The following is a 72,089-nucleotide window of genomic DNA, read 5'->3' on the forward strand; positions in this document are numbered from 1 at the left end:
GCAAGAACCATAATCATTTTGAATAGGAATGGGGAGCCAATGTTGTCCATCACTAGGGAAACCATTTCATCAATCTTGTGTTTACCATAATGCACCTTTGTTGCCTATGGGCCTTCCTAGTCCCTAGTTTAGTACCAAGAGGACCATAGAAAGTACTATAACCTCATGGCCCAAAAGTATATGGAAACAAATTATAAATGAACTTTAAGCCTACCCAAAATATTTACCAAATTCCATATGAAACCTCATATCCATGATCTAGTCATTCTATTGCACCAAGCTAAGGGGTCTACTAGTAACTTACCTTTTTAGGATAGGATGTACTATTACATAGATATTATTCTAACTAGGAAGCAGTTTCTAGATAGGATCAACTAAAGCACTTGAATATCTCGAGACATGAATTCTATATGTCCTCTTACTTGACTTATTACATTTCATGTGTTAGTAATATTACTTCCATCCCTCATGAGCCTAGGAGTGAGGATATACTTGTTCATCAATACTGCCCCTTGTTATGGAAGGACAAAGTGTTAGAAGAGTTTAGAAAAGTACATGATGCTTTGATAGGAAATGTGCACCTAAGTCTTAGAAAAACCATAATGCCAAGGACATCCCCAGAAGCTCAAAAGCCAATCCAAACCTATGGGAGCTTTTACATCCAATTTCCAAGGTTCGCATACTTGAGTGTGGGGGTATTGGAAGAAGAGTTGGTTAAATTGCCTTGGTATGCCCTAGACTTCATCATCATGATGGAGATATGCATGTAATTCTTTTATGTAATTAAGGATGATCTTCCTCAGGAAAAATGGGAATTTTTTTCCCCCATGAAACTTGGCCTTCTAGCCTACAACATTATGATTGATGCTTTCATAATCAAGGGAGGAGGGATTTTTTAAAGTAAAGGTTTTGTAACATCAAGGCTTGGTATAAAGGGTTAATCTTAGTCAACTCCTCAATTGGAGGATTTGTGAGAAAATTGTGGCAATGAGAATGAAGTAGTTAAGAGGGACCATTCAAGGTTGAAAATCCCATAGATTACCTCATTAAAGATAAAGTTCAAGTTCGAGGGAATGACTAAAGTTGATTTAGAAATCATTGAAGCAGGCTAGGAGGAAGAAAATGAGAAAATTCAAATTGAATTAGATTGGAGCAGAGCCAAGTAAGATGATATAAATCTCAAGACTAAATCCATTTTGACCTACATAGACAATTGGTTGAGGAGGAAGAGTATGAGATTAGTTAGGGAGAAATAGATTGTGAAATATCACAAAGCAGTTTCTTTCCCTAAACCTCTAACTCTTGACATCCCATTTTCATTGAATGTTGTAGGTAACATTTCAATAGCTAAATGGTAGAAGGAAGTGCAATCTTTGAAGTGGCTCATGGTACACAAAATCAAGTCTAAAACCATTTTTATGGCACTCACTTAGGAAACTATTCAAATAAGGACTACCATGGCTCAAGAGAAGAACACAGGGGAAGAACTTACTCTATTAGACAACCAAGAGGGTGATATGGAATTGATAGAAGCTCTGAGTACAATTCAGTCCAGCTTCATGTTTCCTTCTAAAAATAGTCAAGGAGTAGCAACCACTTCTACCATTCTGCCTTGGCTATCCATTTTAGTAAGTACAAGGTGTAGTCTCCATCTCATGTCCATGCTTGTTAAAGACATGGTCATGAAGTATGTTGCTTGCATCTCAAAGAATAGAAAAATGAAAAATGACATGCAGTTAATCAAGGATCTTGTAATGGGCAAGGTTACAGCATAAGTGGCTACCTACAAGAAAAAGTAAGGCTCAAGGGAAATTGATGCTGATGACTTCAAAGTTACTACCGTGGACTTGGGAGCCAACACTAGAGGCACTAGGAATCATTTTTCCAAGTTGTTTGCACACCATATGTTGACTCAATCCAAAAAGGATAGTAAAGAAAGGAAGGAATTGAAGAAGTTGATAATCACCATTGATGAGTATATAGATTCCTTGATGAATTTTTGTGCTCTTTCACTAATACAAAAACAACAATCTTTTGATCCTAACTCATCAGATAGTCAACTGCTAGTCAATAAAATGTAAAGAGGAAGGTTGCTTTTAGAAGCAATGAATGAATGGGTAGAGTCCATTCTAAAAGAAGGTAGCAAATTTGTTTTGGACTTTACCACTACATATGCAAAAGTAGTGTTTTTAGGAGAAGTTGAAACTCTCATTCTAGTATAGGAGGAATATTAGAGTCAATGCTAGGTAGTCATGTTTTAGGTACATGAAGTGGAGAAGTATGGTGTATTGAAGTTCCTAAGTGAAAATCCTATGAAGGCCATGAACTCCTACATGCTATTCATCCTAAAAAGAAACATGAATGGGAAGAACTCTATCTACAAGGGCAGCCATAGAAGAAATGTGAGCAATAGAACTTGAAGTTACTAGGATGTAGAAGGAGATATTGAAAGATATGTAGATCATAAACCCCACTAGTATCTTGCAATTTTATGATGGTTGCATGGATTCTGATACCTTGACTAAAAGCTTTAGCAACACTATGTTTGGAAGAAAAGATAGTGATAGTCCTTCCTCTGAAGACTTGACCACAATAGCTAATATAGAATCAGTGTTGTACCTAAGCAAAGAGCTTATACTTAGGTATAGTTGAAGGATTGGAGAACTAAGATGGTTTGTACAGAGAGAAGTTTCTTAGTCTAAAAAACCCCCATTCTCATGTAGTCTAGGAATTTACAAGCACCTGTAGGAGCTAGAAGTTGGTCAAACAAACTGTGATGGATGGGGAGAAGCTCGATGAAGAAGTTTAGTTGTGCATAGTTATTTCTCAGTTTCTAAATTTTGAAAAACTATTTTAAACTATTTTCATTTATAAATGTTGTAAAAAACTATAAATGTTGAGTATTAAACTAGAAAATAGTTAGATTTTAGTTAGATAGACGAATGTTCATAGCTTAGTATCTTTTTTGAAGCTTTTTGTTGAGATAGAAATAGATAGAAGTTTCTGATATATGCAACTTTTATTTCTTTCAATACTTGGTGCTTGAGAAATTTACTTAAATATATAGATCTATTAGTATTTTTCCATGGTTTGAAAGTGGGATTTGAAATTAGTCCTTTGTTGTTACTTTGACACCTACTATGATTAATGGTCGATAATATCTATTAATGTTTGTTGCGATTGATGTACCTATTTCTTCTTTAGTGTAAATCAATTTATGTTGTTGTAGAACCCAATTTTTCCTTAAATTGTGTTCTATCCTGGAAGCATTGTTTTCTTTTTAGTTATTTTCTTACTCTCCAAATTTGTGAACTTGACCTTCATACCTAAGAGTATGTGAGGGGTAAGTGCACCAAGTTGTGGTGCCAAAAGGGGGGTATAAGTGGACATCTTTTTCCTGGAATCTGAAAATTTTGAACTTCAACAAGAATTTGAAGATACTTACGCTCAAAATTTTAAGATATGACAAAAACAAAAGTCATAGTCCTTTGAATCTAGTTTCTAAACTACTAATTTTTTTTCAAAATGGTTTAGTTTTAGGTCCTCAAAAAAGGGGGCAACAAAAAGTGACCTCCCTACAATTTTACCTTTTTTTCAAAATACTTTTAATCACTCTGGTCAAAAGTTACTTAACACTATGTAGTTTATCTTAGATTTTTTTGGTAATTTTATAATGTGTATTTTTTTTTTAATGAATTTTTTAACTAGACACATCCCAAAAATGTGAAATATCTATGTGCACCCCCTAGAAATAATTGAAAACTAATCTAAAATCAAAACTCTTTTTCTTCAAAGTGCGTAGAATGGAGTTTAGTTTCTAAAAAACTAAGCTATTGCAAAATTTGATGAATGAGCTAAAATCTATAGCCCAATTAGTACATGGTGGTTTTTGGAAAAAAATGAACATACATTCAAAAAAATTATAGATGAAAGGCTTGAAATAGTTCAAATTAAAAATAAATTATATTGTTAGATAGCTAACACAGAGACCTATAATGCTATGTAACCTGATCTTATCGATACCCAACCATAAGGAATCTTGAAGGGGAGCACACAAGAAAAATCAATCATTTTTGGTATGTTTGCCAGAAAACATGTCTCAGACCTATTTATAAACTCCAAACCTTTAGGTTGGATCTCCAAGGCAAAACCAAGCCTTAGGCTTGAATTTAATACAAAGCTTTCAATAGCGCGTGTGCCCTATATTGTGCACGGACTATTGAAAGCATTGAATTCTCAGTAGCATGTGCACGCTATAGTGCACACACACTATTTAGGCCAAAATTGCAAACCAAGACCAAAAGAGAGTTGGGTGAGGGGGGGTTAGGGGAATGGCTATGTGTTTGTGTGAGAGAGACAAAGAGATAGAGAGAGTAGGTGGTGGGAGACAAAGTGGGAGAGGAAGAGCGAGAGAGAGGAGGATGGGAGTGCATGTGTGTGAAAGAGAGGGAGTATGAAATGGGAGAGGGGGAAGACAAAGTAGCTCGAGAGAGAGTAGGGGATGGAAGAAAGAGTGGGCAATGGGAGAGGGAGAGACAGTGGGATAGAAATGTGTGTAAGAGGGAATGAGAGAGGGAATAGGGGATAGGAGAGAGTGAAAATGTAAGAGAGAGCAGGGGGTAGTAGAGATAGAGAGAGTAGAGAGGGAGGGAGAGAGAGAGAGAGAGAGAGAGAGAGAGAGAGAGAGTAGGTGGTGGGAGAGGGAGAGGGAGAGGGAGAGAGAGTGACAAAAAAAGTAGGAGATGGGAGAGGAGAGGGGGGATGGGTGTGTGTGTGTGTGTGTGTGAAAGAGAGAGAGTAGGGAATGAGAGAGGGGAGAGAGAGAGATAGAGAGAGTAGGAAATGGCAAAGGGATGGGAGAGAGAGGGAGAGAGAGAGAGAGAGAGTGTGTGTGTGTGTGTGTGTGTGAAAGAGAGAGAGAGAGAGAGAGAGAGAGAGAGAGAGAGAGTAGGTAGTGGGAGAGGGAGTGGGAGGGAGAGAGAGGTGCAATGGAAGTGTGTAATAGAGATAAAGTAGGGGATGGGAGAGAGTAGGCAGTGGGAGAGGGACTGTGAGAGAGAGAGAGAGGGGGAGAATGGGAATGTGTATTTATTTTTAAGAGAGATAAAGTAGGGGATGGGAGAGAGTGTGAGAGTTTGAGAGAGAGTAGGAGGTGGTAGAGAGAGCTCGTATGAAATGGGGATGAGAGAGAGAGAGAGTGGGGGATGGGAGAGAGTTAGAGAGAGAGTAAGGGATGGGTGAGAGTGTGAGAGAGATTAGGGGATGGAAGAGAGAGAGTGGATGTAGGGGATGGGAGAGAGAAAGTAGAGAGGGAGAGAGAGTACTTGAGAAAGAGAGAGAGATAGTAGGCAGTGCAAGAGGGAGTGGGAGACGGAGAGAGAGGGGGGATGGGAGTGTGTGTGAAAAATCTAGAGAGTAGGGGATGGGAGAGGAGAGAGAGAGATGGGGGATGGGAGTGTGTGTGTAAGAGAGATAGGGTAGGGGATGGGAGAGAGTGTGAGAGCAAGAGAGAGTAGGTGGTGGTAGAGAGAGCTTGTATAGGATGGAAGAGAGAGAGTGTGAGAAAGAGTAGGGGATGGGAGAGAGAGAGTGAGAGTAAGGGATGGGAGAGAGAGAGAGAGTAGAGAGGAAGAGAGAGAACTTGAGAGAGAGAGAGAGATAGTAGGCAGTAGGAGAGGGAGTGGGAGAGGGAGAGGGAGAGAGATAGGGGGATGGGAGTGTGTGTGTGACAGATGTAGAGAGTAGGGGATGGGAGAGAAGAAGAGTGGGGGGATAAGAGTGTGTGTGTGTGTCTATGAAAGAGAGAGAGTAGGGGATGGGAGAGAGTATGGGGTGGCAGAGAGAGAGAGAACAATAATGGGGGAGAGAAAGTAGGCAGTGGGAGAGGGAGAGAGAGAGGGGGGATGGGAGTGTGTGTGTAAGAGAGACAAAGTAGGGTATGGGAGAGAGTGTGAGAGAGTAATGGATGGGAGAGGAGAGAGAGTAGGGGATGGAGGAGAGAAATTAGGTGGTGGGAGAGGGAGAGAGAGAGAGGGAGAGAGAGGGGGGATGGGAGTGTGTGTTAAGAGAGACTGAGTAGGGGATGGGAGAGAGTGTGAGAGTGAGTAGGTGGTGTTAGAAAGAGCTTGTATAGGATGGGAGAGAGAGAGAGAGAGAGAGAGTAGAGAGGGAGAGAGAGAACTTGAGAGAGAGAGAGATAGTAGGTAGTAGGAGAGGGAGAGGGAGAGGGAGAGGGATAGAGATAGGGGGATGAGAGTGTGTGAGACAAATGTAGAGAGTAGGGGATGGGAGAGAAGAGAGTGGGGGGATAAGGGTGTGTGTGTCTATGAAAGAGAGAGAGTAGGGGATGGGAGAGAGTGTCAAAGTGTGAGAGAGAGTAGGGGGTGGCAGAGAGAGAGAGAGTACAACAATGGGGGAGAGAAATTAGATGGTGGGAGAGGGAAAGAGAGAGAGGGAATGGGAATGTGTGTAAGAGAGACAAAGTAGGGGATGGGAGAGAGTGTGAGAGTAGGGGATGGGAGAGGAGAGAGAGAGTAGGGGATGGGAGAGAGAAACTAGGTGATGGGAGAGGGAGTGGGTGAGGGAGAGAGAGGGGATAGGAGTGTTTGTGTAAGAGAGACATAGTAGGTGATGGGAGAGAGTGTGTGAGAGTGAGTAGGTGATGGTAGAGAGAGCTTGTACGAGATGGGAGAGAGAGAGTTAGAGTAAGGGATGGGAGAGAGAGAGAGAGAGAGAGAGAGAGAGAGAGAGATAGTAGGCAGTAAGAGAGGGAGAGGGAGAGGGAAAGAGATAGGGAAGATGGGAGTGTGTGTGATAGATGTAGAGAGTAGGGGATGGGAGAGAAGAGAGTAGGGGATGCTTTTGGTCTATTATGCACTTTGTTATTCCAATAGAAATCATGGGTTTCAACATAGCAAACACTATTTCAACACTTTTGGAAGCTAGCAAACACCAAATTCAATCATTGGATATGTGATTTGAAGACTTTTTTGATATTCCTTGTATAGAAAAGGTTAGTGCAATCTATTTTAAATATTTTTTGTTGATATATAGATACAAATTTTACTATAATTTGACATGCTCTTTAATATATAGTGAATTGATTGAAATTTTTGTATGTTTGAATGAAATGTTATTTCGAAATGGTTAGAAAATTGACAAGTTGTTTGATATATATTGTGTATTCATTCAAATAATTATAAATTTTACATGTATTTGAATAATTTGTAATTTACACATTTTAAGTAATTCAGATGTTTGAATAATTTGACATGTAGAAATTATCATCATGCCAAGGAAGAAACCAAAAACTCAAACAAATGAAGATAGGAAGAGAGATTTGGCAATTAAAAGAGAAAATGAAATTAGTAAATGAGCAAAGAAAATTGCAAAGCAATAATGAAGAATTGACTTTCGAAGAGGATCAAGAACCACCGGTACAAAGAAAAAAAGAGGAAGAATTGGAAAGACAAAGAGAACAAATGAGACTATTACGCTCAAGAAGATAATTGAATTGTGAAGCTACACCATCTTCCAATGTTGGAGTCATATCGTCCACTACACCATCTTCCAATGTTGAAGTCATATTGTTCGCTACACCATCTTCCAATGTTGGAGTCATATCGTCCGCCACACCATCATCCATTGTTGGAGTCATATTGTCCACTACACCATCTTCCAATGTTGAAGTCATATTGTCCTCTCATGTTGAAAAGACACTAATTTGTAGATTCGACGATATACACACTCCGTCATGTCATGTTGAAGGCACAACATCAACACATCAAGTAGGTGATATTCCATCTTTGCATCTTTTTGTCAAGGCACATAATCTTTGGTTCAAGGTACGAAATACACTCAGCCTTATGTTGATGTTCAAAATATTGAGGGATGGTCCAAGAGATTATAACACCTTCTAGAATTCATTTTAGAAGACCAAAATATTTGATTGATATTGATACTAACATTTTGAAATCAATGCCTGACAAGATTAGCAAGTGTACTTATCAAAGAAAAGTTAATCGTATGTGGAGATTATTTTTTGAAGAATTAAATATTATAGGTCAATGCCAATTATTTGTTGAAATGATAAAGAATTTGAAATTTAGGCTTTCCATGAAGATTCTTGGGCTAAGAACGATTGACGATTCAAATGAAAAAATATTGTAAACAATCTAATGAGTGCTTATGACAAAGTGAGTTCTAAATCATGCACCAAAGATGGTAATATCACAAGACGAGTACTTACATCAACAATAGTAAGTAGCCAAATGAAGAAAGCTCAACTCGTGAGAAAGACAAGCAAAATATTAAAAATTGGTATAGGTACTCTAAGGAGAGCCATGCTAAGGCATGAGAGATTGGAAGATCCAACAAAAAATGAGTTATGGACATTTAGCGGTAGACTACAGTGAAATGATAAAGAAATTAGTCAAGCCTTGAAATAATTGATCAAAGATTTTATGAAAAATAACACACTTGTTTCCCCTAATCAAAGAGATGTTGTAAGAAGGAGGATTGGTAGCCAAAATCGTGACCCACATGTGAAACATTTTTTGGACTCAACTCAGACACAATTTTTTGCAAATTTTTTTGGTATGTATCCTCAAATTTGAATAAGTCAAAGATTTTTTGAGATGGGTAAGCCTTTTTATTTGAAGATAAATCACACATGCACAACTTGTTGTTGTAGGATACATATTGAATTTTCTAACCATTTTGATGTTTTTAGGCATATATGCATAGTTTTGCATTCTCAGTTTGTTTTGTAGGATTGTGACATGAATGAGCCACCAAAATCTTCAAGGAAACTCATATCCAACATTTTATGTGAAATAGGGGATGGCCAACAATTTTAAAAGACATCATGCTTGGATGGTACGTGCTTATTTTGTGGTTCTTTGCAACTTTTATCAACTTCTCAATATATGGATAGTACACATGCAATTGGAAATGAAATAGTAGATTATGGAAAATTTAAGACAATGAAATATGCTCGAACAGATGGGAAACATGGTATAAGATGTGATTTAGTCATTGAAAAGATTCCAGTGTATGATTTCATGAAGATTTTTCATCAAAAGATTATTTACGAGTATGCAAAGCATACCCATAGAGCTCGATGGCTGAATTTGCAATTCAAGTTGCGCAAGGATACGCTTCCACTGGATACCATTGTTTCAGTTGTAGATTTCACAGAGAACTACACACTACAACCACAAAAATGAGGTGCAAGCAAAGTATTATAATTCTCAATAAGTTTCCATATTTGTTCACATAACATTCATGCATTCACCTACAAGTACAGAGGATGACAGGAAGATTTTGAGGGAGTACCATTTTTACATCAGTGGTGATCAATCACATTCTATAGAGTTCATACATGGTTGTTTTCAACTATTTTATGGAGATTTGGCTAACAGGGGCATAACATATCATCAGCACATTATTTGGTCAGACAATTGTGCATCTCAATTCAAGAATGTACGAATCTATTGGTTAAGTAGGATGCATAGGTTGCATAGAATTCAATATATGTGGAATTTCACAGAGGTCGGTCATGGTAAGGGAGAGCATGATGGTGCAAGCGCATGCATTAGAATAGCTTTGGTTCATGAAGAAATAAAGTACAAAGATGGAGCAATATTGATAGATGTGAAATCCATCGTCCAATGGTGTAACACTACAATGGGTCCAGGTAAGGAAGGTGAGTCTGTGGTTCATAGATTTTTTTGGTTGATAGATAATACTAACATTGCACCATAGGAGGATTGTTGCACACTAATAGGATCTAGTGAGTTACACTCTTTTAGAAGCTCTGATGTAGGTTCATGGAGTATCCACACACGAAAAATGCCATGCTATTGTCCATCATGTGTAGAGGAAAATTGGGATGACTATGAGTCAATTGAATGGATGGACAAATGGGATATACAGGTTTTGGACCCAATTGACAGCTATCGTCCCCCACAAGTACTAGAAATGGTAGAGCTAGATTCATTTATTGAATTTGACTACTTGTCAAATCTAGTGCAACCTAGTAATATATATATATTTATATATTTTTGTATTTTCAATATGTAACTTTATAACTTTTACCCAAGTATTTTTTGAATTAATGACCGCATTTTGTACATTTGTCACTGCAGGCCATGTTGATACTATTACTATACTTGAAGACAATGAAGAAGGGACCGATTATTATTTGTGTCATTGTGTTGAAGCCAAACAAAAATTGGATCACTCGGTTATAGATGGTGAAGATTTAGAGTACCATGTCGGTGTGGTGGTTGTAACAAGCACATGGCTTAGATGATATTCTATGAAGAACCCTAACTTGTGGTTATTCGAGGATTGGCAAACAAAGAGGAAGATTCTTCATTATTCAAACCTTGTTGTCACATCAAATTTCCACTTGATAAAATATGGTGGAAAATCACATAATAAGATTCTTTGGAAAGTTCACGAGTTAGACCATGAGCCAATACTTGAGACATTAAAATGTCAAGCAGATTCAGTTGGCTCATTAGATTCAATAGGGAGCGAGGGAGAGAGAGAAAGAGTGATCAATTGGATCCAAATACAATGTTACAACCTCTTCCCCAATGTTACAACCTCTTCCCCAAGATGATACAAATTCAATTTTTTTCATTCTCTAATTTTAGTGGATTAATCATATCTTAGATGTTTTATTGTGCTAATTCTTCATTTGCAGGTCACCAAAGAAGAGGGCTAATAAAGTCAAAGCAAAAGTGATAAAGGGTGAGATGCCAAAATCATCTATGATATGGTATTATCAATTCACATCCTCAATATTTATTAGTGTTCTTTGTTCATACCATTGTATGTTAATCATCTTATGCCTGGAATTGCGGAGGATCACAATCATCAAAAAGTAAGAAGAAAAATAGGTCTCAGTTTGATGATAATGGGGTAATTACAGATATCTAGTTATCTCTAAGGATAATGTTGATCAGCTGATGTATAGGTTGAGAGAACCAAAATACTATTTAGGTCTACTAAAAAGAAATTGAACTTTTGATATTTTAGGATACAAAATGTATATTGATGGATTTGACAAGAATTAAAAGTATACAGGCAATCAATTTAGTCTTCCATAAAATGGTTCTTATATTAACAAATTTTACTATATTTATTGATATTTTTGCAGCATTTAATGTGATTTAAGTGATGTGGGTATATATTGGGTAGGTTCAGTGTATGCTTTGAATGATTTATCCATGATCATCATGAGATGACCATCTCAAAAGTGTTTATTAAACTCATTTTCCTGGCTACAAGACTAATTTACTCTTAATTTTCTTCCAAACCATGGTTGCTTGTAATAGATACCCAAGAATACTTGCAATCATTGCATTCCAATTTTTTGGACTTTGACTCATTATTATCATAAAGTTGGAATGTTGGAAAGGGTTAATACTTGATTATGTATATTCATCCCATGTGTGTTCCATGAGTTTTTTACTATTATAACATTTTATGATTTAATTTTGTGGATTTTTCCCTCATTTTGTACATGATAGGTTTTTTCAAGTGACATATTATGAGGTTGTCTATACAATGTAATGATTGAGTTGAAGTGGTTTATGAAGTAAAGGGCTATTTAATGTAGCTATTTAAATCATGCATATTTGATGGCCATTTCCCTCTATTTTGTAGTCCTTTTTCACAAAAATATTTCTAACATGGTGTTAGTTGTTCAAGTTCATGAATGATCACAATATCTATGACTATACAAAAAGTGTGTGTGTTTGATGCAAAGCCCTCCTATATTCCCCTAGGAACCACAACTCAAATCTGGGATTGTCTTGTATTCTTGGAATCTACCCAAGGAATTAGACTCTACTAGGGTTCAAGAGGATTTCTTTGACTTGGTAACATCCTCCTACAACTATTTCTAAGAGGTTATAACCCAAATCTTCAGTTTGTCTTCTAAATACTCACATTATTCACCATGCACCTAGTGTACCCTTGTGCCTCCAACATACCAAAACTCATCCTTGGCTTCATACCATGGCTTGAACATGTTGAATCATCTCAAAACATCCCATATAACATGTTCCAACTCCTTTCACACTCTCAAAAATACATCTCTTACACTTTCTCAATTTTGCCTCTTCTAGGCTTGTTCCAACTAGCCCTTGCCAGTCACTAATTTGCTGTTTTCTCCAAAAAAATTCACAAAAATTCCTAAAATATTGGGTGATTAAAATACCATTTTCCTCACTCTAAAATATACTCCAAAAAAAACTACACCTTTTTTGTAAAATATCACTCAAAATAAGCTATTTGAGTCTGCCAACTAGGCCTAGTTTGAGACCATTTACAAAGCAACTCATAATCCCTTGAATTTTGGAACTCCCATGACCCAAAAAAGTATTAAGAAATGACTAAAATTCAAGGATTCCTCTATTTTTTTGGTCTCATGATCAAATTTACAATGGTTTTTACAAAACCCTCCTTTTTAGCCCCTTTACCCTAGGGCTTTCTAGAACTCTTACTTTGCAACGTCTCTAGAACCCCAAAATGGTTCAAACACCTTCACTTTGGTTATATTAGATGACTTCAAACATAAAATGCAATTCTTTTTTGGAGAAAACACTAAATCCACCTTGGGAGTAATCACATACCCCTTTTTATACACTCAAATTTTAGGGAAAACTATGCATTCATTGCTAAAACTTCAAAACTCTTAAATTATCAATAAATTTCAACCATCCAAACTTGTCTCCCACACATGGTAATGAGGTTTTAAACTCATTTAGACTCTCAAAACCAAATGAAACCTCACTAACTACCCCTCTCACCACATTTGTGCATTACTCACCTTATTTTGTTGTCAATTGAAAAGTTTTTGATATTCCTTGCTACATGACTATCCCATTACATTAATATGGTCATTTGAGACCTTATTAAAAAAAAAAAATTAAACAAAAATCATATCTATCCTTTGGACCCCTTACATAACTTGATTAAGCCCATTTTGGCTTATATTGCCAATGTTGGAAATTTTACAAAATATTGCACTTTTAGTGCCTTTTCCATCTTTTAGAGGCTTTTATAGCCTTATTACATTATTCAAGACCTTTACAGGTCTTTTCCATCCACCCCTAACCTAGGATCAATCCAAATCCATTCCTAGTGACCCATAGGTACCTTGTAGGCTCAATAATGCCATTAAGGCTTACATTAAAGCTTTGATTACAATATGATCAATCTATGATAAAAACAAGATCACATGTCCATTATTAAAATCATTACAAGTTTTAATGACCTTAGAAGGCCATTTTTCTTCCAATCCACCTAAGGATTTCCCAACTTGCCTCTTGCTTGTGACCTTGGTGCTCTTGCACTAGTGTTGGCCAACAATTGGAAAATTTGTGTTATCAATTGAGCTACTAGATCTTGTCATTTTCATTTTTTGCCTTGAGAAAATTATTACACTTAGCATAGCTACTATCTTTCAAAAGTTCTTCCTTATCCTTATAAATATTGGATTTGAGTGTAGTTTCAATATTTGGTAGCTTATTACCAAGAGTAGTCATCTCATAGAAAAAAAGTCTTCCAGCCTAACCTTCTCTTGAAACTTGTTTTATAGTTCTTAATTTCAAAATAGATATGACTTTCTCATTGTAACATGTAGGCACAAATCTCATAATTTTACTCATGTTCATCATCATGGCTTAATGGTGTAGGGGCACCAAGGTCATTCTATGAAGATACATTCATTGAAGACACCAAGGACTAAGGATCCAATGGACTTCTAATATAGAGAGACTCTACACTACAAGTGGACTCCACTTCACAAACCCAACCCTCAAATTTAGGGTACTCAAACAACTTGGATCAACACTTAGGAACTCCCTGCCACCAATAGGCCTACAAAGGAAAATACTTCTTAAATGGTTTCAACACTCAACTTTTCAGATAGAAATGGTTATTATAGACTCAAACCAACAAGAAAAATCCCAAACTTGAGGTTTCTCAACACTCAATAATCAAATTTCAAAATTGTTACTAGCACTTCCTACTAGGAAAATTTGTATTTTTAACAGTCAAATTCCCAAAACATACAAAGGACCCCCTACTATTTTTTCATTTTTAAACACTCTTCAACATCTCCTAAGAGATTCCAAAAGATTAACCACCAACTCTGCTCCAGCATCAAGTTATGGTCACTTTGTGTCATAGTCCTAAATGGCTAGTTTAGGCTAGGTTACAAGGAAAAAATAAAAAAATGGGTTCATAGACTTGGTTCAACCCCTTGTATCTTTTCTATATATCAAAATTTTCCTTCTAAATGCTTCACTTGGGTTAGATTAACCAGTTTGGGAGCTCGATCCTTCTTTTTCCTTCAAATCTAGACTATACATAATATTATAGTTTAGTCTAGGGCTTGCTGGTAAAAATAGATGGCATGCTCCTACAGCCTTGAATCTCTACCATCTCAAATAATCCTCTCCTAACTTTTATTCCATAAAGCGGCATTGAAATCCCACAGTGGGTTTGCAAGTTAGGATTCCATCTTGCTGAAACTCTCAAATTTGGAATAAATCTAAACTACCTACACTAAAACTTATATAAAGTTTTTTTTATACAAGATAAAGACCTCAAACCAATTGAAATGGAATCTTGACTCAACCCTCTATCCAACCATATAATACTTGTACCACCACCAATCCAAACATACCATAGATAATTGAAAAAATAGTAGAAAAAGACATAAAATCTGAATTTTTTATTCACCAATGCTATCCATTGTCTGTACAATGACCTTTCCCGTGTGTGGGGATCTTAATTACATGCCTTAAAATATATATAAGTTCCATTTGGATGGTTGGAACACCACACAACCTCATTTTCAGTTTGACAACTATTATCTGCAAAAATTGCTCTTTAGCAACTTTTTGCATTTTGCAATTTTGTGCACTTTTTTGCAATTTTTTGCACATTTTTAGGTTGGTTTAGTGGTTTTGAGTCCTATAATAATCATTTGGCATGATTAGTATTCATTTAGATTGGTGGTTAGTTGAAATTCTAAAAAGTGCAAAAATTGCAAAGTTGCATTAGCAACTTTGGCAACAATTTAGCAACTTTTGAGAAATAACCATAAAACTGTCTATATTCCTATATTCCTTTTCTAAGTCATTGAATTGGAATCAAGTGAAAAATGTAAAAAATGCACTTTTTGTGCAAAGTTGCATTTTTAAAAGTTGTGAAAGTTTCTCAAATTTGCAACTTACTGGAAAAAGGATCATGGGGTTGAACTGTCTACTCCATTAGCTCTGGGTGGCTGAGTAAATGTTATCCCTAATTTCATCCTATCCCCTCAGTGCTCAAACATTCTCGGGCATGCTGAATCAAAATGTCCCTAAGGGTCACTAAATGCCATAGGGCTACGATCTTTGACGAGGCATATCTCGGAGCTCGTACAAGGTATGGATGCAATTCCAATTCCTATAGGAATGTGTTGTAGAGACCTATAATAAACTCTCTCACTTTATGGAGATCACACTCTATTTCTATTTTACAATGCCATCTCGAGTGCTACTGAAACTTGCAGTGTTGGCCAGTACAAAGTTGCCAACTGCCAAATCTCTCTCACCTTTCCTCGTGGGATTGAATTGTCTGCTTTGTTAGCTCTAGGTGGTTGGGTAAACCCTATCCCCAATCTCATCATGTCCCCTTTAGCACTCAAGCATTCTCGGGCACACTGAATTAGAACATCCCTAAGGGTCACTAAATGCCATAGGGCTGTGATCTTTGACATGGCATATCTTGAAGCTCGTGTGAGGTATGGATGTGATTCCAATTCCTACAAGACCATGTTGTGGAGAATTACAATAAACTCTCTCACTTTTTGGAGATCACACTCCATTTTCATTTTACGATGCCATCTCAGGTGATGCTGAAACTTGCAGTGTTGGCCAGTACAAAGTTTCCAACTGCCAAATCTCTCTCACCTTTCATCATGGGTTTGAACTATCTACTCTGTTAGGTCCATGTGGCCAAGTAAACCCTATCGCCAACCTCATCCTTTCACTTTTAGCACTCGAACATTCTCGGGCACACCGAATCAAAATGTCCCTAAGGGTCACTAAATGTCATAGGGCTGTGATATTTGACAGAGCATATCTCGGAACTCGTTTGAGGTATGGATGCAATTCTAGTTCCTATGAGACTGTGTTGCGAAGACCTACAATAACCTCTCCCACTTTTTGGAGATCACACTCTATTTTCATTTTACGATGCCATCTCAGGTGATGTTGAAACTTGCAGTGTTGGCAAGTACAAAGTTGCCAACTTCCAAATCTCTCTCACCTTTCATCGTGGGATCAAACTATCTACTCTGTTAGCTCTAAGTGGCTGAGTAAACCCTATCCCCAACCTCATATTTTCCCCTTTAGAGGTCAAACATTCTTGGGCACACCAAACTAGAATGTCCCTAAGGGTCACTAAATGCCATAAGGTTGTGATCTTTAATGGAACATATCTTGGACCTTGTGTGAGGTATGGATGTGATTCTAGTTCCTACAGGACCATGTTGCAGAGAACTACAATAAGCTCTCTTTTGTTTTGGAGATCACACTCCATTTTCATTTTACAATGCCATCTCGGGTGATGGTGAAACTTGCAATGTTGGCCAATACAAAGTTGCCAACTGCCAAATCTCTCTCACCTTTTGTCATAGGATCAAATTGTTTTCTCCATTATCTTCGGGTGGCCGAGTAAACCCTATTCCCAACCTCATCCTATCCCCTTCTGATGTAGACAAAAGTATGATGAGACCTTTAGAAAATCCAAAATGAGCAAAAGTGTAGAAGTGTTCCAAGAGACCCTTCTAGGTCTTGATGCACAAAATCTACAAATAGTCAACTCTAGGAGGTTTCAAGGCATCAATAGGTTTATTTTGGCATATCTAACTTGTTCCAATCAATACCTTTCAGTTTCAATACCTTCTAAGAAAAAATGCTCAATGTACCAAAATGTTGTCAATGCAAGTTTTTCCAATTTTGTGAAAGCAGCAAGACAAATTGATCAATAAATTTTGTTTTTCCCAAAAGACTCTTTGAAGAAATTAATGTTTTGGATACCATTTATCTTCAAAAAAAACATATATAAAACTTAGATAACCTTCCTTTGGAAAATAACAGAGATCCTTCACGTTGCCCCTATTTCCAACAATGTAAGAATGATGCAATTACAAAGCAACTAATAGGAAGACTTAAGATCTAGTATTTTGGTATCAAAGGTGGATTTGGGGCCATTCTCCTATCTAAAGTTAACTAAAGGATTATGTTGATTGTATCACTTCATATTTACTTACAAAGAATATCATATGTATGAATTGATGTAGTGGTATAATCCATTAAGGGAGAAGTCTTAGCATGACTTAGAGAGAATTCTTAGCATGAATATGGAAGAATTCTTAGTGTGATGTTGTAATAACAAGATAAATAAAGAGAAAGAAAGTTATAATCAATAATAATAAAAATTAAAGGGGCATATATTATGAATGATTTGTTACCTTTGGAATTTTTGTCAAAGTGGGGGAGATTGGTTATAGGGAGATTATTTATATGGAGACGAAGATAAAATATTGAATGGACTTATATCAAAGGTAGTGATGTAAAAATAGAATATATGAGTCAAAGGGGGAGAAATGAACTATTGGCGAATGCTACTTAGGGAGAGAAGTGTTATAGTTAAGATATGAGTAAAGCAAAGACATGAAGTAGAGAAGTGTTGTAATCTAGTTCTATGAGTATTTTCATAAGGGGGAATATATAATAGAAAAAAGTGGAAACATTATTGTGTTTCATCATAATTTTAAGATGATAAATATTGGTGAGTATTGAAGAAAATGAGTGTGCTCATCCATGAATAAGTCAACAGGATATGTGAGTATTGTCATGTTGTAGTATTATGATATGTAATTGTTGCCATTAATGTATATTTTAAGATGAGTGTTTCCATTAATGTGAAATGGGGAGATTGTAGGCATAAATTATGCAAAAATGCTACATGATTTATTGATGAATATTGGTATATATTTGATAATATGTGAATCCATTTTTTGGTTGTCATAACATTCAATATTTTACTTAGTGTTTTTAGCATGTTACTAGATATTGATTGAATAAAGTATGCATTGTAGAATGTTGTAGGAGTTTCAATCCTATAGTTTCATTATGCTATGTATAATGATGTTATTTTTATGATAGTACCTCTTAATATGAATAATTAAGTTACGATTGATGAGATCAAACTAGGTAATTGCTAAAATAGTCATTAACAAGGAATAAATTTATTTCAATGTTATAAATATCAATAACATATTAAATAGGTTTTTTTTTGGCATATCTAACATGTTCCAATAAATACCTTTAAGTTTTAATACCTTCTAAGACAAAATGCTCAATGTACCCAAATGTTGTCAATGCAAGTTTTTCCAATTCAGTGACAACAACAAGACAAATTGATCAATAACTTTTGTTTTTCCCAAAAGACTCCTTGAAGAAATGGATTTTTTGGATACCTTTTATCCTTGCACAAAACATATATAAAACTCAGATAGCCTTCCTTTGGAAAATATCAAAGATCCTTCACGCTGCTTCTATTTCCAACAATGTAAGAATGATACAATTACAAAGCAATTGATAGGAAGACTTAAGATCTGGTTTCCAAATTTTGAACAATCTATTAAAATGTCTTTAATTAGGAGATTCCACACTCAATTTCAATCTAAGAGTTCCCTAACACTAGAAGCCCCAATTCACCCTTTCAGAACCCTTATTCCTAGGGCTTGGTCAATCCCACACGTGCCAACATATTTCTGACCAAGTAAAGATGCAAACATCAATGTTTTTTCATCACAAGCATATTCCCAAACTCAAACACTATCCTTATTAAAACAAATCTCCTGCTATAGGTCTTTCCCTTTAACTTTAACCCGTCTTTTCACAACTTTCTTGATTGGTGGCCACCAATTCTTTGGATTAAATGCTCATTACAAAGTTAGTAAGCATGGTATATGTTAGAGAAGTGTCTTAGGGAGTATTTTTTTAGTTGTGCAATCGTATCTGTGGTGATTCTTACAAACTAAGTTGATTTTTTGAAGATCCTAAGTTGTGTTATTATGATATCTCTACTATCTCTACTACTATCTCTGACATTTTTTAATTAATGATAAAGAATGGTGGTTATGTATTGAAGCTTAACAAATGGAGAGCTTCTCAAGCTACTGATTTCTTTCATGGAGTTCCTAATAAACCTCAAGCTGTTGTAATATCTTATTGGAAAGAATGCTTTTGAGGGGGGGGGGGGGGGGGGGGGGGTGAATCAAATGTACTAGCTTCTTCTTATTTTACATCCTTAATAAAATATCTTTGAAATGAACATGCAGTCATATAAACATTAAGCAATCATGAGAAAAAAAAATGCATCAGCACATAACACTTGAGAATTTGGTAACCTAGAAACCCTCTAGGAATAAGAAGGTAAAACTGGGGAGGGGATGATACCCAAAAAAATTTACTGCAGCAATAATGTGTAGCCACTTCTGATGGTCTGCCGTGTTAAAGGCCTGCCTTGTTAAAGGCTTTACATTGTATCAATAGTGACCTGGTTAGAGGATTTACAAACACTTTACATGAGGTGCTACCTTGTTAAAGGATTTAATCACCTATTTAAAGGATCTACAAAATAGCTGTTAAGCTAACCTATCATCATAGGATTTCCTTTCTAATACAATGACTAAAGAGTATTAGGTATAATAAACCTGATAGCTTACAATCCTTGATTGCTGAATACAGGCACTTGATCTGCTTTCTTTTGATCTTAATCCTCTGAGACCGAATATTTATTTGTATCCTCTTCTTTTGTTCTGATTGACTAAATATTCTTCTATTGGTCTCTTCCTCTAAGTCTTTTATATTTCACTCTGAAAATAGTTTACTTTCCACACCTTCATCCCTTTTTTTTCTATACAATGAGAGTTAGTCTTCCTTATAAAGACATTCGAAGACTTAGGGTTAGATGTGGATCTATGATCCATATTGAATCTCTGTTTCTACTTATTCCTTATACTTCTATCATTGGTTGCATGCCTTCTCCATTTTTCTTATTGGCTACATGTAGATTGCATAGGAAATTTAAATGATTTGATCTTATCACTTAAATCCTTCAAGATTTGTCATATGTCAGCCATGAAAATGGTTTACATTTGAGTTTGTGAAGTTACAAACTCATATGTTGATTCTAAGTTACTTGGCACTTACTACTTCTTGATGCTCGAAACCTTCTATAACTCGGCTCTTGTATCATTCCTATATTGCTCGGCATTGTTTATGACTCGATAACTAAATATTTCTCAACACTTGGATCATACACGACACCTGTAGTCACTCAATGCTTGATCTTCACTTGGCACTTGAAGATCACTCGGCACCTGATGACTTTCCTGACTCGGGACAACCGATGACTTGGCATACATAGTGTACTCAGCTTTAATGAAGAAAGTGGTTAAGTGTGTTGGCACTCAAGTTTCAAAACCATTTTTAGACTAACAATCTCCCCCTTTGAGATGAGTGTCAAAAACACTTAACTAAGTATTAAGCATTATTTATCTGAGTACGATCACTGATCTGCTGGGTATATATATAGAGGTTTGAATGACTTTATCAAAATATTGTACTTACAGTATATACCTCAAAAATTATTATAACTCCCACTGAGTTGATCATGCCTTGTTGAATTCTAATGTCTTGTGCCATTATGCTCACAATATTCACAATATTATCTCCAATATTATCTTGCTTAGAACATTATCTCCCCCTTTTTGATACAGATGTCAAAGGGTCCTATATAGTAATGCCATGCTTGGCCAAAAATGTCTTATTTACCTCAAGAAGTATTTGGAGAGCTGCACCCCAGTTATTTAAGGCAATATCCAATGACTTTTGTTGGATTGCAAGCTCTGCTGCTAAATCAACTAGTCCTTCATGTGTAGAAATATTTAGATCCTTCTTTAGGACTATTTCTGCATTTATTTTCTCCTTGTGTAATAATTCTAAGTGAGGAGTGATGGAGGTTTGAATTTGCATCATCTTTTCTTTGATAGTGACCTCTTCTATTGATAATGTAGCTAATTCCCTCTGAGTGTGAAGTGTTTGAGCAAAATTCTTTTCACTCTATGTAGGATCTGAGGGTAGTTGCTTGTTGGAGAGCTTTAATTTATTCTCAAGGTTCAAAATTTTTGGATTTATTTCTTGTGTGAACTTGGAAATATCACACAATTTTCTATAAAGGGAAAATATGTTCCCTAATACACTCTTTACATTTTCCAATTTCTTGGCTAGGTCAACCTGTCCCAAAATTATGTTATTAGCTATTTTCTGGTTGACTTTTTCTACAAACTTCTTTTCTAACCATTCCATTAGTTTTACATTAGTATCATGGTCTTCATTATTCACTTAGTCAACTATATCAGATAATTGCTCAAGTATTGACCTATTTGCATCTGGAGGTTGAAGACTAAAAGCATCCATGAATATATCTTTTATCACATTCATCACCTGCTTGTATTTGTAGTCTTTTCTCATTGCCTCTTGCCTCCTTCTCTTATCTAATGCACTCTGTATTTCATTCATCTTTTCTTCATTTAGAGTACTTGAATCATAATAGGGTATTTTAATTTCTTCATCAAGCTCAGGAATACCATAATGAATGGTCTTGGCTACCCTAGTAGAACTTGAACTTGGTGTATTGACATGTAAGGTCATTATTTCAAGCACTCAACTTATGACTGGGTTTGGTGGGAGTTCCTTTTTTTGGTAGTTCAACCAAAGTTTGTATTGCAGACTCCTCTTTAACTTGTATTTCTTCTTTGTCCTCTTCTTCTTTCTTGGCTTCTTCTTGTGTTACTGCTATTGGAGGTGTACTCACTGTGTAAACTGTTATTCATGTGACTACCTCTGTTGTTGCACTTGGCTCCTGATGAGTTTGAGTGGCTAATCTTGGTGGTGATAGCTGTGGTAGAAATGTAAGCTCAGTAGTTTGAATGGTTTGAGGTGGTTCTAGTGGTAACACCTTGGCTTCTTTGAGTTTATATACTGACTTTTGAAGATTATCCATACTGACCAATATAGGACTTGTACACAATTGTGCTTGTTGAGTTGTTTGGTCAAGGATCTTAGTAAGATCCATTGTAGTTAATGGATTGATGTTTTCACATGTGGTGTCAACAACATCCTTAATTTTTATGATTTCTACAGGTGTGGTTGTAGAGTGAGGAGGACTAGGAGGTGAAAGTTGTGTGTCTTGCACACTTTTCTATTCATCAGTTCCTTTGTCTTCATCTTTTTCCTCCTCTCTTTCTTTCTTGTTTTCCTCTTCTTCAACCTTTTTCTCTACTTTTTTTTTTTCTCTTCTCTCCTCTTCATTCTTTCTTTAGGTTTAGTAGTAGCTTCCTCTTTGTATACCTCTTCAAGGACATCTTCAGTTGTTTTGTACAAGTTTTTCCAAACTCTTGTAGTTCTCTGCACAACTTCTCCAATTTTGTTTTGGAGGATGGCGAATGCCCTATATTTAGGTGTAAATCTTTTACTATGCCTTTTGACTACTTGAGTTACCTATTCTTTTGTTAAATTAGTATTAGGTTTGCTAGGGTTGATTCCCTCTTCTATAATTTTAGACAATTCCTTTGGCAATTGTCCATCTAGTTCAAGAGCTGTATACTTGAACTGTGCCATTAATGCATAGACTAATTCTTCTATGCTATTTTGTTCCTCTTTACTGAAATTATTGAAATCAATCTTTTTCATTTCACTTAAGTCTCCATTCCTAATCTCCTCACATAATATATCAACTAAAGATTTAGGAGGATGACTTACCCTTTTAGTCTGATCTTCTTCATCAGTATTAGGTTGGGCCACATATCTTTTCCTTTTCTTTTGCTCTTCTTGTGCCTTTGTGTTCTTCTTCTTTGTGGCTTCCTCTTTGGCCTTTTGGGTAGAGGCCCTTGTTGTCACTCTGGTGGTTGGCTTCTTAAGCATTTGCATGGCAGCTTTCTTTGGTGAAGGCTGAGATGCAGGAGGTGTGTTTTTCTTTCTTTGGATGATTTTTCCCTTGATGGGTGCTTCCTTGGTTTGTGCTTCCTCGGCACTTTCATCTCTCTTTTCACCATGACTTTGAGGCAATTCAAGTGGCTCTTGTTCTGGCTTACCTTCTTCTTCTCCTTCACTAATCTCTTATGCTTCACCCGCTGCACTTGATTCTCCGACACCAAATTTCCTCTTTATCTGCTTTACTAGCTTGTCCTTCTTCTTGACTGTTGTGGCTGTCTTGAGTTTTGTAACAACTCTTGTTTTGACAATGTCATATGTCCCAAATGCCTTTGAGGATTTATCCATTTCCTTGGCAAGTAATTTTGTGATGGCTGCAGAAGCTTGGTCAATATCAAGCTCATATCCCAATGGTCTAAGCTATCTTATTCTTGGAAGGACTGCTTGAATGTAAGTATAATAAATATCAACAAGAAAGCATATGTCATTTATATGCTTTTCTATCAGTGAAACTGGTATTCTCATTCTTTTCTTCATTTTATTTTTGAAATCCTCAAAATAGATAGACATTTGATCATCAAAGCTATCTCCCATTTGTGCAATGAAATCATTAATTTGATCAAAAATGGTTTTATTCTGACTCCAGTTGACTTTGCCAAATGAGGGGAATTTCTTCATTACATAGAAGAACATACAAACCAACAGTAAACCAAATTTACAATGTGCTCCCTTGGACTTTCTAATAGCTCTAAGATTTTCATTGATCTTTTGCAATAAGAGCTCTAGAAGGTCATAGGTGTGGTCTTTCTTTACAAGCTTATGTGCCACATCCACTGCTATGCATGGTACACTATTTAACCTACTAGATTGGTAAAACTTATGTGATATGATCCTTACAAAAAAGTCTAGAAGGGGATTAGTAATGGTATCTATGGTCATGCCTCTATTGTTCCATTTTGCACCTGTGTTTTTCTCAATTGTTTCCTTCTTTTCGCTTCTCAATGTCTTTGGCCAATCTAAGGTTGGAAAACTTGTAACCCTATGAACCATTTTCTTAGTAATTTTGACTTTTCCTTGTTCTAGCCAGAATGATCCATGATGGATTCTACTGAGTATTATATGTATCCACTCATTTTTTAATACGTTTGGAAAAACTAGGGCTTTGGTTAAACCCTTCTTTTCTATAAGAAAAAACTCATCTTTTAGAATACCATTTTCATAGAGTTTTTCATAGGCATTAAAGATTTCCAAATCTCCTATGGCTCCTATTTTACAATTATAGCACTTTTGCACATCCTGAACCATAACAACTTTTTCAGGGATGGCAAATAGGGCACCAACAGGATCATTTTGTATGCAACTTCTGGTATAGGTCTAAACTCAGGTTGCTTAACTTTGTTGCTGACAAGTTGAATCTCATGGCTCATTTTCCCTTGGGTCATTTTTGAACTAGACACCATTTATATCTGAACTAGGGTTTTAACGATTAAAGCAAACTTCTCAAACTGCAAAACTCAGCACCTAAAGGAAATACTTGGATAAGTGCTTAGATTGCTTGGGTAGATGTTGAATCACTGCAAAACATGGGTTGAAAGCTTGAAAATTGCTTAGACGTGCTCAAAGTAATTGTTCTTCATTTGAATGGCTCAAGAATGAATCGATTTTTACTTTTAAGCGACAAAAGAAACTTTGCATTAAATGCATTTTAGTACTTGCACCTGTCACTCATCTTCCCAATGCTTTTCTACTCGGCATCCACTCGGCAGCTATACTTACTCAGCATCTACTCATTTTGTCAATAACTCAGCATCCAAAGAAGTTTCACTTGGCATCCAAAGACAACTTGGCATCATTTTTCAATTTTAGTCTTAGCATCTTTTCTCATGCAAATTTATACTTTGCTGTGCTTTTTCATGGTTTAGGGCTGATATTTGATACTTTCTTATGTATCAGCCCTATAGGCTTATCTTGTGATTAGTTAGATGAGAAATGATCACTTGACCTCATGGGTGAAGTGACCCTTTCATAGGATGTACTTGATCCATTCTTTGTCTGCCATGTCTTCTTCATGTTTGTTCTTATGTGTTCCACATCAACTTTTCTTTTCCCTTATATACTTAAGTCTTGAGTGCCTTGGCCTTTGTTGGACAATTTTTGCTGGCATGTCTAGTTTTCAAGCTACTGAAACAAGTAGTCTAGTTCAACCATCTTTTATAGTTCCCCTTGAAATGTGTTCTTATGCAATTCTGGGGTATATGTCCATACTCTTGACAATAATGACAACTATATTTGGTGTTATAATCCCAACGACAATGTCCTTCATTCTCTTTTGCTGGTTGATTTGCTATCCACATAGGCTTTAATCTGCATTCAAATGCCCTATGTCCATATTTATTGCAATTATGATAGTGTCCATTAAATCTTTGTGTCCTTGGGACTTTGGATCTGCAATCGTGTGTCATATGTCCTTGCATGTTGCACTTGTGACATGAATTCTTGCTCTTGGGTGTGTTTTGTTGATTGATTCTTCTACTCCTGCAAACACTAGCAGTATGCCCCTTTTTATTACAGTAATGAAAAATGGATTTAGAATCCTTACCTTTGTCACTTCTTTGCTCAACACTCTTTGATGATTCACCAACTTCAGTGCTGTTGTATCCAAGTCCTGATGTATCATGGGCAGATCTTCGGGATTTCAGCAGCTGTTCAAAGTACTTTATGACTTCGCTTGACTTGTTGAGATTCTCTACCATTTCTTTTTCTCTTTTCAATTCATTCTGCAATTTTTCATTATGCATCCTCAAAGTAGAGATCTCAATATCTTTCATATTAAGTTCATGATGAAGGTTCATTATTTGGGCAAGTGTATCCATCTGCATATTTGAGATCCTTGTTAATTCAGTACATTTTTTTTCCAGTCTATTTGCAAGATTCCTTTTTCCATCTTCCATCATGACTCTATCATCGACTGATCTTTTCTTTTGTTCAATGATTTCACATAACATTATGGCCTATGATTCATGTTCAGTCTTGAGAGATCTTATCTATTCTGCTTGAACTTTGTTTTTCTCCATCAGTTCTGCTATTGCTGCATCAAATTCTTTCGTGTCTCCATTGGCAAACACTTGTGTGGTATCAATCTCCTTGTAGTGTATATCATTTTCAGCTATGGCTATCTCCTTTATTCTTTTCAAAGATTTTCTTAATTCCACTCTTGCTTCTTCTACTTTTTGTAGAGAAAGATGCACATCTATCGCCTGGTTCTCAATGATCTTTCCGAGTTTGAAAACTTCCATCTTTAGATCTTTTCCTCCAAGCTGTTAGGCTCCATTTTTGAGAGAAACCATGCTCTAATACCAATTTTTGTAATATCTTATTGGAAAGAATGCTTCTAAGAGGGGGCAGGGGGGGGGGGGGGGGGGGGGGGGGGGTGTGAATCAAAAGTAATAACACTTGAGATTTTGGTAACCCAAAAATCCTCCAAGAATAAGAAGGTAAAACCGGGGTGGGGATAATACCCACAAAAATTACTGCAGCAATAATATTTAACCACTTCTGATGGTCTGCCCTGTTAAAAGGATTTAATCACTTGTTTAAAGGATCTACAAAATAGTTGTTAAGCTAACCTATCATCATAGGATTTCCTTTCTAATACAATGACTAAAGAATATTAGGTATAATAAACCTGATAGCTTACAATCCTTGATTGCTGAATACAGGCACTTGATCTGCTTTCTTCTGATCTTAATCCTCTGAGATCAGATATTCATTTGTATCCTCTACTTTTGTTTTGATTAACTGAATATTCTTTTGTTGGTCTCTTCCTCTAAGTCTTTTTATATTTCACTCTGAAAATAGTTTACTTTCCACACCTTCATCCCTTTTTTTTCTATATAATGAGACTTAGTCTTCCTTATAATGAAATTCAAAGACTTAGGGTTAGATGTGGATCTACAATCCATATTGAATCTCATTTTCCACTTATTCCTTATACTTCTATCATTGGTTGCATGCCTTCTCCATTTTTCTTATTGGCTACATGTAGATTGCATAGAAAATTTAAATGATTAGATCTTATCACTTAAATCTTTTGAGATTCATCATATATCAGCCATGAAAATGGTTTACATTTGAGTTTGTGAAGTTACAAACTCATATGATGATTCTGAGTTACTCGGCACTTACTGCTTCCTGATGCTCAGCACCTTCTATAACTCGGCTCCTGTATCATTCCTATCTTGCTTGGCATTGTTTATGACTCAGCAACTCAATATTGCTTGGCACTTGGATCATACATGGCACCTATAGTCACTCGGCACTTGATCTTCACTCGGCACCTGAAGGCTGCTTGGCACCTGAAGATCACTTAGCACCTGATGACTTTCCTGACTCGGCACAACCTATGACTCAGCATACATAGTGTACTCGACTTTAATGTAGAAAGTGGTTAAGTGTGTTGGCACTCAAGTGTCAAAACCATTTTTAGACGAACACAAGGTTCTCATTTGGGTGACCAATTGATAGGAGGTCCATGAATATTGCTTGATAAAGTTTATTGCTAATCAATATTGTATCAAAAATTCAAACTAATTAGGTATTGAATTAAACTTGATAAAAAAATGACAGAGAAGGAAAAATTTAAACATGAATAAGATCCTAAATCATATGACGATGACATATTGCAAATGATTAACTTATGCTTAAATAGTGATAAATTTTATTGTTAATCAATACTCTATCAAAGTTTCGAACAGATTAGGTATTGAATTTAATGTCATACATAAACATATCTAATTTAATGTCATACATGCACATATCTAATTTAATGTCATACATGAACATATCTAATTTAATGTCATACATGAAAAAATATATAATATAAAATGATAACCAATAATTTCATGTACATTAACAAACACATAATATATTATGATAACCAATAATGTCATAAGTCAAATAATGTCATACATCAAATATAAAATGTCATATACATCAAATGTGTATCAAATATGTCCACTGATGCCTATATATATACATGTCTAGATCAACTATATCTTTTCCTTCCCATGAGGGGAAGGAAACAAATCTCTCGACACCTTCTATCATCGTGTGGAGGGAGATGGTGGAGATGATGTGGTCCTCTTGACACGCTCGCTCATCCTCTTGTTGAGGCTCTTCTCCAACTTGAGCTGATACAAACAAAGTAGATATGAATTAATATTTATTATATGTTGAAATCTAATATATGTATACACAAAATTAATTATTTTCTTACTGCCATCAAATAGTCACTCTGTAAGTCCACCTCAAAGGCTCATGGATGATCAGGCGTGATGAGACCCTACAACAATTCAATAAATATAATCACTTATAAATAAAATTATAAATTTTGAGACTAAATATTATAAACAACTAAAATGAAGAAAATTCTTTCATACCTCAGTCAATGGCTGTGAGCTAGCCATAGTTGCAGCCACTCCACGATCAACAGACTGTTGGAGATGAGGAGGTGCATCCAATGTCATGAGCTGCATGTCATACAATAAATGTTACATGTAACATGAAACATGAAATAAATATAATCAAATAAATTAAATTAACATGAAACGACTATACCTGTACGAAGCTCATACGATGTCTATGCTCCGAGTCCATAGTAAAGGTTGAGGGTCCTGTGGAGAACTGATGCACATGCATAATTTTTTTGTCAATCCTTAATATTATTACTTAATAAATATATTTATTAATTAAAATGATTAAATCGATACATACCTCTAGACTCATGGAGGGGACAAAAAATGGACAGGTAGAGGATTGCTGCTAGGCCCGACAACACTCTGACCCTGAATTTTGAACAATGTCAATAGATGCTAATTAATTAATCATTCACTATACATATGAAATGTGATAAAATTAGTAAATTTTAATTTTAATTTACCTTTGTGTCAATTTCAAATGTGTCATTCAGGAATTGATCAGTGATGATCCCATCATCTGCACCATCTCTAGCATGAGTGCCAAATGTGCATAGGGATCTACATGAAGTGTACATGTGACCACAATGGAAAAAAGGCACCCCCTCAATTAATGGTCTAATGGAATGGATTAGGGTCTTTGTCAAAGCATTAATGGTCCCTAGAGTGCTGGCCTCTACATGTTCCTTCGCAACTGAAGGAATAGTCACATGCTCGTGTTGTGGCTTGACCACAGGTGCCCTAACTACATTAGGGTCATGACATGCTCCCGACCTCTCAAATGATGACCCCCTACCTCTACCCTGGGAGTCTAATATATCAAAATAATTGGGGATCTCCCCAAGGACAAACTCAAAATATAATTTCTTCAAAAAATACATGGGGACCTCGTGATTGTTGCAAAGAGGGGCATCAAAAACCATCCACCATCTATCCCAAAAATTATTTCTAATAACATTGTGTATGCACCAATGGATGGGGAACTGTTTAGTACCCTCTCTAATAGTATTTTTCTCACCAGGTTTTCTAAATAATGCACATATTCTACCTTTTGGTATTTATTTTTACTAACATCTTCATATGAAAATTTATTTGCATAAAATCTTTTTTGTCCATCTCTCTTAACCCAACAAATATCTAACTGACCACTAACTGAGGCTATCTGGGTCTTAATGGATTCGAGGGATGATGCCAATTGAGCCCTCATTGGATTCCTTTGTCCAAATTCTTTCAACTGAGCAATGAGTCCTTCTAATTCAGTTTTGCCTCTCTCTATTTCATTTATTATATTTTCTTGTGTGCCTTGTGGAGGTCTTGCAATTGGTTCAAGCTGTGGAATTTTTTGTTCTTCTTGAGGAGGGTTTTGGTTTTGAGGGTTTTGTGAATTTGCCGATTGATTATGTACATTTCTTGATAAAAAATCAATTGAAATCCAAATAAATAAACAAATCTAAATAAAAATTATAAAAACCCTACAAAAAAATATGGAAAACATATCAAACAATGCAAAGTTAAGTTTAGATCACATACGACATCAGCATGGGTGTGCTTGTGATCTTGAATTTTGCCAGCGAGGAGGCATATTGGCATAGGATGGTTAAAATGTTGGATTTTTTAACATGCGTGCATGGTGCTCTGCAGGAATGGTAAAAACCTCTGATGAAAATGATGGGTTGTGGGTGTGTAGCCCATCATATATAGAAATTTGATTTTTATAAAAGCGTGTAAGCGCTATAGTGTGTATGCGCTATAGTGCGTACGCGCTAAGATCTATAAAAGGGTATTTTTAGTTTTTGAAAAAAAATTGAGTTTTGATAGAGGAATGAGATTTGACCAAAATAGTTTTAGAGGTCCTAAAAGTAACATGGGCCTATGCTTTTATCCACATATATCATGGTTTCCCTTTTTTCTGAGTAGAAAGATTGTTGGAAATTTGAAAACAATTAAGGGGTAAATGTGAGTTTCAAAGTTTTCTTCACTTTCCATTTGTTAAGAGAGAAGAAACTACTCCTTGATGTATTTAAGTAACTAATGCTTTTTTAGTAGATATCCTTAATTATTAATTTTTACTAGTATTAAAATTTATAATATATTTAATTTTTTTAAAACAAGGGTAAGGAAACATATAGACTTCTTTATTCTTTTTATTTAGATATTTATTTTAATTGATCTTTGAGCGTCTCATTCATGAAACATATCTATTTATGTTGAAGTCATCTAAATAGAGATTGGTCAGTATTAGAGTTCGATGTGGAGTTGTAAAGATAATATGTTTTATATTAGCCAATGCTATGTTAAGCTTTAAGAAAATTTCCCTTGTACATACATAGAACATCTAGAGCTTCAAGATAGTTACAATTGAAAATTCATTTTATTTATTCTTCTCAACAATTAGTTGGATAGTATATAGAAACATTCATATATCTAATTGTGAGAATGAATATTGTGTTTAACTTATTAGAAATTTATTTTATTAATTTTCATATATGATAATATTTTTCAATCACCTAAGTTTGGGAAAATAGAATTATTGCCACACACACGCACACCCACACCTACACACATTGTAGATATAAGTGGATCTTTCAAGAAAACTAATTAGATATTTCTTTAAGCTATATTAAATACCATGTGCTCTTTTGTTAGTATGTACCACTAGATTACCCTTTTCAAAGAATGTTGTAATTATATTTGAGCTACCTTTTAATAAAAGATATTAATAAATTTATGCATGATGAGAATTAGTAAATAATATATGGTAGAAGAATGCTAAGTTGTTTCTTATTTATGTTCTTCAAATTGAGAATTTAATCAATCTCATACATAAATATCGTTATTTCCTTAGAGAGATGAAATTGTGTTTTATCTTTAATATTATTTTTTAGGGCACCTTGCATTCTTTTTTTCTCACTATAATAATAAATTCATTTTGTGGAATACCATAGTTTCTCATGGGTCCTTATTCAAGGATTTATATAGATATGAAGTGTGAATGTATACAAATTTATTCTTCCTTCCTTCAAGATACTATGAAAAATTAAAAGATAAGTGATATATTTTATAATGGCACTTCTATAAGTTTTCATGCCCTTAATTGAAAACTATTTGATTTTTATGACAAAAACAAATATAATAGTTTTTCCAATTCTCTACACATTATATAGATCTTTGCTTCCTTCCAAGTTATTATCTTTCATTGCTAGCTTGCTCTGAATCACATAGAACATAGAACCAAGCTTGTCTTACTATTTATCTAGCCAATAATCCTACATTTTTTACAAGAATATTTTACCTTTAGCAATAAAAGATGAATCTTTGTTATAAATACTAAGCTAATATTACATTACATTTATTGCAATTCATTACGTATGTAATCTAATGTGTATATTTTTCTCAATGTAAAATAATCTCAAAGAAGGGGATAAAGTTGTTGTTTTGGATTCATATGATGGTGATGTTATAGGTATTGAGTGAATTGATTCTCTATCTATTTTATATGGAGGCAACTTGAATGGAACTAGAGATGTTAATGTAGATATTATAAAGGTCACAAGTAATATTGTTCAACTTCCTTATGAAGACAAAATAGATGGAGTTCTTTGTCTAAAAAAGAAAGAGGGAAACTTTACATGGTGACCACTTAAGTATTTTCAAAATATGACATATTTGATCAATTTATTTATAATGTTCTATTTGTTAGAAATTTTGGCTCAGTTCTTTATATTGTAATATTTTTGATGTAACATTTAAAGACTCTAATCATCGAGGTTCATTTGGAAGACTTGGAAACTCTTAGACAATTTAAATTTTTTGTTTTATGTTTACATAATCTTTAGACAACTCTAACATATTATAACTTGTTTATGTGCATGATTCCTTCTTCTTTTTTTTCATATTTTCTTTCTTTACCATGATGATGAATATCTTTTAATTTGAGTGTGTCGTAGCTTGTCATGTGTAATAGTCTCATATGCTTTTATATTTTAATTTAAGTCTAATATTAATTTTTTTGTATTTTAAACATTATGCTCTTGAATAAATTCTTTATTTAATAACTATATTTACTACTAATTAATAGAAATGACCAATAAATGATAAATTAACTACTAAATAAATGAATGGTTAATAATAATAAACTACCAAATCAATTATAAAATATGGTATCAAATAAATTACCAAATATACTACTAAATATACCATCAAATATCCTATCAAAAAAGCTACCCAATATACTACTGGATAAGATACAAAAATTATCAAATAACTTACCAACTAATCTACCAGATATTCTACCAAATTAAATACCAAGTGACAACAATAAATGACCTAGTTAGTGACCAAATCAATATTTAAAATAGTTTAGTAATAAATTTGGCATGAAATAAATGATCACCCATAACCTATCATTGGTCAAATGATCAAAATTAGTCATATAAATACAATTTTGAGTAGTCTATATAGTCATATATTATTGTTTTTGCACTAGTGAGGCATTAGGATGATGCTTCCACCTTGTCAATCTTGATAAGTCATTCCCTACAATTGGCTCCTATAAGGTGAGTCATTTATCTTTTACATCCCATACTAACGATTTAGTTGCATTCTCATATTTAGAAAATTCTACTTCATAGTAAATATAAATATTCCTTGAATTATATCATTCTTTTATTATCGAAATGGTACAAATGGTCATGCATGAAGATGTACTATGAGGGTAATTCCTTGTTTGAGATACATGTCACTTAAGAGTTTTGAATATGAGATGAGGTACAAATATTTTCCCAAGGTTTGAAAGGTCTTTGTTGACATATGATGAATAAAAATATTATTTATGAGGACCACTCCTTTTGTTTTTATTAGGTGTTTAGTGGGATGGTGATATTTTAGGAGGTCTACTAAGACAACACTTTGTCACTAAGAGCTATTAGTGAGAGAGCATGTGGAAACATAAGGCATCCATCGGTGAAGGCTCCCATGAAGGAATTATCTTTCAAAGGAAGAGACTTTCTTTGTGGGGTGGTAAATATGAAATTAGAACTTATAACAAGGAAAAATGATGTTATAAAAGTGACTAGAGTCCTACTATACATGAAAAAATGAAAACAACAGAATTGGAAAACCTAACATGTAAGCCCACTAATTCTAATCATAATCCCTAAGTAAAAAAATAATTTTAAACATCACTCTATATTTCCCATCCTTATTAATTCATAAACAAATAAAATAGCATGCAAGATAGACTCAATTCTATTTTCCTACTATGTTTAAGATCTTGCATTGAGAATTTAAGTACTCTTAGTTTAATTAAAAAAAGCAAAACATGCTACTAGATAATATGAATTGGTTGATTAATGGAAACCTATGATAATGAGGATATGAATATTATGATATAGAAATATTAATTATGGAGGGAATATCATAGTAATGGGATCTATAGGATAATAGGTCTATATGGGTGTTTCTACTCCAAAAGCTCAAGTCTAGTTGTGTGCCAAATATAAGTATAAATTCTTAAATTTTATAAGCCTCATGATAATTAAAGGAAATTTTAAAGTGGTTTCTATGCGAATGGATAGGATATAAGATTATGTGAGAAGGTAATGAGATTAATTAACATGCATTAGAAAATGAGTAGTAAAATTGAGTAGGAGGTACAAATAATTGTCATATTCTATGCAACTTAAGCTGATTGACAGAAATGAAAAAATTGTTAATGAATTTATAAAATAATTTAAGTAATGTATTTTGTATATATAAGAAGAGGGATGTAGCAAATAGGCAATTCAATCAATAAAAAAAAAAAAAAATTGAAACAGAAAAAGCTTAATAATTTAGAATAAAAAGATGAATATCTATGTAAAAATACTAAATTAATAGATTAATGAATTAAATAAATAAATAGGAATATTTATTCAACTAATATATATATATATATATATATATATATATATATATATATATATATATATATATATATATATATATATATATATATATATATATATATATATATATATATATATTTGAAATTTATAAAGACATTTTCAGCTGTCAAGAAAAGTAAATAAAAAAAAAATTAGTTTAGTTTTAGACTATAGAATAGATCAAAATATCATACGACTATAATATGATATACCTTTAGAATTGCAATTGATATGATTTTTTTTATATATAATCTATAATAAAGAAAAATCCTTGATTAATTCTCCACCTATAACATTGATCAATACATTGGTAGTTTTGACCTCAATGTGTTTCTTCTTGACATTCTGTGTAAACACTTAGAGTGTTTAATTATGCTGAGAGGCGTTTTGTACAATCACAGCACAAATACCTAGCACGAGAATATGCCAAAAAAGATTTTCCATCAATAAAAAGAATTGGGAGCGGTTACAAAATTCCAAATTAAATATTAAAAAAGAATTCATGAAATTATAGCTGGCCGAAATAATAGGATGCCAAATGCAGGCCGAAATAATAGGCCCGAAATAATAGGGCCCAAAAAAGTAGGGCCTGAAAAAGTAGGATCTAAAAAAATAGGGCCCAAAAAAATAGGGCTCGAAAAAATAGTGGTGAAATAATTTCAATATGATTTTATTTTTTAAATATAATTTTGCATGCACATTCATGCTTATTTTTTGTGGGGAGTGGCGGAATTTGAAACAAATTCATGGAATTTGAAGAGACGTCTATTGGGGGATATGAGGAGCCTCTCAGAAGTTATAAAACCAAAGCTCCTCATTTCATTTTCATTTTATGTTTTTGCAGGAAGGGAGAGGTGGAGGTTATTGGAGGATTAGATTGGAGTTTTTGAATAGGAGTAGATTGAAGTTTTGGAGTAACATTTTTGCAGGTGAGATTTCTATTTTTTATTTACATTTTCATTTAGATTTAGATGTAGATGTAAATTGAAATTCAAAATTAGTTATAATATTATACTTTGATTTAGATTTCAATTTTAATTAATTTTATTTAGATTTAGAATTCTTTTCATAACTACTTAGGCTTGCATTTAATAGTTTAATCTCTTGCATGTTTGATATAGATTTAGATTTGTATTCAAAATCTATTTGATTTATATTTTATAATACTTTTCATTTACATATTTTAAAAGTACATGTTTCAAATTAGTTTTATATTTGCATGTTTCATATTAGTTTTAGATTTACATATTTCAAAATAGTTTTGGTTTGCATGTTTTAGATTTGAATGTTTCACAATAGTTTTACATTTGCATGTTTCTAAGTATTTATATTTTCATGTTTCAAAGCATAATTTTATCATTAATCTGGATGAGAATGCCACCATATCAATACAATTTAAATTTTTTTAAAGTTAATGATTTATTTAAAGTAGGGAAATCATATATTTACTATATATTTTATCATTATTAAATTATAATATAAAATAAACCAAAATTCTCAAAATAATAGCTAGCCAAAATAATATTAAGCCAAATGGATGCTGAAATAATAGGAACTGAAAAAATAAGGCCAAAAAAATAGAACCCAAGAAAATAGGGCTGAAATAACTTAATTAAAATTTTAAATATAAAACATTTTCTTTTTGTTAAATATATTTTTGTATGCACATTTATCCTTATTTTTTGTGAGGAGCGGGGGAATTTGAAACAAATTCATGGAATGTCAAAAGACATCTATTGGGGGATATGAGGGTTCTCTCATAAATTATAAAAAAAATGCTCCTTATTTCATTTCCATTTTGTGTTTTTGTAGGAGGAAGAGATGGAGATTATTGGAGCAATTAGAGTTTTTGAATAGGAGTAGATTAAAGTTTCATATAGTTTAGCCTTGTATGTTTGATTTAGATTGAGGATTCAAAAACTATTTGATTTAGATATTTGATAATACATTTCTTTTGCAAATTTTTAATGTGCATGTTTCAATTTAGTTTTACATTAGTTTTAGATTTGCATATTTCAAAATACTTTTGATTTTCATGTTTTAAATTTGTATGTTTCATAATAGTTTTATGTTTGCATGTTTCAAAATATTTATATTTTAAATGTTTCATAATTAAATTAAATCGTTGATGTGGACAAGAAGGTCACCTTATCAATAAAATTTGTATTTTATTAAAGTTAGTGATTAATTTAAAATAAATGAATCATATATTTAGTTTATATTTTGTCATTATTTAATTAGATTATATATAATTTTTCATTAATATTTATGTTTGTAATGTTTGAAAAGTGGAAGACAATGCCACCATATTTCAAACATTACAATCTAACTATTTCATTGGAAATAGTTTTGATTTTTATTTATGTTATTTTGAAAATTATTCACTTGAAAGAATTTATGTTAACTATTAATACTTTTTCATGATGATTATTTCTATATGTTGATTTTTGTTTATAAGTTTGCAGGTTACTATTTGAGTTATGGATACCTCGAATAGAGAATCAAACATTATTGGATACTAGAGCCTAACTACTTTAATGATCTCAAATGAGTTCTTTGAGATTGGGTTTGACAAATGCCTACAAGTAATTAAAGAGGCACACACGACTATAATTAAAGTTTTAGAGAAGCAATATTTCCAATTGACTATGTTGAGGAAATAGAAGAAATGCATATGGCAGATGCATAAAAATTTCTGTGTGTCACATATACAAAAGTGGATGGGTTTCCCTCAATGATGAAAGAAGTATTTCACAATCATTGTTCAAATAAAGGTCACAAAATAATCCTAATCATTGAAGAATGTGACATGTATTTACACCATCATAGATATATTTTTTTGTATATAGTTCATTCTTGTCTCCGATTTTAAATTTTTACTTCTAATTAGTTTTATTGGTAATTTTATTTCCCCATTGTTCAATGTAACTTTCATGGAGAAGAGAAAAAGAGAAAATAAATTTATTGTTGTACGAAAAATTTCTTCAATGGATGTGCCTACTAAATATATTAATTAAGAAACAAAATCATAAGTCTAAATAGATTCCTTAATGATAGGGAGATTTATTGATTACAATTCTTAATCATTGCAATAAAAATTGCATTAGCATTATTAAAAATTCAAAAATATATAATTTTATCACATCATCATGGAGAAATAATTTTAATAAAATTGAATCTTATATATTCTTTCACACTTTTAACATCATTTGAATTGTTGTGTTGGGACTTATAACTTCCCTTTCATGAATTAATTTTTCCACTATTCCAGTCATTTGTATAACATATATCCCAAATTTGACCATAGTTGTACTCCAACACTACACCTAAATCTCATACTTCCCTTAACCCTGTCCCTTATTTTAGTGTAACATTTAACCACTTATTAACCCTAACCATAACACCGAGTGTCATATAAATGAAATTGTAAAGCTTGGATCCTAACTTTAGCTCTTACTCTATATATGATTGTACTATTCATTTAGTAAATTATATACCTTAGACTATCCCCTATATGTACAAGTAACTAGGAATAATATTATATTTTTTTATAAGTGATAATATGTATATACAAACACCCAGAGAGAGAGAGAGAGAGAGAGAGAGAGAGAGAGAGAGAGAGAGAGAGAGAGAGAGAGAGAGCATATCTATAGACAAGAAGGAGCTCATATTATGTTTCTTATAGAGGCATGTTTTATGTAGAGAGAGAGAGAGAGAGAGAGAGAGAGAGAGAGAGAGAGAGAGAGAGAGAGAGAGAGAGAGAGAGAGAGAGAGAGAGAGAGAGAGAGAGAGAGAGAGAGAGAGAGATATTATGAGGTGTATCTAGAGAGAGAGAGAGAGAGAGAGATTAGGGGTGTATCTAGATAGCATAAAGGGAGATAGAGATTAGGAGGAGTATCTAGAAAGTAGGGTGGGAGAGAGAAGTGGGTGTATCTAGAGATTAGAGAGACAGATTAGGGGGGCATTACTAGAGACTACAGAGAGAGAGGGTGTATTTAGATAGTGGGGGGAGATATTAATAGGTGTAGTTAAAGCGAGAGAGGGAGGGAGAGAGAGGGGGGAGAGAGAAGGGGGGGGGGGGGGGGGGGGTGGAGGGATTACATTATTAAAAAGGTTAATAACTTGTATCACAATAGCGCTAATCATGGACATTATAATAGAACTAACCCACATTAAAATTTAACCTGTCAATTATCCTAACACCAAGGTAAAGTGTAATAATAACACTAACATCAGCTATAATATGATTAGTAACCCAAAAATTAACTTAACCACAATAATAACACAAATCCTAACTCTAACTCTAACTCTAACTAGATAATTATAATTTTAACCCTAACCCTAAATCTAACTCTAACCCTATCTCTAACTTTAATTCTCACCCTAACCCTAACCTTAAACCTTTATAATCCTAAATCTAATGCTAATTCTGACCCTAACCCTAATTCTAGCCCTAACCCTAAGCCTTACTATAACTCTAATCCTAACTCTAATTGTAACTCTAATGCTAATTCTAACCCTAAATCTAACCCTAATTTTAACCCATATTCTAACTCTAACCCTAACTCTAACTCCAACTCTATCTCTAACCCTAACCCTACCCCTACCCCTAATTCTAACCCTAACTCTAACTCTAACTCTAACCCTAACTATAATTATAACTCTAACTCTAATTGTAACACTAACACTAACCCTAACTCTAACCCTAACTATAACCCTAATCCTACCCATAATCCTAATCCTAACACTATATATAATGCTAATCCTAACCCTAACACTATATGTAACTCTAACTCTAATCCTAACCCTAATTTTAATCATATACCCAATCCAAATTCTAACCCTAAATCTAACTCTAAACCTAAATCTAATCCTAAATCTAACCCTAACTCTAGCCCTAACCCTAAATTTGACCCTAACCCCAACTCTATCTCCAACTTTAACTCTAACTTGATCCCTAACTCCAACTCTAATTCTAACCCTAACCCTAACCCTAACCCTAGCATCAATTCTAGCCCCAATTCTAACTCTAACACTAACACTAACACTAACACTAACACTAACACTAACACTAACACTAACACTAAAACTAACACTAATTATAACCCTAACCCTAATGCTAACCCTAACTCTAACCATAACCCTTATGCTAACCATAATCCTAGCCCTAATTCTAACCCTACCTCTAACTCCAACTCTTGTTCTAATTCTAACTCTAACTCTGACTCTAGCTCTAATCCTACCTCTAAATCTAACCCTAACCCTAACCCTAATTCTAACCTTAACTTTATTTGTAACCTTGATTCTAGCCCTAACTCTAATTGTTACCCTTACCCTAACTCTAGCTTTAACTCAATCTATAACCCTAATTATATTTGTAACCCTAATTCTAACCCTAACCCTAATTCTAACTCTAACTCTAATTGCAACTCTAATTCTACCCCTAATCCTAACCCAAACCTATATAGCCCTAACTCTAACCCTAATTCTAGCCCTAACCCTAATTCTAGCTCTAACCCTAACCTAATTCTAACCCTAACTATAACTCTATTCCTAACTCTAACCCTAACTATAACTCTAACTCAAATTCTTACCCTAACCCTAACCCTAACCCTAATTCTAACCCCAACTCTAACTCTAATGCTAATTCTAATCCTAACCCTAATTCTAACCCCGATTCTTACCCTAAATCTAACTCTTACTCTAACTCTAACCCTAACTCTGACTCTAACTTTATCCCTAATTCTAACCCTACCCCTAATTCTAACCCTAACTCTAACTCTGACTCTTTTTGTAACCCTAACCCCAATATTAACCCTAACCCTAACTTTGACTATAAACCTACCCCTAATCCTAACCATAACACTATATATAACTCTAACTCTAACAGTAAGCCTAATTCTAATCCTAGTCCTAATCCTAGCCCTAACTCTTACCCTAACCCAAAATCTAATAAGGTAACTTCAACCGTACCCTAATCTAACCTTGATCACAACTCTATCTCTAACTTTAACTCTAACTCTAACTTGAACCCTAGCTCTAACTCTAATTCTAACTCTAACTCTTATACTAACACTAACACTAACACCTCATCTAATTTTAACTCTTACTCTAATTTCAACCCCAACCCTAATGCTAATCCTAACCATAACCCTAACACTAACCCTAACCCTAACCCTAATGCTAACCATAACCATAACCACAACCCTAACACTAACCATAACCCTAACTCTAACACTTATTCTAATGCTAACCTTAATTCTAACCCTAAATATAACCCTAACTCTAACTCTAACTCTAACTCCAACCCTTATTCTAACTCTATCTCTAACCCTAACCCTAACTCTTATTCTAACCCTAACACCAACCCTAACTATATTTGTAACCCTAATTCTAACCCTCACCCTAATTCTTACCCTTACCCTAACCCTAACTCTATCTCTAATCCTAACTATATTTCTAACCCTAACCCTAATCCCAACTCTATCTCTAATTTTAAACCTTACCCTAACCCTAACTCTAACTCTAACCCTAACTATAACCCTAACCCTGATCCTTACTCTAGCTCTAATTGTAAACCTAACCCTAACAAGAATCCTAACTCTAATTCAAACCCTATCCCTTACCCTAATTTTCACCCTGATGCTAACCCTAACTCTAACTCTAACCCTAACCCTAACCTTAAAACTAACCCTAACCTTAATTCTAACCTTAACCCTAACCTTAACTCTAACTCTAACCCTAACCCTAACCTTAAGCTTAACACTAACCTTAACCTTAAACATTAATTTGTCCCTAACTCTAACCCTAAATCCAACTCTACCATAATTGGACTCTAACCATAACCCTAACCCTAACTTTAATCTTGGCTCAAAACTTTTCCCTAACCATAACTCTAGAACCTTAACCCTTACTTAAGCCCTAACCCTAGCCCTAACCCTAACCCTAACCTTGGCCCTACTATAACCATAACCATAACCATAACCATAAGTCTAACCCTAACCTTAACCATGAGCATAACTCTAACCCTAAACTTAACCATAAACATAACTCTATCCCTAACTCTAACCCTAAATCTAACTCTACCATAACTAGACTCTAACCCTAACCCTAACCCTAATTTTAATCCTAACTAAAACCCTAACCCTAATCCTAAATCTAACCTTAACCCTGACTCAAACCCTAACCCTATCCCTATAATAACCCTAACTTGAGCCCTATAATAACCCTAACCCTAACCATAACCATAACCATAACCATAACTCTAACCCTAACCTTAACCATGAGCATAACTCTAACCTTTAACTCTAACCCTAAATCTAACTCTACCATAATTGGACTCTAACCGTAACCCTAACCCTTACTTTAATCATGACTCAAACCCTAACCTTGACTCTAACCTTAACCTTGACTCAAACCCTAACCCTAGCCTTACTATAACACTAACCCTAACCATAACCATAACTCTAACCCTAACCTTAACTATGACCATAACTTTAACCCTAACCTTAACCATAAACATAACTCTAATCTAAACCTTAACCATAACCATAACTCTAACCCTAACCTTAACCATAAACATAACTCTAACCCTAACCTTAACCATAACTCAAACCCTAAACCTAACTCCAAGTCTAACCCTAATGCTAACCCTAACCCTTATTCTATCCCTAAGGTTAACATTAACTATAATGGTAACTTTGTCCCTAACCATATATCTATGTTTGACTATAACATTTTACATTACAATATGCCAAAAAGAAAATTACTTTTTTTAAACCACAATCCTACCCCTAACTCTAACCCTAAATATAACCCTAATAGTAAATCTAACTCTACCATAATTAGACTCTATACCTAACCCTAATCCTTAGTTTAACCTTCACTAAAATTGTAACCTAACCCTAACTCTAACCTTAACCCTAACTCAAAACTCTAACTCTAACATTAACCCTTACTTTAATCTAGATGAAAACCATAGCCCTAACCCTAACCCTAACCTTAACCTTGAGTCAAACCCTTACCCTAACATTAACCTTGATGTAACTCTATATACAACCCTAACCCTAAATATAAACCTAACCTTAACCATCACCCTAAAACTAACCCTTTCTCTACCCCTTTCTATAACTCTAATCATAAATCTAATTTTAACCCTAACCCTAATCCTAATTTTAACCCTAATTATAACCCTAATTTCAACTCTAACTCTAGCCCTTATTCGAGCTCCAATTCTAACTCTACCTCTAACTCAAACCCTAACTCTAATTCTAATCCTAACCCTAACTATATTTTTAACCTAAACCCTTATTCTTCCCTCGCCCTTACCTTAACCCTAACCCTAACTCTAATTCTAACCCTAACTATATTTGTAACCCAAATTCTAGCCCTAATCCTAACATTAACTCTAACTCTAATTCTAAACCTAACCCTAACTATAACCCTAACAAGATTTGTAATCCTAAAACTAACCCTAGCCCTAACCCTAATGCTAATCTTGACTCTAATTGTAAGTCTATTCCTAACCATAACTCTGACCCTATCCATAACTCAAACCCTAACAATAGCCCCAACCCTAACACTAACCATAACCCTAACTATAACTCTACTCTTCAATATAACATTTTACATAACAATATGCTTAGAATAAAACTATATTAAAGTGATGCAAATAAACACCATATATAGAATTAAAAAATAAAATATTCAAGAATAATTTTATAGTAAGTTTACACTATTATATTTTTATAGTAAGTTTATACAATTGTATTTAAAAAGAAATAAATAATTCAGCACTAACCTTAAAAAAATAGAAAAAAATTTAAAAATACTTTTCTTGTTGCGCCACGATTGCCACTAGCTTATATATACCTCTATATATATTACACCGAGAGTAATCATTCTCGAGGCGCCTATTTTCATTTTCATAAATCGCAACTATGATTAAAATAACCTTGGGATTAAATGAAAATAGGCTCCTTGAGAATGATTACTCTTGGCATAATATATATAGAGGTATATATAAGCTAGTCTTTATAATAGTTGTAGATTTTGATATATTATAATTTCTAATTCATAGTAATTCTATTTAGAAGGGATTCCTATGCCATAATCCCATAACTAGAACAACAATTAATAAAATTGAAATATAATCAATAGAACATAAATATATAGGAAATAATATAAATATACATATCTACAAGAGTCATGACTCAATGAAAACTCATCTTGATCAAGTATGTATTTTAAGTTTCAATCAAGGTGTTATTTAAATCAATTCAATTGAACAAAGATTGCATTTATCACAAAAAGATGAATATACTTTAATTACTAATATATATTAATTTTTTTATGTCAAATAATAAAATACATAAAATTGAATCATTATGATTTAGAAACTTATGCTTTCTATAAATAAAAATGGGAGAATCTTATGCTACGAAAACCTTATAGATTCTATAAGATTTAAAAAAAAGAACACAAATGAGAACAAAATATAGTAACGATCTTATCAATACTAAATACCACCCTATTATCTTTAATTTCTCTTGATCTAATTTATGTCAATATGGAAATATTATTTTAATGAATTATTTTATTATTATTATTTGAAGCCCTATTAGAATACTTTTATTCGTCATCCAATAATTTTACATATCTAGTGAGATATGTGTACCATAACATAATCTTAATTATATAAGATATATGTACCTTATGTGTACTTATTCATCATGCATTGGTTTTGTAGGCTTGCAATGTCCTTTTTGCGCCTATCTTTTCTATGTTTAGAGAATAGAGAGGTTGAGATATCATCTACTAAGGTGATGATATTCTATGAGGGCAAATTCGGTGGTCAAAAGGACATGTCTATTCCTTATGCCATTGTTTAGAAGGTGGGGTGGTTTCAAATATTTTCTATTTTGGGGCTCTTCTCGCTCTCTATTTTACCTATTGAGCTTTTAGAAGATGTTTGATGCAGAAGGGAGCTATGTTGGGAGAAGTTCAACTATGTTGGGTTTTAGATCCTTGTCAAAATATGGATGTAATGGATTTTTGGGCCCCATTAAAAAATTCTTATCACTTCTTAAGGATCTAGATGTTTTTTAAAATACATACTCTTAGATGGTTGGTCATACTATATTTAAAGATATTGGCTATGTTTCAGAGTTGGGAGGTTGCCCCTCCTTTTCCCTTATGATCTAGCAGATCTTGATATGTCTTGGTTTGTCCTTTTTGGCATATGCTTGCAACCCATGCTTTAATTATTTTCCATCTTCCTATTCTTTTACTTCTAGTAGTCATTGATTGGTTTTTTATTATTGATGTGTTATTGAATATCTATCTACAATGTTCCATCTATGTTAGATTTCAAATCCCTTGTAAAATTTGAATATAATGGGTTTTAGGGCTCCACCAAAACCTATTTTCCTAATAAATAAATAAAATATTTATAACCATCGTTCCATGTTTGCATTCTAGTAGAAAATCTTAAGATAAAATATGAACAATGCAAATGAATGTTCCAGTGCTAATAGATCCTTCTAACAATGATAGAATAAGAAGCCTTTCCTATATAAGAAACTAATATATCATTTAGAATATTCATTACATGTAGATTATAAGAGCACACATTATTATAATTAAAACTAATAGATAGACATGTAACTCTTATAAATTAAAAATAAATTAAATAATTTATATTTTAGAACATCAATTTTTTAATAGACATGAATCCTCTTAAGTGTATTTCCTATTTGAAATATTTTTTTCTCATAATATCCAATTCTTCTATTCCATATATATTTCATTGAAATAAATCAATTGAACAAAATCTCTTTCACAACTACAAGACCCTTTCCTTTATTATTAAAAATATTTTTGCAAACATAAACAATTACTTGTAATAAGAAATGAAGTTATGCAAACCTTGATAAGATAATATCTTTAAAAACCCTTATACACATGATATCTAAAACCTCTAAAATTAGAAAAGATCTTAATATAATCACTACATTCAAATTGCATTTGGCAATATTATTTGTGAATAATTATGTGATGTTTTTATTTAAACTATTTAAATGAATATATGCATGTAGATAGTTATCCTTATTTCAACTATTTTATGAAAAGTTATATTGGAACTCTTCCGACACATAAAAATATTCATATCATTATTTGATGAGTGGTCTATAAAAACCCATGTCATAACTAGCTATATTAGAAAATACCATAACAAATCCTCATTTAGGAGAAGAATAATTAAAGCATCACCTTATATTTCGGTATGAGGAGCACACCTTACAAGAAAAGTAATAAAATTTAAATACTCATAAAAAATTTTCAAACCAAAGCCTGTAAAATGATGATTAAATGACATAATCAATTATTCAATGTAGGTTCATAACTAAAATAAGCCTTGGAGTACTCTTCCCTAGACAATCATTTATCTTGTGACAATTTTTAATCTTGAACCCATTTTTCTTTTATTTGTTACATATACCAAAATAAAAATAGTCTTGTAAGATTCTATTAAAAAAGACTCATTAGATTAAAAGTAGTGTATTGAAAAAGTATATAATAATCTCCCACACCTATAGATTATCAAGCAAACATTAAATAAACTATCAATATTTATTGAAATAAATATTAAAACTTAATAATAAATAATTTCAAGAAAGAGAATATTTAAATAGCTCAATTAGAATTGAAGCTCTTCCATATACAAGAAATAACAATTAGTAAACGTATTCATAAGAAAAATGAAACGAATGAAAAATTAAAAAATCAATCTTTTGCATCGTTGACACCCTCTCATGCAGCCTTTATTCTCCCCTCAATTTAAATAATTCTATCTTATTTGTTAGCACAATGTTCTCACTGTCAAATATCCATTACGAATATTTTCCATTATAAAAACATTATCAGTATGATCCGGGCTAAATAAAACTCTCTTCACCCTCCTCGCCAGTCTTGTCTACCACAAGTGTCGCTTTGGAAGAGGCTATTCTCAAGGCTTCATTAGTTCCTCTTTTGTAGTTATAAGACCAAGCCAAGGTCAAGAATACAACATAGTTTATGATACTCAGAACTACTAAAAGAGCATAGTAGTAATCTAATCTTGAAGCATTCAGGTTATTCAGTATCCAACTTTTGTGTCCGTGTCTTCCAGTAATGTTACTCACAATAGTTAGAATACCGCTACTGAGAAACGAGCCAATTCCATTAGAGGATGCACTAATTGCGTTTCCCAAACTTCGCATACTTTGTGGAGCTTGATCATAAAAAAATTCCAGTTTACCCACTTCAACCAAGGCTTCTGATATTCCCATTATTACTAGCTGTGGAATAAGAATAGAGAAAGATAAAGGAACTTTTGCATCCTTATCATCTGCAATTCCATGGCTCTGAATCACATCTCGCCTTACGATTTCTGCTACAACAGCCGCTACCATAGCAATGCTCTGAAGAAACATACCAACACCAATTCGCTGTAGCATAGTTATTCCTCGTGGATTTCCAGTCAATCTTCTGAAAAGTGGGATTATGAGGCGATCATAAATTGGTATCGTTAATAGTAGTGGTATTTGAAGAAAAATACCAATACTGCCAGAGGGAATCTCAAACGTAGAGCCCAAATGCCTATCCATTCTCATTGCCTGCTTGGTAGAAAACGTTATACATTGTACTAATATTGTACTAGGCAATATGACTGTCAGCCAAATTGGAAGAACTCTTATCATCTGCTTTGTCTCTTCTATATCAGGATTTGGATTCCTCGAATCTAAGAATGCCTCTTTCTCTGAACATCTGCCATACACAAATGCAGGCATCCTTTATGTATCCGCATATATTTCTTTTATCACACGAAAATTAAAATTTTCACAAACCTCTCATGCATAGTGTGGTCTTTTGACTCCACATTATGTACGCAAGGCGCATCTGTAGTTAACTGCATTTTCCGGTATTGGAGCATCCTAGGAATTACTTTCCCTATTCGCTGAAGTGGGCTACCTGCAACAGATTTGTATCTATACATCGGAGAACCCATCAAGAACACAACATAAGCAATTAATAACAATCCAGTGATAGCTCCATAGCCCATTCCCCAACTGATGTTGTCTTGAATATAGACAATAAATGTCTGACCTAATAGACCTCCAAAGAAAGCTATAAAAAACCACCAATTGAAAAAGGAGTTCTTGTGCAGTTTTTCCTTAGGATGGAAATCATCGAACTGATCCGCACCAAAGGTGGAGAGATTTGGTCTTATTCCTCCTTCACCCACAGCAAGAAGATATAAAGCAAAATAAAAAATACCAACTTGCAGAAATGAAGCCTTTTCACATCCTTCATTTGATGGGCATTCTGGTGGTTTTAAGGACTTCACCGACACTGCTAGCGTCAAAATCCCCATTCCCTGCCCCAAATATGAATGGCAAATTAAACCCCAAAAGGAAAGGAAATCAATACATTAATATTAATTTGGAGATCCGGGTTTCACTGCAAATAATTCATATATTATAGGGAACACAATAACTTTCTATACAAAATATGATAGTCTATACATTTCCCTTTAATACTATCAATGTATTAGTACTATCAATGCATAAACACAAAGGAGCAAACTCATAATGAGAAAATACCAGTATATAGATGCATGAACTGGTGGCAAATGTCCAAAAGCGTCCCAAATAAGTATCACCAATGTACGCTCCAAGTAAGGGAGTGAGAAAAAGCGTTCCCATCCAGTTGCTGACACTATTGGAGGAAGAGACAGTGCCTTGATGCAGCTTGGTCGTCAGATACACCATTAAGTTTGCCAAAACAGAAAAGAGAGCCAACTTTTCAACAAGTTCGTAGCCTGAAAGTAGAAACTCAATAAGCACTAACTTGTTCAGAAAAGTAAAACTACAAATGAAACCCCAAAAAAATTGTTAAGATTAACATTTTCATACCAATAATCAGAGAAAAAGCTCTCCAGCCTCCTGTCTTTGCTCTTACACAAAGTTTTCCATTGGAATCAACTGAGCCGTCAAAAACAAACTCTTCTTCATTATTCATCAGTGGTCTGTAGTCAGCCATTTAGAAAGGTTAAGGGTAAATTATAGGATGCTTCTCTATATAACTCATTTTGTTCTCTCGATGACAATTCACACCGAGTACCTGCAAAAAAATAAAATGCTTTAAAAGTGGTCAATTTGTATTTTGGTAGACGATGAGTGCATTCGAATAGATATCTGTTGGATGGAATATATGATTAAACTCGTGGATACATGAACGACAAAACGCATTACACTCTACTTCAGTTCATCTACGTCAGAGAAGTTTGTGGTTACGCACTTCTTTATTATTAATAAGAAACACAAAGACAAAAAATGAACGTATATATCAACTCGTATCCTGAGAGTGGGAATCTTTGGAGATTGATGTAATATTTAATCGTCAGCATTTGAACTCTCAACTTTTATTAACTTTTATTAATTTGGCCGGCAATCATATCAACTTTTATTAAAGCCACTGAAACTCCAATGTTATCGTATGGCGCAATCTCTGCAGGAATCTTTTGAGATTGATTTTATAGCAATAACCCATGTGAGTCGCAGTAGTCTTGTCTTACTCATTTCCCAATGCCGGTTTCCATAATATTTTATGGAATGCTGTATTATAGGTTTAAAAAATAATTTCTTTGAAAACCAGTGGAGAGTTTTCATTGATATAAGTATCACTAGTCTTGTAGATATTTTTGTGATATGTGGAGTTTAAATTATTTTTTAGATGTCAATGGTTTCTTTCTATCGTCTTCAAATGCAGTTTAATTACTTATAATATATTTTTCAACTTCTTGATATAATTCAGTATAATTCAATAAAATGAAATAATAAAATACTGCTGATTTTAAAAGGCATCTGATATCCACTTAAATAGACTTATACAATTGCCTCAGTAGTTCTGTTAAAAATTTTTAGTACTAGTACACATATGAATCAATTGTGAAATAAATAACTGAAAAATATTAGCTATTAGTACACACAACTTATTAAAAGAATTGTAATTGCAATTTTTTCCAAAAATTAGACAAAGAATGCATGCTATTAGAATTTACTGTCATTGCATACCATTGGTAGAAAGCTGTTGGATATCACTATAATAAGAATAAATTATTAGTTTAGAGGGTGCTTTAAGTGTTTTGGGAACTTCATGTTTTATCTGCCTGTGTGCCACCAACGAATAAATGTATGTTTGGTTGTACATTAATGCCCATCAAGTGCAATGTCATTAAGACCTAAATACATGGTTTGGTTGCACATTAACGTCCATCAGTAGCAGTTAAGAAGGTACGGAGAAATAATATTGAAATATTTGCTGTTCAGTTTTCAAATTTGATATTTTGGTCAATTTTATACAACGAAGCATTATGTAAATAATTTTGTCATGTTGAATAGAAGCCGTCACTTTCAGTTATCACCTCTATGCACCACAAAATGGCATCACACCTTGCTTAGGAAAGAAACAATATATCAACAATATTTACACAAGCCATCATTAGAAAGAAGAGGGAAAACAAGTAATAAATCGTAGTCTTCGAAGCATACGAAGCAGCTAGCAAAGTGTTTGTCTCAACCAAGTTAACGTAATTGCGTAAATTCTATGGCCAAGTTAACGAAGAATTGCTAGATCATATTAGTTTTGGAATAACCATAGAAAGGGAAACTGTGGTCACACAAAAGATGAAAACAGATTTTACAGAAAGCTTTAGAATTTCACTTTCGTGTAGACTTGTGTTATGTTTTTAAAGGTTTGTAAAAGTGATTTTAGTATAAATTTTCACATTAAAATTAATAGAAGTATTCATGGATACTAATGACAACCATTAAATCAGCTAATACTATTAAAACAAACTCTAATTGTTTTCATTGATATATTCTTTTATTTTATATTTATTTAAATATGCAGATTTCTTCTTAACAACGTGACTTAGATTATTTAAATTATATTACATATAAATAACAAAACATTGCTAAGATCTAAAATCTATCAGGAAAGCATTATAATATGTAAAAACTGATACATAACATTAAATTAGACATAGTTCAAAATATAATTATCTATACAACTCATTATGGCCAACATAGAAAAAGTCAAGTTCCAACAAAGTAAATTAGGAAAAAAGATTGTAAAATAACACTAAAACAGACCCTAGAGAAAGAAGCATGTAAATTACAAGGAACAGGATAAGATGGAGCTAAAAGGAAAATACTAGATTCATCCTCCAATGTAAATACTAATTACTAATAGATGTTGAATGCTAAATAGAATATATTAGATACTTTGTCAAATACATGCAAAGTGCAACTGAAAACAAAATTTCAACTGCAACCATATAAGTAACAAGTGCCACATAGTGGCATGTACTTGCTGTAAAATGTAAAGTAATAGAAATAGTTATTGAATAGTATAATAATTAATAGATATAGTAAATGAAAGGTTAAAACATAGACTTATAATAAATTTATTATTTTGTTAATTATGTATTATATAATAAATTAGTATTATAAAATATCTTATAAAATAACAAAGTAAATTTTTTTGATATTTTAGCATAAGTGAAATATATATGTTGATTCCATTTTTTAAAATGAAAGGTGTATTTTATGAAATGGATTTCATTAACATGTATTGAAAGTTTAAAAATTAGATTTCAAACATTGGAAAAAGTGGAAGTATAAATTAATTGTATAGTAATAAATTATAAATAATTTCATTTAGGCATAGATATATTAAATAGTAATAAGACATAATAACTGCAGAAAATATAGTAGGAAAAAATCAATATGGAGAAGCATCCCAAAAAAGGGGTCCAAATTATATGAACCAATCATTGTTGAGAGAACTGATTATAATAATAAATTATATTAATGAATTCATATATAAACATTAGAAATATTTCATTAATAAAAAATAGTTCATTATGATTGGTTGTTAGATTATAAACTAATTTATTACAAGTGAAGAACTACTAGTACAATAAGAAAACTTAATATCCTTGAATAGTTCTCAATTTTGGCAAGCATTAGAAATTCCTCACATTTCAAAAGAAAAATGGAAAGAATTTGATGGTAGAAAGATAAATGTATCAAAGAATGGACCTTTTGTGAAAAAAAAATCTAACATTATTTGTCTTTTACTATGTTTTGTAAGACATTTTGGTAGTCTAGTTCTATTTATCATTTTATTTCAGCCCATATTGCAAGAAAATTCACTAATATACTAACTCTTTATTAATGTATTAAAAAAAGCTATCATGAAAATATAATATATTTTCTTTTTATTTAATTTACTAGATTTTTTATTCTTATGTTATTTTTTTCTATATAATTTGATAGATTTGATCATTCAATTCAACATTGAAGAATTTTACCTGAATTAAAGAAGTCATTTTTGAAAAATATGAGATGAATTTTTTTCATAATTAAAAACCCTATGCAAAAATAGGGGTCATTTTCTGAAGATTTCTTAAACATAAATACTTGTTTACATTATGTCTTTCTAACTATCTATCTACTTGTCTACCAACCTAACTAACGACCTACCTACATACCTATCCATATTTGTATATGTATCTCTATCTATATCTATATCTTTATCTTTATTTCTATCTCTATATGTATATGTATATGTATATGTATATGTATATGTATTTGTTTATGTATATGTATATGTATTTGCATTTGTATTTGTATCTATCTATATATTTATATGTGTATATGTATTTGTATCTATATATGTCTCTATATATGCATCTAATATTGTATATGCAATTGTATCTATATCTATATATCTATCTACATTTATATTTATAGTTATATCTATATCTATGTATGCATCTGTATCTTTATCTATTTCTACATTTGTACACAAATATATATATGTGTGTGTGTGTGTGTGTGTGTGTGTGTAGACACATACATATTTATATATCTACATTTATGTGAATAACATATACGAACACACATCGATGCATTCTCTCTCTCTCTCTCTCTCTCTCTCTCTCTCTCTCTCTCTCTCTCTCTCTCTCTCTCTCTCTCTCTCACACACACACACACACACACACACACACACACACACACACACACACACACATCTAACCATAAAAAGGTCTTATTACAAGAGGGGTAAATACATAAAAAATTAGGCTTACATCCAAGAGAAAAATACTCAAATATAAAATGTTTGGGCTATACCTAACTAGTTAAATAATAGGTCTATAATATAAAAAAAAATGAAAACCTAAAATCTATACTAAATAGTAGTATTATAATATATTCCTAAACGCATCCCCATAGTTTGAATGCAATCAACTATACCATAGAAATCACCTTTGAATAGAACATTAAAAATAAACCATTGTGTTTTCTCTCCAAATTAATCACAAATTGTATTGTTATACCACTCTTAAGACTTATTCGAGTTGGTATTGTGTAGAAAAAATCATAATAAATGTTAAAATGTTTATACTAACATTAACCAAAGTGTATATTATGTTATACAATTATATTAATTAAAATGATAAAATAATCAATTTGATAGGATCATTGGTCAATCCAAAAAAACTCTAACCCTGCATAAAACTATCTTTATCAACTTGTTAGTTAAATACTTATGTAATCATCAAATTATAATACAAAAATATGTGAACATATGAATATATACATGAAAACATATACAATCATATTATAACTACAGAATGAAATATTATCCAAAATATGTTTACACCAATAAAAAAAACTAGTCTAGTATAGTTCCATTTATAGTCATGTACTTATCTAAATTCTCCAACTAACCTTCACTGACATCAAAATTAGATAGGTGGACAAGATAATAAAATATCATTATCATAATTGATAACATACAAAGTGTCTCTTATTGTGTATTGGAATTCATTACAACACTTAGTGAAAAATGACTAAGTGTCAAATAAAATGCCAAAATCTAAAAACTATATAAAAAAATGGTAATGCTACCTACGCTTGATAATTCATTTTCACCCAAAAATCACCTTGTTTATCATAAATGGAATGGGAAGGGATGAAATCTAAGATTTTCCTACAATAATATTTTAGCTCTTCATATATACTAGTATACCATTCAATACTTATATACTTGAAAATACATTAATAGTTTCTCTTTAAAGATTCTAACTTTGTGTCCTGACTCCTTAGACTTTAAGTAATTTAGATTTGTGCACATAAAGAATATGATAAATTATTAGCCTCAATCTCATTTAGTGGACTCAAATGATCATACAATTTCACATTTTATTCAAATCATCTATGCAAAATATCAATCTTTGGTACAATTATGTTTCACAAGTAACCAAATCTCCCCTTCATTCTTATTCTCTCTTATTGAACTGCTTTGATTTTATAGTTAATTTTCACTACCTCAACTTTATGATTAGAAAAAAAAACATTCAAGGAATAATATTTATCATCAATATAATACAATTGACTTTCACTCTCCTTATCAATATTATCTTTTTCTACTATAGGAATAGATTAATCAATGCAACATTTATAGACTTTTCTCCGCAAGGAAATAACTTCTCTCAAGTATTTAACTGCAACATCCAAAGATATTATTTTTAATAAAATAACATAAGTAACTAAAATAGTTTGTTTCATAATCACTTGACACATTTACCGTACCTATATTAGTGAAACTATAAAAATGAGTATTAAGAGAATCCAATTATTTGTCAAGTTGACTAGATCTGTCTACATTAGGTTCATGGTTATGTCTTGGGACAATTTAACAAAAAACTTTTTCATCTGTAGAAAAAAGAATCATGTCTTTGTCATTATATCTCATCAAAAGATCTTTATCCTTAGCATGATCCATAGAATAAAGATTCATCAATTTGTCTTCATCAAGAATACCTAATTGAATCATATCTTGAATTTTCATTTTACTAATCTCCTTCCCTATTTATAAATATATAGTGTCTCTTGTTGTATCCATTGAATCATCCCTAATAGGCTCATTAATATGTATATATATTTATCTCACTCTTCTCTAATCTCCACTCCTAGTTGACCACACATGAGTATCAAACTTTAACATTTTATTGGTATCAATATAAATTAGCATATCATTTATATCCAATTTTAGATTGATGATGTCCTTTAAATATTCCTCAAACATAATATAATTATAACTTTTCACTATATAAATATCACTACCATCATATTCTTCATTATTCAATGAAAATGATTTCTTGATATAATGTGAAATTTGATGAATAAGTCCCCTCTATCCATTAGTGGTGGTATTCCACACTAATTCTTGAGTATAATTCTATTTTTTTATCAATTTTTTTCCCGAATTACCTCTACAATCATTACACAGATGAACATATTTATCATTTTCTTTGTCAGCAATTCTTTCTTAGCTTTCTCAATAAGTAGCTTAGTGTCCTGGTTAGATATAATTGTGCACATATTATTAATTACTTCTTGTCTTATCATCTTCTCCTCTTCAATTGAAATCATTATCCTTTATTTAAAATTTATTAAATATTTCAATTGATATCTCTCATTTTAGATCTACAAGTGCCCTATCAAATTTATTTAGGTATTTAACAGTAACTTCCTCTAATTTCCTTTTCTAATATGGAAAAAAATCATGCTATTCTCATTTTTTAATTTTTCATACTTCCCTTTTCACACATTATGAAATGGAAAAATGAGTCAATTATTTTCCATGTGGTTTCCTTGTATTTGAGTGATATGTGTTGTAGACCAATGCTAGTACCACATTTTGTGAAAATGGAAGAAATTGAGTACAATAAAACTGCATAAGTCCTTGGTGAAAAATCTTTTTTCGCTAAAAACAAGTACTCGTTTATTAAAATATGGGTATGGGCTTTAGGTTCAAGTGTCCAATCCTAAATTCAAAAGATGGGTGCCTATTTTTTTCAAAATAAGTACCCATTTCAAAATGGGTAGGAGCTTCATAGTGCATACTTGCTTCTATAAATTAAAAAAGCCTAAAAAGACATTTTTACCCACTTTTAGAGATGGGAACCAAAATTGAATTGTGTACCCATTTTTTTTTCAAATTTGGATTTGACCAGCCATGCATTACATTGGGTTTTCCCTTGGGATAGTCTTGGTAGGACGAACTCTATGCTTCTGCAAATAAAAATTTGGCTATGGCATAGAAGCATGAATTTTTTTCCTACTAGTAATTTTTGGAGGAATTTTTGAATAATTTTTTTGCCAAAAGAAAAACTCGCCATAGTACTCTTCATCTAGACTCTAAAAATATAAATTTTATGATGACATGATTTATTTTAGTATTTTCCCAATATTTATTTATCTAAATTGGTACATAAACTTCAAATAGCATGGTTAACTAATTTGTTTTTTATTTTATATTTTCAAAAAATTTGGTATACATCATAAATCTACATAGAATGAACATCAATATAATTTTTTTTTATTAAAATGTTGAAGTTTTCATCAAATTATGGTGGTCGTAGACTAGAGGTTTGCAAAATCCACTTAGTTCAAATTTTTTTGGTCAAAAAAAAATATTCACTAAAAAATAAGGAAAATACCCTATTTAATATTTGGTGTGTTAGGTACATTTCTCCTAAAGGAATAAAAATAAAATCATTTTTTCTCCAAAAAAGGGTTGTCTTACATGTGTGGTATGATCTTAAAACACTCATTCTGGAAAAGATGGTTTTGAAAATGCCTACCAAAATATAATTTATACCATATGGATATTCCAGAAAATTATTTATTTGGCTCTTTCTATCACTTTCATGAGTCAAGCTCCATGTAGAAATTGTTTTTCTTGTTTGATCATTTATTTCTCCTTTTATTGTCTAACTCCACCATGGTTGAGGTTTGAAATTTGAGATGCAATCTAACTTATACCTAATCTATAACCACAAACTTTGTAGATATTGTTTTCTTTATTCTCTTGTTATTTACAAAATGACTATGCTCTATAGTTGTGACTCTGCTTTTACCTTGTAGTTGTTAAAAAAAATTCATTATTGTACCAAATTATTATATTGTACATTTTCTTTCCTTGTATGAATTGTTTCTTTTCTATTTTCCTATTTCATGAGTCATTTTAGATATGCCTGTTTTATTAATATTTTTAAATTTATTTTCCTTGCAACAACTTGTAAGATATGCCATCCATATATGATCCTTGGGATGATATGATAGAATTATGCATATTTAGGTATTTTGTGAAATTTTTGTGTGGATATTGGTGAAGAGACTAACCATATTTCTATTCATATTTCTATTTCACGTATTCATTCTCTATTTTTTTAATCTAATTTGTAGTTAGGTACATGGTGATTATAAACAAGTTGACCTTTTCTATAGATTCAACCTCAAATTGCAAGTACAACACTTTGGGTTTGTCTCAAGATTTTACATGGTTATTTAAGTGTACTACCTCAAGTATGGGTATAAAATTTTGTGTTAAAATAATTCTTCACTCTTGATAGAACACAATTTTTTTGCTTAAGTCTACTGGTTAGCCAGATCAAGATCCATTCACTAAGAGTTTTGGGTGTTATTCTTAGTGAAAACATCCTTTGGAGGAATTTAATTAAACACCATGGAAAATTTATATAGAAATATAATGGTCTCAAATAGACCAAAATTTGGTATCTACAAAAATCATTTCTAATCTATTATGTTTCTTCAAAATTTTCTATAAATTTGCAACCTTTATGAAGTTATTTTAAATTTACTATTTTATGTAAATGATTGCTACTTTTGCCCATATCATGAAAATGTTATCCTACATCCTACGTATGATCAATCTTAGCCACAACCTAGCTATGATAAAAATTTATTTACAAGGCTAAATCGCCAACATGCTCCAAATCTACACTCCCAGCCTTGCTCCACCTATCAAAATATGTTTATAAAAGAAACTTGATGACATTGATGTTGGAATTCAAAAGGAAGATGGAATTTAAGTTTCTTGAATAAAATGAGAATTTTTTAGGACTTCTAAAGGAAAATGGATGAATAGAGTGAGAATTGTTTTTCCCTTGGATAGAAAGCTTGATGAAATTACAAGGAAACACCAACTAAAATGAAAAAAGAATGAGATATTATACACAACATATCTCTAACAATAGAAAGAGAGGGACATAGAATATAAATATTTTTAGGAGTAATTGTAAGGTAGGTTACTACAAAAGAAGAAGAATAAGAAGAAGACGAAGAAGAAGAAGAAGCTCAAGTTACCTAATTTTCAAACCAAAGAAGTAAAGGAAACCTCTTCTCCAAAATATGTCATTCCAAGCTTCAAGAAATTCCCTCCATTGCAAGTGTCCTATTTTTTAACTTCCCAGATCCCTATATCATAAGCTTAAGATCTTATCCTTCTATCCTTGTTTATATTTCTCTAAATAAGGGTTAACTATTTGTATGGATTTTGGATGGTAAAAATGGATCATTTTGGGAGAGTAAAAATAACTATAGAATCTTCCATAGGAGGAGTTAAAACATCATATTTGTAAGCCTTTATCTAGGCTAGAAGAGGGAAAATAGGTGGATTTTTTAATAAAAGAAAGAGGATCCAATCATCTTATTTGAAGAGATTCATTGCTTTATGGAGGAAGACAAAAGTAAAGTTGTTCCTTCCTTTGAGGAATAATACTTAGCTTTTAAGCCTTTAGGAAAACAAGAGTATCTCCTATAAGAAAAAGAGGAAGAAAAGTAATTATTACAAAGGAAGTCATCCATGATATGGAATATGAGGAAGAGGACCCAATGATAGCTCTAAACTTGAGGAAAAACAATTGTATATGCATGTGGTTTACCATCAACCTGTGATATTATAAAATTATATTAGGAGGATTCTAATCAAGAGAATTTTTTGGATGAGATGGAAATGTTTTCCTCATCCAAAGATATTAATTCATATTCTCCTTCATTAAAACATTCCTACTTGTAGTATAAAAAAATGGAGATCGATAACATATTAGTATCTCCCATGGAGTAGGCTCATGAAAAGCATGAAAAAGAGGTACAAGAGATAATCTATTCACAAGTAAGAGAGAAGTAGCTTTCAAACAAGTAGGATACAATAATTTTTGGGCTTATTAGTATGGTCTAGACCCAACATCATCAAGAGCATGCCCCATAAGGCATCTAGCTCTAAAAAAAATCAACATGTTTTTCATGGTCATGCTTATTTTGGAGAATACATATCAGTTTCATAACAATAAGAAGTTTTTTATTTATCAAAAGGAAAAGTATTTAAATGTTGGAGAGTTTCCTTGATCTCAGCATGGGGAAGGAAATTCACAATGCAACAATATATTTTTCATATTTGTTTGAGGATATAACAAATTGATAAGGGGGGGAATATACATTAATAGAATAGTTAATAACTTTTTTTTTTTTTTTTTGGTAAATACTTTTACATAATAGTGTGTATTTTTCACCTTTCCAAGAAGTGTGCATGCACAACTATGCCCTTCTAGAGATTGTAAGTTTTTCTTTTTTTAACAGTTTATAGAGGTTGTTGATTTTTATTGAAGTTATTAGAGGGTAATATGTCATTCCACTTTTAGTGACTCCATAAGCCCAACAAGTTTATTAAAGAAACTAGTTTAATGACTAGTAGTCTAACATCACCTCTAAGTTTCCATAAATTTTGGTTATTTTTGCACATATTATCCCATTACTAATAATGAATCTGAGATAATTTTAGTGGGCTGAAATTTGTTATAATGGGTTAACATATTTTTTTTCTATGGCTAACCTTTTAGTTATCCTTATTTTTTAAAATTTTATAGGATTCCCTTTTTACCCATTGCAAAATATAAAAAGCAATAAATATTTTACCGCCTGGAATCAAGTTTTGTGGGCTAGTGCTATGCCACATTTTTCCAAGTTTTATGGTGTGCATCTTGTCAATGATCAAGGGTCTAGGTTTCTTTTTTACTTTTACAACATCTTACTGGGGCTCCTTTTAAAATAAAAATTATGAATATGATAATGATAGATGGTGGGGGTTAACATTTAATGTTATTTCTTCCTACAAAATATCCTACTAATTGTTATGGGAATTTCTTCCACCTATCTTATTTAAAGAATTTTCTCCATCAATACATGTGTTTTAGACTTCCATTAAGGGACTTATAATTCAATGTTAGTCATCCATTCAAACTTCAAAAAACTTAATTAATGGATCGTATTTTTTCTGGTGGCCTGTATGTTTTCCCCATGTGATAGTATTACTTACTTTGTTATCACTTCATCCTTCTGCATCTTGATAGTTTTGATAGTGATATGATTTTATTATTAGTGGTCATGAAATGTTAAAATACTTTTCAATTAATGTAGAGTAACTTCTTTGGATTTTTCAAGATGATGCCAGTACATCCTATGCCTCTTTCTTAATTTATAAGGATATTTTTATCCTTTTCCATCTAATAGATATATTTGTAAGGCTCTTTATATGTCACTTCCATAGATCAAGTAGAATATAGAACTTATCCTTTTTATATAACTTATATATTTTTACCCTTCTATAGAATTACTCCATTGTGTTTATAGCTTGAAATTCATGTTGTAATATAAGGTATGTTTAATCTTTAAATGTAAATTTTATAGATATATTTTTGTTTCGTTTCCACAACACTACACTCTAAAACTATAACTCCATTTTTGCCTCACAATAATAAAATTCCATATTTTTCGTATCTTACCAATCTAGTATATTGTGCATTTTCGTACTTTGTCTGTTTGTTTGTTTTATGTTTTCCTATTTTATGTGTGGTGCTAGATATTTTTATAATTGTTTTATTTTGCATTTTATTTTCCTAGCAATATCTAGTAATATATAAACCACATATGAGCCTTGAGATGATAGAATAGAGTTAAGATCTATGTATTTAGGTGTTTTATTAATGTTTTGTTTAGAAATAATAAAAGAGACTAGTTTTATTTTAATATGGTACACAAGCATATTTCCATTGTAGTATTTCAATTTTATGAATTCTTATTTCTTTTCCCTCAAAGTTTTAGTTAGGTGTACCTTGATTATAAGGAAGCTGTAAGAATTTGCCTTAGGGAAAAACTCGATGAATGATGCAAACCCTAGTGTTGTAGGCACCATGTCCTAAATTGGAGTTGTGCACTTCTATGTTGTGAACATGAAAACTCATAAAGGTATGCAAACTCCTAAGTGTCTCACAAAATAAATAATAAAATAATGCATCAACCTATGTAAACTTAAGTAAAGTGTAAATAGTAAATATCTATTTACACCAATAGAAGCCAACCCTCTTGGGGGTTGTCTCAATGATTCACAAGGTTTATTGGGGGTCACACTCGAAGAATGGATCTAAATTTTGTATTAAAACACTTCTCCATTTTTATATTCTTCTTTGAATCATTAGATCTAGTAGATGGGTCCTCATCCTCCTCTTTGATGTAAATTCAAGTCAGGAAAATCTAGGAGAGAATATCACTAAGCTAAGATACATTATAGGTATAATATATCATTGAATTAATCTTTTAGAAAAATTCAGTTCTTGATTCCAAACAATGACCAAACCTACCTTTGTTTCTTCTCTTAGTCCTAAGATTCCATACAATGATAAAGCTACCAAGAAAAGGAGTCCAACTCTACAACCCCTTACCCCATTCACCATACAACCTAGAATTTTGATGGATAACATGGAAATGAGATGAACATCAAGATTTAGATTTTGGTTAAGCACCCACTACTTCCAATTATATGATTCCACTTGATAGTTTAAAATTCTAGTAGCCCTATGAACCTTATTTTTTCTAATTTTCCCCAACTCTTTCCAAAGGAGCGATAAACTAAAAACACATATATGGCGACCCTTTAAAGAGTTAAAAAGGACTCAAAAGCTTCAATTTTGCAACAATTAAATTCCTAGCTCTAAGTTCACTAAGGTAGAATGCCTGATAACACCAATTAGTACTTTTAGAGGACCTTAGAACCAACCCAAATCAAGAGTTTGAGCTTCAAGCTCGATACCCAAATTAGGATACAAGTTTCTAGATCATTTTTGGAGGTGGACACGTGATTGTGTCCACATAGGGCATCAAAATTATTTTAATTTCATCCAACCCAAACCAAAATAATTATATAATCATAAAGACAATAACTCTTAGTTAAATCCCTCCAATGATCCTGGAAGTCCAACAATGAGAACTCAAGTTGGAGTCATTTTTATTCAAAACTCTCACTATGGGCTTTACACAAACCTATTGACATGACAATATCAATTTCTCACTCCTAAAATAACCTCAAGATATTTTGAAAATAAAAAATAAAATGAGTATTCTATCATAATTAATTAGTTTATACCCTTTACAAATACATAGAATTTTGTACAAATCTCTACGATGGCAAAAATGCAAGAAAAAATAGTTTTTCACTGCTCTTCTCTTCCAAAATCTTACCACATGATTGAAACAAAATTATTGTTGAAGGATATTACATTATGAACCCTAAATGAAGTAATACAAAATATTTTCTCTTCTATTACAGTATAATGAGTGCTTTAGGAATCATAAAGAAATATTTCACAAAAAACTTGCAAAGGTTGCTTATTTTGCAATGATGCAAATTTGGCAGCTTTTGCAACTTTTATCACATCCTACTTAACTAATTTTTATTTTTTTCTTCTATTTCCCATAAACATAACACACTCCCAAAATATTTAGCACATAAAAATTAATTAAAACTATTGCAAGACTATGTCCTAGGTGGCTATATACTAACTGACCTTATAAGGATGGCACAATAGTTATGCTAGCACATGTTAGGAATCTATGAAAAACCTCAATTATTTAGGCCAAAATTAAGTTTCTCCTATTAAAGGTAATGTGATATCAATTTTTATTCTCCTTACCCTTATTGTGTGCTCCTATAACATACTCACTAGTTGAATTGATCTCATGTCCACTTGAGATAAAGTGTTGTAATTCTAACCCATGCTTGATGATCTGAGCTTCATCCATCCAAATGGCCTTTGATTATTGTCTTCCCTCCCTTTTGACTAAATATTTTTTAGTCTACAATCCTTCTAGTTTTTGTTACTTTTGTATCTAGCATCTTCTCAAGTTGTGGTGCGACAAGTTTGGGGAGTTCGTTGAAGTCTACAACCACAATATCTTAATGTGATGGCTCTATTGTTGACTCTAATATTTTGTATAGTGTTAGATCACATACATTAATTATTGGATAAATAACAAACTCTAAAGGTTACTATATCTTGTGTCCATTCTACCTCTACTTTTCTACAAAATTGACAAGGATCAACTTTCTTAGATAGAAGTTTGGTAGAATTGGTTTGAGGTATTTTCTCCTTCTTAGATGTTCCCATGCCAAGTCACCGATGTTGGACTATTATTCTCTCCTTTTATGATTAACTAAATATTTATACTTCTAGTTTTAGTTTTCTAGCTGCAAGTTGACTTGTTTTCTAACCTCTTTTATGGCTTCAAAAATATCATCCCCATCATGGTTAATTGGAACATAATTTGTGAGTTCTCTTAGATCAAGGATTCCTCTGGGATGCATGACATACACAATTTGAAAGGGAGACTTCCATGTGATCCTATTTATTGTGTCATTATTTGAGAGTTTTTTCTAAGCTAAAATTTAGTCCCACTTCTCCCAATGTTTCTTAGTAATACATCTTAAAACATTCCACAGTGAATTATTCAAAAAAATTACCCATCCATTTGAGCATTCTAGGAAGATGAAATAGGTAAATTTATCCTTAGTTTTGTCCACAGATTTCTCCAAAAATGTCTAGTTGATTCTGGATTTCTATCTAAAATTATGTTTAGCAATAACTGATGTATACTTTTAGCAATAACTAATGTATCTTTACTATCTCCCAAAAAATGGGTCTGGAATGTGGGACACGTCATTGGTGGACACTCATAGAGGGAAGTGAACCATTTTTTCCAAAAATATCCACTATAAAAAATATATTGTCATACCCCTTTTGAGTTCTAGGTAGACCCATCACAAAATCCATACTAATGCCTTTCCACTATCTTGATGAAGTGCATAAAGGCTAATATAAATGTAAATTTGTACTTCTCTCTTTGTATTTTTAGAAAATAACACAAGTATTCAAAAAGTTTCAAATATCCACCTATAATTTTTGTTAAAGTAGTGCCTTCTTACTAACTCCAAAGTGACCAAGCATTGATCCACTATATTTTTCTTGGATTGTATTGGCTATCATGGAGCATGTACGAATATGTAGTTTACCCTCTTTGAAAAGTAAACCTTCTTGTATCATAAAATTAAAGAACTCATGGTTATACATATCATTTAACTACATATATGCCTGGTATATTTCCTTGAAGTCATCATCATTCGTATGCATGTCCTTTAAAGTTGTGATTCCTACACTTTTTAGTTGAATCTTAAGAAAGTGAGTGTTAGAGTAATTAGATATTTCCTACTTAACTCTAGTTTTCTTAAGCTAAATTTTTGGCATCTAATAATTAATTATTATGATACAACCTAGGTTAGAGATTTTTAGTGTGTCAATCTCCTTTATAAGGATGATCTCTCATTGTAAATGTTAATTGAGATTAATTTATTATTGATAATAGAAATCTCTTTTTTTCTCATCAAGAATGTCTCATATATGGAACTAGCATTTCCTGCCTCTGTAGCCTTTTGTCTCTATCTTTCGTAATAGGTGTTTGCATGCAGGTGATTCTTAGGAACTGTGGGGTTGATCTTTCATCAATTTCAACATGGTATCATAGCATTAGATCTCCATGCCCCTATTCTATTTTTAAGAGATTTGGCCTTGGTTTATAGATATGAGCTTTCAACATTTTTTTATTAAATCTGGGGGGAACTATTATTTAGAGCACTTTGAGAAAAAATAAACCTCACCATTGAGCTCAAAGCACTTGAAAACTTCTATTTCCTTATAAAATCCATTTAGTTTGGATGCTACTGAAATCTAAGGCAAAAAAAATTTGCACACTAGTGTTTTAGCCTAGGCACACAAAATGAGGTGGTAATTTTTTAAAATTTAGCTGTCAAAATTTTTTTAGCAATTTTTTTCCTTTTTTGCAAAAATAAAAAGTGCTATTTGAAAGTGCATCAACTTTTGAATGGGTCAACTACAAAATTTTGGTGGCAGTCTGGGTCCCAAGCCACTTTGATGGGTGTATTTATTGGATTTCATCCCTCTGTACTCTTCCTATGGGCCCTTAATTAGCAATTGCTGATCTCTGTTGAATGAATCAAAGAAAAATAGTGAAAAATCTATTGTGAAGGGCTTTCTAAAAAAAGAGAGGTATGCGATTAGAGTCTTTGACAATTTCATCAAAAATTGAAAGGTCTGGGATTCAAAACTTGGGGAGATTGGCAAAGGTTTATCAAATTTGTAGTCTCTGACTTCTAATTTGGTCATCAGGTCTATTCCTCATCTCTTGTAATGCATAGGCACAGTGGCCCTAGTGCTTCTTGATACCTAATTCCCAATCAGACCCCACGCAATTTGGAGGGAGCTTTTTTTTTCCTTGGAGGCATGTGTTTCTTTCTTGGAGGAAAGGATTGTAATGGACTACCATCTTTGTCAGTGGGATCCTGCACCATGTGTGCCCCATACTTTTTAAGGGGTGATTCATTTGGGGGAATCTTCCCAATCCCTCTTGTTTTAGCATTTTTTTTCATCGGTGACTTGATTGGTAGGCGATTTGGTGGAGTGTTAGGCTCATTGTTAAAAGTCAAACCTTTCTTTATTCCTATTTTTCATGCCTTGGATTTAGGAAGCACAATTTATTGCATTGGATTTTTTTTTCACCCTTGGAGATCTCACCCACTTGACCTATGGCATTATATGGCCACCATGATCTCTGCTCTACCCTTTTAGCACATGGACCTTTTTTGTGGCATTTGTTTTGGTACTCGACGATGAGTGAATCTAATTGCATAGATGGACTGCAATGTAAGAAAGAGTAGATCACCATAGATGATCTCTAAGTTGGGATGACAGATCACACTTGGTCATTTGAAGTGGCTTTTCTGGCAATTTTTTGCATTGAAGGTGGAGTTTGGCCATTTTTTTTGCAATGATGTTGTTCTTTACAAGCCAACTCTATTTATTGGCTATGCATCGATTCCACCTTGGTTAACTAGTGGGTTTTTCTTTAAAAAGGTATGTACTTTATGGTGCTATTTTTTGTATGGTGCTCCATTGATTTCAAAGCTTTCTACTTGGACTTTGCTCCAATCCCCTCCTTGGCTTGCAATGTCACATTTTGTGGGTGCACCCCTATTTTCACATTTTTCATGACTTCCAAGAATTTTTTTAATATTTCCATACAATTTTTTTTATTAAAATCATTTTTATTTTTTGGCACATACACTCATTGCCCACTGGATATTTTTCTCTATCATTGGCTCTTTTCTGGTGACTTTTTGATATCCTTTTCATGTTTTCAAGGACTGGATTTTTTTCTGGCACAGATCATTTTTCTAAGTTTTCTTTCTGGAAGGCCATTTTCCCATCAAATTTGGGCTCATCACTTGCCGATGTTAGTGTCACATTAGTATTGCATTAGCACTTTTGTCACCCCTTCAAGCTCTATTTGGACCTACATTCACATTTTTTCTCATATCTTAGGCATACAAACTCTATTTTTTCATAGAAGACATTGTCGAAAACCTAGTTCTAAGCCATCATAGTGGTATAGCTAGTTTTCAATTTTGATGCATTTTTTATGGCTTTTTCTATTGTCAAAGTTAGGGGTATAATTTTGCACTCTGGGAGACATATCTTGAGCATCTGATCTCTAATTTGGGAATTTTTTATATCATTGGAAAGGTCTTTCCAAGATATTTCTAGTGATGTTTGTATTTTTTTAGATTATGTTCTATGTACATTCTATTGAGTCTTTTGCATTGTTTGAATTCTAGTAGATATCTTGGTTATTTCAGGTTTGAGGATCAATTTCGTTACTTCATATGATTCATCATGACTTATACTATCTATAATATTAGTCTTACATATCCTCTAGTCTATTTAGACATCATTTGTATGCATTCTAGCAAATACACTTAGATAAAGTGCCACACTACATCTATATTTTTATTTTAGTTGTTTTACCTTCTAATTGAAGTAGTGTCATCTAAGGACACTCATATAGATTATTGTATTCTTGGGATTCTTTATGTCTTGTGCCTTATTGTACATGCACTACTTTGATAAAATGCTATGGGGGGATTGATGTTTTTCCTTTGTTTGTCATCTTCCTTTGTCTAGTGAGTGTCTCTTTTGTGATGCTAGCCTAATGAAATGTCTGAGATTGATCACCTTAGTACACACAAATATACTCTTTTGTGCATCTTCATCATGGTTCCATGGCATGTTGTTCTTTTAGCCCACTTTTCTAGTTGCCTATCACCTCACCCTTTCTGCATTAGGGTGTTCTTCTATTGTTTCTCATGCTTACTTGGTTTGATTGATCAATTCTTCAGGCTTTGGTGTTTCATGCCATCTATACCTTCAAGTTTAGTTGTTTTCCTTTGTGTGCCTTCTAATTTGATGCAGATTATAGTCTTCTCTACCTAGTCAGGTTCTATTTCAATGGAGGTTCTTTTGATCAACAACTACTTTTAAAAGAGCTTTATAGGTTCTACATGCTTTAGTGATGTTCTTCACGATCATCTTTTGTTCCTATCTTCTAGGAAATTCCCTAGTTTGGAGGTTTCTTCAATCATTCACTAGTTATTTTCAGCATTATTTCCATCTCTTTTTGGAGTAGGGTTTTTCCCATGTGTTTTTCACTATTCCTCCTCTTTACAAAGATTTTCTTGTGCTTGGGTATCTCATCAAGCCTTCTTTGCCAAGACCCAAAATCTACTTTTAAAAGCAGTTTCTAGGTTTTTAGCTACTCCTTTTGTTTTTCTTAAGGGGCGTGTCAAAGTAATTAGATATTTCCTAATTAACTCTAGTTTTCTTAAGCTAAACTTTAGGCATCTAATAATTAATTCTTTTATTAATATTATGATGCAACCTAGGTTAGACCATTTTAGTGTTTGAATCTTCTTTATAAGGATGATTTCTCATTATAAAAATTAATTTAGATTAACTCATTGTTGATAATAGTAATCTCTTTTTTTCTCATCAAGAATGTCTCATCTATGGATCTAGAAATTCCTACTTGTGTACCTTCTCTCTCTCTCTCTCTCTCTCTCTCTCTCTCTCTCTCTCTCTCTCTCTCTCTCTCTCTCTCTCTCTCTCTCTTTCATAATAGCTATTTGCATGTAGGTGATTCTTGGGAGCTGTGGGGTTGATCTTTCATCAACTTCAATAGTGAGTGTTCTCTGAGGACATCAAAAGCTTTATTTTCACCTCCCTTTTTGTGTTTATTATAGAGAGGGTGAAATCCTACAATATTTAAACCAACTTCATATTCATATGGCTAAGCTTGTATTGTTTATCTATGAACCTTAGAGCCTAAATGTCAGTATAAACTATGAACACTTTGGGTAGTAAGTAGTACCTCCATGTTTTGAGCGATTGGACCAATGCATACATTTATAAGTTCTATAAATAGTACCTTTGGTTGGAGCCATTGATTTTTCACTCAGAAAGGCCATAGGTGTACTTTTCTGACTAAGTACACCCAATATCATCACATGACTAGTATCACACTCTTTGAAAAACCTTGGTGAAATTAGGGAATGTAAGAATTGGTTGTTAGGACACTTTGGTCTCAATGAGTTTGAAGGCTTCATTAGATTCTTTATTCCAAAAAAAATTACATTTCCCCCCACCCCACTTTATATTATCTACAATGAGTGCACATATCAAAATAATGTTCCTTATAATGTTTCTATAAGATGTTTATAAGCCATGAAAAATCCTAAGAACAAAAAAACATCCTAAGAGTAGGCCAAGAAATTATAGCATTGACATTATCCTTGTGCATCTTGAGATATCCCTTGGAGATCAAAAAGACAAGATATGTGATCCCTTCTTTATAAAAGTATATTTTTCTACATTAATCATTAATTTTTTTCTCTTACAACCACTTTAACACCATGCCAACATCCTTTAAAGGTTAATCCTTTGTATTATTGAATGCTAATATGAAATCCAAGTATAATGTTACAAAAAATTATTGTGAAATCATTAAGGACCTTATTTATGAGCCTCATAAAGGTACTTGAATCATTGTATAGACCAAATGACATGACCTTTCATTCATATAGTCCTTCATTGGTTTAAAATTGTTTGTACAACTAATCCCCTATTCTAATTCTTATCTAGTGGTAACTACTTCTTAAGTCAATCTTAGATAAGCACTTGACACATGTGATACAATCAAGTAAGTCTTCTACCCTACACATAAAAACTATGTAGCTTATAGTGATCTTGTTGTTTGGTCTAGAACAAGTGCAAAGTTTTAATGCTCCTTTATTGGGTGATAGGACTATAGGTATCATGAGCTCATATCTTTTCTATCCTTCCTTATTCAAGTAGTTCTCTGACCTATTTTTCCATCTCCCCATATTGTTGTACAGCTAATTTTTAGGTATCCATGTTAGGAAGTATAGATCTAAGGACGAGTTCAATGAAATAGCTAATCTCTCTCATTGATGGTAAAGTCTTTGTTATTCCATCTACAACTATCCTTTTATACTCTTGAAAAAATAAAGATCCTTCATCATCAATTTTTGGTTTCTTTTCCCTCGATTTTTTTTGCCTATAGTATTACACTCTCTTTTGTTACCACCTCTTTTACTTCTATCTGATTTAGAATTTTAGTTTTTAACTTTTCTATAAGGATGGGAATCAATGAAAAAAAAAAAAATTTCTTACCCTTTATTTCCATAATAAATTATCTTTTTCCTATCACCATCACCTTTTCATCCCTAGGCTTTGATTCTTCCTGAGTTCTTTCCATCAATGGTAGTAATTTAATTACAATACCATATTTGGTTATATTGTAAGTATCTACAATCTTTTCATGTTGAGCTCTTAAATCATATTTTAATGGCCTTCCAAAAGTAAGGTGGAAATCATCCATGTGGACTATATCAAAGAGTAGCCTATCCTTATTGGCATTATTCTAAAATTTTACCCATGATTTTTCTTCTACTAGAGTTTTTTGTCTCCTCTCTCAATACAAACTATCCTCTTCCTTCTCAAAAAATTTATGACTCATAAGTCCCTCTTGATTGTATTTGTAGAATCAAATTGATTCATTTATTCTCTCTAGTGATATGCCTCTAAACTAGGCCTTCTCCCTCTAAATTTTCCTCTATTATTTTCAATCTTTGGAGTTTCTTGAAATCACTCACCATGAGACCCATAGTTTGACCCTCTTCCTCTAAGTGGTTTCTTTCCATTACAATTTTCATATGTCCTTTTAATATTTTTTCTCTACTTTTATTACCATCTAATAACACTTTTCTATTTTATTATTAATTTATAGTTGTAACTCTTCTTAGATAATCAACCTTAATCCATTTAGATGTTGGAATATTCAAATATGGAAAGTGTACTTATGAGAGGGGGGGGTGAATCATAAGTACCACACTTTAGTCAATAAAACTTCTATCTTAAAGTAAATTGCATGCATGTAAATACATCAAATAAACATGTAACAAAACTCATGCATCAATAACTCATAGCACTGGAATTTGGTAACCCAGAAACCCTCCAGAAATAAGAAGGCAAAATTGGGGTGGGGATGATACCCACAAAAATTTACTGCAGCAATATTGTTCAACCAGTTCTGATGTTTTGCCCTATTAAAGGCCTGCCCTATTAAAGGCTTTACACTGTATTAATAGTGACATGGTTAGAGGATTTACAAACACTTAATATGAAGTGTCACCCAGTTAAAGGATTTTAATCACCTAATCAAAAGGATCTTACAAAATAGTTGTAAAGCTAACTTATCACCATAGGATTTTCATTCTAATACAATTGCTAGAGAGTATTAGATACAATAAACCTGATAGATTACAATCCTTGATTGCTGAATGCAAGCTCCTTTTCTGCCTTCTCCTGATCTTGATCCTTTGTGATCTGATAACTCTTGCTTCTAAAAATAGATTTTCTTATGCACCCTTGTATGTCCTTTCATATGTATGTTTACAATGAAATTTTGTCTTCCTTATAAAGACTTCAAAGACTTAGGGTTTGATTTGGATCTACGATCCATATTGATTCTCAATTTGCTGCTCAATACTTGTCTTTTACTGATTGGTTGCATGCCTTTATCATTTTTCTTATTGGCTGCATGTGAATTGCTCGAAAAAATAAAAGATTCGATTATATCATTAAATCCCTTGAAGTTTACCTTTTTTCGGCTGCAAAAACTGTTTGCATTATAGTTTGTGCAATTTCAAACTTTTATATTGATCTACTAAGTTACTCAACTCCTGAAGTATTTCTGATACTTGGCACATGCTGTTTCCTGGATAGCTCGACACTTGAAAAAAACTGTATCACTTGGAACATGTTGTACTCAAAACTTGTTAACACTCGGCACTTGTTATCACTCGACACTTGTTATCACTCAACACCTGTTATCACTCGGCACCTGTTATCACTCGGCACCTGTTATCACTCAGCACTTTTTATCACTCGGCACCTGTTATCACTCAGCACCTGTTATCACTCAGCATCTTATCTTACTCAGAACTTACTTTTGATCTTGGTTAAGTGTATTGACACTTAGTTGTCAAATTTATTCTTTAAGCTAACAATCTCCCCCTTTGACATGAGTGGAAAAAACACTTAATTAAGATCCATGCGACTCAGTAATTTATCCTACATTCAAAATTTTCTCCCAAAATTTGCTATCTCCCCCTTTTATCATACTTATCATTTCATTCTTGTACTTAACTCCCCCTTACTTAATCACTTCTTATTACTCTCTTATTACTTATTCTCCCCATTTTTGACACTTATGTCAAGGGTCTTTACAATGAAATGCCATACTTAGCCAAAAATGTCCTATTTACTTCAAGTAGTACCTTTAGAGTTGCATCCCAATTTGCTAATGCAACATCCAATGTCTTATGTTGGATGGCAATCTCTGCTGCTAGGTGTACAAGTCAATCAGATGAAGAAAGATTGGGGTCTTTCCTGAGGACTGTCTCTGCATTTATCTACTCCTTGTGAAGTAGTTCCAAATGAGGAGTTATTGATGATTGAATTTGTATCAATTTGGATTTTGTGGTTGCCTCCTTTGCTGCTAAGACAGCTAACTCTCTTTGTGTGTGAAGCGATTGGACAAAATGATTCTCACTCTGAGCTGGATCTGTGGGGAGTTGCATGCTAGAAATTTTCAGATTGTTTTCCAAGCTCAGTATTTTCTGGCTAGTGTCTTGTGTGAATGTGGAAAAATCACACAACTTGTTGTACAGGGAAAAGATGTTTCCTAGTACAATTTTAACTGTTTTAATTTTCTTTGTCAGTTCTTCTTTAGACAGTGCTATATCATTGGATATTTTACTATTTACTTTACCTTGAAACTTCTTTTCTGACCATTCAAGCAATCTGG

General features: G+C 32.8%; 1 protein-coding gene across 1 annotated transcript; it reads right to left on the minus strand.

The window, feature by feature from the left end:
• Nucleotides 1–46,256: 46,256 nt before the first annotated feature.
• LOC149546975 (protein NRT1/ PTR FAMILY 5.3-like) lies at nucleotides 46,257–48,675 on the minus strand. The gene is made up of 4 exons (XM_089794691.1): nucleotides 48,438–48,675; nucleotides 48,126–48,343; nucleotides 47,370–47,899; nucleotides 46,257–47,289 (listed from the first exon to the last, which is right to left on the minus strand). Exons 1-4 carry the CDS (start codon nucleotides 48,562–48,564, stop codon nucleotides 46,419–46,421), a joined length of 1,746 nt encoding a protein of 581 aa, XP_089650817.1. The 5' UTR covers nucleotides 48,565–48,675; the 3' UTR covers nucleotides 46,257–46,418.
• Nucleotides 48,676–72,089: the final 23,414 nt, after the last annotated feature.

The sequence above is a fragment of the Cupressus sempervirens genome, chromosome 7, assembly GCF_028749045.1.
Source record: "Cupressus sempervirens isolate cs-2001-9-10 chromosome 7, ASM2874904v1, whole genome shotgun sequence".
NCBI classification, from domain to species: domain Eukaryota; kingdom Viridiplantae; phylum Streptophyta; class Pinopsida; order Cupressales; family Cupressaceae; genus Cupressus; species Cupressus sempervirens.

Coding starts and splice junctions, on each gene's coding strand:
- LOC149546975 (XM_089794691.1), bottom strand. CDS start 48,564: ATGGCTGACTACAGACCACTGATGAATAATGAAGAAGAGTTTGTTTTT. Junction 48,344..48,437: donor AGCTTTTTCTCTGATTATTG/GTATGAAAATGT, acceptor TTCTACTTTCAG/GCTACGAACTTGTTGAAAAG. Junction 47,900..48,125: donor GTTCATGCATCTATATACTG/GTATTTTCTCAT, acceptor TATTTGGGGCAG/GGAATGGGGATTTTGACGCT.